At 38.5% G+C, this 69,553-nt stretch overlaps 11 protein-coding genes across 15 annotated transcripts; 4 read left to right on the forward strand and 7 right to left on the reverse strand.

The window, feature by feature from the left end:
• The first annotated feature begins 4,427 nt into the window (after positions 1-4,427).
• Positions 4,428-8,016, forward strand: LOC131785900 (NACHT, LRR and PYD domains-containing protein 3-like). The gene has a single exon (XM_059102857.2). The coding sequence runs from the start codon at positions 4,505-4,507 to the stop codon at positions 7,871-7,873; it is 3,369 nt and encodes a 1,122-aa protein (XP_058958840.2). The 5' UTR covers positions 4,428-4,504; the 3' UTR covers positions 7,874-8,016.
• Positions 8,017-12,418: 4,402 nt separating this feature from the next.
• On the forward strand, positions 12,419-18,787 carry LOC131785902 (uncharacterized). Its single transcript, XM_059102860.2, has 7 exons — positions 12,419-12,569; positions 12,663-12,703; positions 12,889-12,947; positions 13,667-13,786; positions 15,563-15,634; positions 16,189-16,275; positions 18,425-18,787. Exons 1-7 carry the CDS (start codon positions 12,427-12,429, stop codon positions 18,656-18,658), a joined length of 756 nt encoding a protein of 251 aa, XP_058958843.2. The 5' UTR covers positions 12,419-12,426; the 3' UTR covers positions 18,659-18,787.
• Positions 18,788-19,178: 391 nt separating this feature from the next.
• Positions 19,179-21,606, reverse strand: LOC131785901 (transmembrane protein 107-like). Its single transcript, XM_059102858.2, has 5 exons — positions 21,432-21,606; positions 21,233-21,300; positions 20,204-20,304; positions 19,768-19,864; positions 19,179-19,317 (listed from the first exon to the last, which is right to left on the reverse strand). The coding sequence occupies exons 1-5, from the start codon at positions 21,513-21,515 to the stop codon at positions 19,251-19,253; spliced, it is 417 nt and encodes a 138-aa protein (XP_058958841.2). The 5' UTR covers positions 21,516-21,606; the 3' UTR covers positions 19,179-19,250.
• A 718-nt stretch (positions 21,607-22,324) lies between these two features.
• LOC131785911 (uncharacterized) lies at positions 22,325-24,628 on the reverse strand. Its single transcript, XM_059102867.2, has 2 exons — positions 24,532-24,628; positions 22,325-24,326 (listed from the first exon to the last, which is right to left on the reverse strand). Exon 2 carries the CDS (start codon positions 24,308-24,310, stop codon positions 23,498-23,500), a length of 813 nt encoding a protein of 270 aa, XP_058958850.2. The 5' UTR covers positions 24,311-24,326; positions 24,532-24,628; the 3' UTR covers positions 22,325-23,497.
• A 5,059-nt stretch (positions 24,629-29,687) lies between these two features.
• LOC131785919 (uncharacterized) lies at positions 29,688-30,594 on the forward strand. The gene has a single exon (XM_059102874.2). It carries the CDS (start codon positions 29,763-29,765, stop codon positions 30,333-30,335), a length of 573 nt encoding a protein of 190 aa, XP_058958857.2. The 5' UTR covers positions 29,688-29,762; the 3' UTR covers positions 30,336-30,594.
• A 239-nt stretch (positions 30,595-30,833) lies between these two features.
• On the reverse strand, positions 30,834-32,067 carry LOC131785910 (uncharacterized). The gene has a single exon (XM_059102866.2). It carries the CDS (start codon positions 31,931-31,933, stop codon positions 31,367-31,369), a length of 567 nt encoding a protein of 188 aa, XP_058958849.1. The 5' UTR covers positions 31,934-32,067; the 3' UTR covers positions 30,834-31,366.
• A 6,088-nt stretch (positions 32,068-38,155) lies between these two features.
• Positions 38,156-40,175, reverse strand: LOC131785897 (uncharacterized). Its single transcript, XM_059102855.2, has one exon. The coding sequence runs from the start codon at positions 39,605-39,607 to the stop codon at positions 38,675-38,677; it is 933 nt and encodes a 310-aa protein (XP_058958838.2). The 5' UTR covers positions 39,608-40,175; the 3' UTR covers positions 38,156-38,674.
• Positions 40,176-43,054: 2,879 nt separating this feature from the next.
• Positions 43,055-44,841, forward strand: LOC131785896 (uncharacterized). Its single transcript, XM_059102854.2, has one exon. The coding sequence runs from the start codon at positions 43,397-43,399 to the stop codon at positions 44,234-44,236; it is 840 nt and encodes a 279-aa protein (XP_058958837.2). The 5' UTR covers positions 43,055-43,396; the 3' UTR covers positions 44,237-44,841.
• A 2,691-nt stretch (positions 44,842-47,532) lies between these two features.
• LOC131799945 (uncharacterized) lies at positions 47,533-51,070 on the reverse strand. 2 transcript variants are annotated; one of them, XM_059117647.2, is made up of 3 exons: positions 50,571-51,070; positions 49,425-50,328; positions 49,123-49,260 (listed from the first exon to the last, which is right to left on the reverse strand). In XM_059117647.2, exons 1-3 carry the CDS (start codon positions 50,932-50,934, stop codon positions 49,257-49,259), a joined length of 1,272 nt encoding a protein of 423 aa, XP_058973630.2. In that variant the 5' UTR covers positions 50,935-51,070; the 3' UTR covers positions 49,123-49,256. The 2 variants fall into 2 exon arrangements, with proteins under 2 accessions (XP_058973629.2, XP_058973630.2); XM_059117646.2 differs by having other exon boundaries at positions 47,533-50,328; positions 50,571-51,069.
• Positions 51,071-55,486: 4,416 nt separating this feature from the next.
• LOC131785887 (ankyrin repeat domain-containing protein 12) lies at positions 55,487-61,252 on the reverse strand. 4 transcript variants are annotated; one of them, XM_059102842.2, is made up of 2 exons: positions 59,131-59,520; positions 55,487-57,979 (listed from the first exon to the last, which is right to left on the reverse strand). In XM_059102842.2, exon 2 carries the CDS (start codon positions 57,922-57,924, stop codon positions 56,746-56,748), a length of 1,179 nt encoding a protein of 392 aa, XP_058958825.1. In that variant the 5' UTR covers positions 57,925-57,979; positions 59,131-59,520; the 3' UTR covers positions 55,487-56,745. The 4 variants fall into 4 exon arrangements, with proteins under 4 accessions (XP_058958825.1, XP_058958826.1, XP_058958824.1 ...); XM_059102843.2 differs by lacking the exon at positions 59,131-59,520 and adding an exon at positions 58,064-58,163; XM_059102841.2 differs by lacking the exon at positions 59,131-59,520 and adding an exon at positions 61,073-61,252 and having other exon boundaries at positions 55,959-57,979.
• A 3,261-nt stretch (positions 61,253-64,513) lies between these two features.
• LOC131785906 (uncharacterized) lies at positions 64,514-68,191 on the reverse strand. Its single transcript, XM_059102864.2, has one exon. The coding sequence runs from the start codon at positions 66,877-66,879 to the stop codon at positions 65,617-65,619; it is 1,263 nt and encodes a 420-aa protein (XP_058958847.2). The 5' UTR covers positions 66,880-68,191; the 3' UTR covers positions 64,514-65,616.
• Positions 68,192-69,553: the final 1,362 nt, after the last annotated feature.

The raw sequence follows: 69,553 nt of genomic DNA on the forward strand, positions 1-69,553 counted from the left end.
ATGAGAGATGCCTCACCGAAACATTTTTATTTGCATAAGGATAAAGGTGATTCAAGAGGCTTCCAAACAAACTTTGAAACATTTTTAACAAGTATCTGTCACAATCTGACACCTGTCAATTAGAGAGCACGTAAGAAAAAAAAATGCGCAAGAACGTTTCAAGAACAACTGAACTAGTTTTGCGAGGACTGTTACAACAATGTTTTCTTCAAAAACATTCAACGATCTGGCGGAAAGTATTATTCACTCTCATCGACGATTCATTCATTTACGAAGATTTACCTCTGTACATTAAGTAAACGGCGAGGAAAGTAATTGTGAGTAAATTCAAATTTTTTATTTTGAAGTTGTGAGAGTTTGCTCGTTTGTTTGCTGCAATGGTGTATGTAAATCTGGTCTTTCCTCCACAAAAACTAAATTCGAATGGCACACTCCAACTAGACACAAGGGGATTTAATGCGGCCTTTTCTCTGTAAATTCCTTCAGTTTCTGTTGTGCAATTTACGATACAAAGGTACAAATTGAATGGAATCGGAAAGACTCACCGAGAGCGTATGTTTGTTGAAGAACTGAATATAAAACTTCGCTCGCTCTTTCACTACGAACAAATTGTTTGAGAAAATTCAGATATTAAACGAATGAAAGTTCCATCGTTCAGTTTAACCGTAACCAGATACCTCACTTTTTAACTTTCTAGGTACTTTTTGTGAACGATTAAAATTAATTGCAGACGGTTTTTAGGCCGCTTTTCAACCAACGTAATGATACTACTACTTAAACAAATTCATTCTGAAACCAATATTTTTCTGTCAACCAAAGTGGTTTGAGAGAGAGAAAAGAGAGGATTCATAAGTTATTTATCGGCTTGAGGTAGTGACCGACGTGTTTGCTTAAAAATGCTGCCCAGCCGGAAAAACGAGATATATTTATGAAAAATCGCAACGAAATTTGGGATGTACTAAGCGATTCACGAAAGCGTTACCGTGGCCCATGGGCAGAGATAGGAAAATACTGACTGGGTAAAGAACCAATCAGATTGCAGGATTCGTCACCGTGCCCTCTAAAAAAAATAAACTAGAATTATTTTGTCCATCAGTGATTTCCTACGATTGAACTCGACCACTCTTGCAAGTCTAGTCTGGAATGTTCGTATCTCTAAAAGGGTACTTTTCCTTTCCTTACTTATTGTGGCTGTGATTTTTCCACACTTTGATCTACCGTATCTCTTCACCTATAAGCCGAGACCACAAAAATGAGAGACCTTCTAACAGACTCGTGCTGTGCGAAAAAGAAAGCAGAACCATCGACTATAAGCCGAGAGCGAAATTCTACATTGTAACCAGCCATTTGATTGAGCGGACCTCATGGAAAAACAATGGGAAATGGCTCACTGAACACTGAACACAAAAGTTAATGAATTAAAATAAACACAAAAGAAATTTATGGTCATTTCGCATTAACATTAAATTTGCAATCGTACTTGTTTTTGAATCCCAAACCCTCGGCTATAAGCCGAACCCCGTTTACTGAAAAAATCGCTCGGCTTATAGGTGAAGAACTACGGTAAGCTCAATTAATTGGTTATAGGACTTTTACCTTATGACTCAGTTATAAGCTTCTGGTTATACTAATAAGTCAACTCTTGACCCCTAAGAGTGACCAACATCTTACTTCTCCATACAATATCACTCCTGCATCACACTTTAAAATCTATGTACTTGTAAAATGGTTTAACCCCTAAGAATGACCAGCAGCTAATTTCTCTGCACGATATCACCACCTGAATCAAACATTATGGTCATGAGAACAAAGAAAATGATCACCAACTACAGAGGCTCCTGATTATCAAACAAATTCTCCCTGTCAGCATCTTAGGAAATGTATGAGGACAGTATGGAGGATAACCATACTGATGTCAGGGTGTAGAGAGTGGTGGGAGGTTATAGTCCTCACTTTAGATCACCCTCACTCCAGCTTTAAGCTATAAAGTGCCGCTTTCTACGGCAGTTGTTTCGTCGATAATGGGAGTTGGTTTTTTGAAAATGGGAGTTGGTCCTTCGCAAATGGGAGTTACTCTTTAGAGTTCTTTCTGAAAATAGTTTCACGTAGAAACTGAAAAAATTCAAGAGTAAAATCAACGGCGTCATAATTTTGAAACGGATAAATTTCATTTGTTGAAATACGTTCGGCAGCGAGGCATTATCTCAATAAAGAAAATCCTGGAGTTGTGAGAAAATCTATCCAGGAATTTTCGAGACCGTTCCCAAACGCTGATCAACACAAGCAAAATAATAGCGATTGTCATGACACGCCCACAATCTCAAACTTCAAACCTCTGGTTAACACGTGTGAAATTGGTTTGACCGCGAAGAAGGAAAGTTGGTTTTTGAGCGCTTTGAATATAGTCCTTAGGCGTCTCGAAAAAACTATTTCCAGCCACCTTAAATGCGAAAATTTCATTGGTAAAATTTTTACTCCGCATTTGATTGCATAATTTGTCGTATTTGCTTGAACGTTCCATCGACGACGTCGTCCAGCTCACGATCATCAAGGCAGGCAAAGCGCTGAAGTTCTTTGTTTTTTGTTTGTTTTTTTTTCCCTTGGGCTCTGGCGTGAAGGGATAGCAAATCCTCAAATCAAAATTTGGCAAATTTTACCTCCATTTCTAGTATTTGTTATTTGTTCTTGAGCCTATTTTGCGAGCATTTCGGGAAAGCCTCGAGTTTTTAAAAATGTTTTCATATTAATGCGTGACGCCACACCGTGTTCACATACTCTTATCTAAAATTGATATTTTCAAAAATATTAAAAGATCATTTGCTGTCTTAGCTAGAAAACAGCTTTTAAAGCTGTTAAATTATTTTTCATTGTCTAACGCGGAGGACAATGGTCATCTGGCCGTATTATGAACGTTTCGATTCCTCGGAGAAAGCACGATACGATAAGGTTCAAGTAAAAGGTCGTTTAGGAAAGATAAAACGAAGTACGAAATTTTACAACTGTCGTGGATTCTCGATATTCATGGTCAGTAGCTCTTAAGTATCAATAACACAGAAGTTAAGAAACGATCTTTGCAAGTAGGCTGCATTGAAAGTCATTGCAAAATAGAAGCTTGATAAGATTCGCACTTGTAAGGTATTCAAAACCGTTCCTCCCAGACTAGCGCCAGTTAGGCGGGTACCAAGGAATTCACAATTAAACTCCCTTCAACCAATTGTATGGCTGTGTGGCTTCGTAGGTTAGTTGGTTCGAGTGAACTAGGAGACAAGGGTCCAAATCCCGTCGAAAACTGACATTTTTTCCAAGCTTCTTTCTGCAACTGTTTAAATTGCAGCCTCCGAAGATCGTTTTTTTTTTCACTTTTAGCGTATTCTCATCCCTTATCTTGCGGAAAAAATCAAATTACGGGGTACTCTGCATCAGTGCAAATCTCTGAAAAAACCGTACAATAGACCGAGTAGCGATGTGGCTGAAAATGACCGTGATTACATTTTCGTACGGGAATACCTCCCACGTTTTCATTCTTGTATCAAGGTTGGCAGTCAATCGGAAAAGCAGGCGATTTTGAAAACAAGTTGAAAAATAGGAAATTCGAACAAGCGAGTCGTGTCTTGGCCTAGATGGAAAGGGAAGGTGAAGGAAGGTGTTCATAGACAATTCACATACTTGAGACTGTCTATTTGACGCCTCTCAAAATATAGTTAGAACATCCTCGGATTGAATTTGGGACAAATTTGACAGAAGCAGCACGTGTGTCTATTTCAGTTTTCAGTCTCAGTTTCCCATATCAGCTTCCTGAGTAGTCGAGGAAAAGATGACATGTGGAAACAAACTATTTTCACGTTGACAGTCGTAACTTTGCCAAAAATTAGAATTGTGCTTCTTTCCATGAATAAACCACAGGCGGCCCAAGCTCCAGCTGTGAGATGATCATCTTGCGCAATAACAGTCATGGCGGAATTATAATAGTTTGTATGGGAATATTTACGACCGCTCTAAGGAATAAAAAATACGTCAAATTCTCAATAAAAATATCTCACCTTACTTCCGCAGCGTATTGCTTGTTATCTGACCACTTACTTTGATGAAAAGAACGCATTTTAGCGAGTTGTCCATTTCGAGGTTTTCAACGAACATAGGTATGCTGAAAACCTCGAAATGGACAACTCGCTAAAATGGGTTCTTTTCATCGAAGTAAACGGTCAGATAACAAGTGATACGCTGTGGAAGTAGGGTGAGGTATTTTTATTGAGCATTTGACTTATTTTTTTTATTAATTAGAGCGGTTGTAAATATTCCCATACAAACTCTTATGATTCCGCCATGACTGTTATTGCGCAAGACGATCATCTCATAGCTGGAGCTTGGGCCACCTGTGAATAAACCGTAAAATCTGAAGCAATGAGTAAACGGAAGTCCGCCACACTTTCATTTTTTCAACTCAAGACATAATACGATTTTCTTATAATCGGAAACAGTGAGAAAACAAACGGTAGCCGTAACAATGGATAATCTCAAGGAATTACTTGCGCCAAAAACATTTAACAAAGTTAGCCATGCCGCAGTTGTTATTTGGATCCTGATCGGTATAATCTTTCTTGGCATTTTTGCAGACGCAGAAAACGGTGAATCCAGGTATGATTTCCGCTGTGGCGGGGCGAAGAGCGAAAAGATCGACCTTGTACGTGGAAAATGTTTCGAGTTATATGAGAAAAAGTATAACAAACACGCTCTTCCTACCTATGGCTTCGTAATCATGAACTTTTTCCTCATTGGAACTGTTTGTGTTATTTACTCCAAGATAGTGAGCCCAACAGTCGATCAACTGTCGCCAAGCGCTCGTAACGGTGATCTTGAGAGACAGTCGCCCGACCAAGGGAGAGCTGGAAAAAAGCTCTTTATTGCTTACTGCTGTCAACTTTTCACAAGGATAGTTTTAGGAGTTCTCTTTATGGTCCTACAAACTCAGATTCTTTATCCTCTGGACTTTCCCTCCAGCTTTTCTTGTTATCTAACCTCCGAAGGGAATCAGCCAAGGAATTCTACTGGCGTCTGGCACGAGTGTCATAATCAACGAGCAACTAAGAAAAACTCTTGGATGGACGCTGTTCTTGTCGTGAACGGAATTTTTCTCTTTAGCATTCTGATGGAAACCGTCTATATTTTCCTACGTGCGTGGAGAGAGGATACTTTCATGAAAAATTCAAGCTTTCTAGAAGCTCACTTGAACATTCCACATCTGCTAAGCAAGCCTGAACAATTCCAAGAAACACTGCTTCAGGAATTCATCGCGAATACAAAGAAAGTTATTAAAGAAGAGACAAATAAACCTCCCCAACTCCGGTCGCCTTTTTCAAGTACTCCCGGCGAAGGACGCTCAGCTAAACATTTGACTCTGGATCAGATTTACACAAAACTTGTCGTTGTTCCAGACAGAGCCGAATATGACTTTTCTGGAGTCAGAAGGGAGAAACTGGAAGTCTACACCAGATCGGATGAGAAAAACACAACACCTAGAGGGCCGGAAGACATTATTAACCACGAAAACAAAAACGTTTTGATTGTTGGTCGTCCTGGGATAGGAAAGACACTTTGCTGTACCAAACTTCTCAGAGACTGGGCATTTAACAGAGTATTCCATAAATCATCTGATGCTAAAATACATTTTGATGCTACTTTTTTTATCAAATTCAGGGCATTCAACGCGGCAACCGATCTCAGCCTCCGGGAACTGCTCACATTGTCAGAACATTCCTCCTCAAATCACATGGATGATGAAGTCTGGAATTACATCCTTGACAACCCCCAAAGAATTCTCTTTGTTTTCGATGGAATCGATGAATTTAAACATTATTCAAAGATCGGCGAGGAAAATTTCGAGCCTCAATTCAGAAACCGCGCAGACGAAAAGATGCCCCTGTATGCACTATACGAGAAGCTTGTGACTGGAAAACTTCTCATCGGAGCTGCCGTTTTGACAACCACAAGACCTACGGCTTTGTCATGCATCGAGCGTGTTGATTTTGACAAAGTCTTCGAGATCCTCGGCTTCTCATCCGAACGAGTCGAAGAGTACGTAACCAAATTTGTTGAGGAGGACAAGCATGCAGGCGAAACAATATGGCGACACATCGGCGGCAACATAAACATTCTCTCTCTATGCTCCATTCCTGCGAGTTGCTTCATCATTTGCTCAAGTCTCTTTCAAATGGTGAGGTTCTATGGTTCTAAAAGTCTTAGCCTACCAACGAAATTAACAGGCATTTACAAGAAAGCCGTGAAAATCTTTTACTTAAGACACAACGAAGAATTCCGCGGCAAGAATTTCACTCGCGAAGAATTTGAATCAGACCAGTTGCCCCCTGAAGTGGAAAAGAAATTCGAGAAACTTGAAAAAATGGCATTTGAAGGAATTAAAGGAGGAAAGCTGGTCTTTGGAGGAAACGAAGTACGCGGAATGGAAGAAAGCGCTCTCTTTCACCGCTTACTCGACCGTGAAACTGCCCCTCTAAAACGTGAACGACAATTCTGTTTCATTCATTTAACAATGCAAGAGTTTTTTGCTGCGAGGCACCTAGCAAACATGGATGAAACAGAACTGAGGAACTTTGTTTCTACGAACATCGCGGACGGCAAATGGCAGCTGGTTTTTCAGTTTCTAGCAGGACTAATGAACGAGAAAGAAAAACCAAGCGAAATTATCACAGACCTTCTTCCTGTGGAAACTGAAGAGAAAGAAAGTAGGTTCTACGACGAAGAGTTGATAGATCATAGAGAGCCAAGGAAAGTAACTTGTTGGCCGACTAAAGACAAAAAACATTTAGCAGTGACATTATTTAAATGCATTAACGAAAGTAGTGAGATGGAGGAAATAGTTCAGAGAAAACTACAACAAATTAACTTTAATTTTGTAGATTTTTATTCTTGTCAACTCACACCTGATGATTGTGCTTCAGTGGTTACTGTAATTAAGAATGTTCAACAAATTTCACATTTAGATTTGGCTGGCAATAACTTTGGTCCATTAGGTTGTTTTGAGATTTTCAAGTTGTTAAAATGTAGTAAATCTCAACTGAGCTGGTTACGCCTCGGAGGAAATCAATTTACAGTAGAAACAGCAAAGGGTTTAGCTGAAGCCATCAACAACAACAACTGCCAGCTACGCTGGTTAGACCTCTGGAAAAATTACATCTCAGACATTGGAGCACAGCACTTGGCTAAAGCCATCAACAACAACAACTGTCAGCTACGCACGTTAAACCTCTCCTACAACAACATCTCAGACATTGGAGCACAGCACTTGGCTGAAGCCATCAACAACAACAACAACTGTCAGCTACGCAGGGTTTACCTCACAGCAAATAACATCTCAGACATTGGAGCACAGCACTTGGCTGAAGCCATCAACAACAACAACTGTCAGCTACTTGCGTTAAACCTCACAGCAAATAAAATCTCAGACATTGGAGCACAGCACTTGGCTGAAGCCATCAACAACAACAACTGTCAGCTACGTACGTTAAACCTCACAGCAAATAACATCTCAGACAATGGAGCTAGGCCCTTGGCTGAAGCCATCAACAACAACTGTCAGCTACGCACGTTAAACCTCACAGCAAATAAAATCTCAGACATTGGAGCACAGCACTTGGCTGAAGCCATCAACAACAACAACTGTCAGCTACACATGTTAAACCTCACAGCAAATAAAATCTCAGACATTGGAGCACAGCACTTGGCTGAAGCCATCAACAGCAACAACTGTCAGCTACGCAAGTTAGACCTCACAAGAAATAACATCACAGAAGCAGGTAAACGACAAGCAAATAATTTACTTAACAATAGTCAGTCAAACTGTCTCCTTATTATCTAACATCGCCAATTCACAAATAATTGTTAAAACTGGAAAAAAAATGACATAACCACTTACAATTCAAAATGTGAGGTAACCAGCTCTGTGACAACTACAACACAACCACAGAATTCGTGAATGAAAGAAAGAAAACTAACTTTGTGAAGCACTCTGAGCAGTGAGATTTTTTGAACCGGATTGAAATGAAGACAAATAAACCAATGAATATGTTTATTTGAGAACATAGAATGTCAAAGTGCTTTTTTTTTTTTGTTTACAAGTTTTGTGTTTTAACTTCAATGTTATCGGTTCGTTTAAAACAAACCAATAACATTTAAGTAAAAACACAAAACTTACTGCATAGAAAACAAACGAACCTCGGACCTCTCAGGAAACTTTGTTATTTTTATGATTGTTTATTTCGATCCTAAATTTACTGTATGCTTCTGTGTTTTGATCACTTACATCTGTCACAAGGAATAGTTTGTGCTGAGTTTAGTGAAGTTCTTTTCCGGTTTTAAAGTGGATCAGATGAGTAAATACAATACAAGTTTTGCTTTCTAGAATAAGTTTGTTTTCAGTGTTCAATTTTTTTTCAGTCAAAGTGATCTGGTTGGGGTAGTTTCATACTTTCTGCCAATCAAATTGTAACCAAACTGTAAATATGTGAACTCCATGCTTTTAAAACACAAAATGCCTTTTAGTGGTAAGTGATGTGAGACTTATGTCATTTTAATATACACAATTTTTGGGGGGTTTCTGCAGTTGTTATAAATATAGGAATGTTTTTGTTCATAGGGGCAGAACTCCTAAGTTTATCTGATTAATGTTGAATAAATCACATAAGCAGATTTATCCATGGTGTTGCTGTCAATTTAGCTTTAACGGTTTCACATACCAGACAAAGTAAAAAGCTTTACACAGATTTTAAGACAGAAAAAACAGTGGACAAAGGGAGGAAATTAGGGAGGGGAGGGGGGGGGAAGAAAGCTTGTCAATCTAAAACAAAAGAAGTAACTTGTCTGAGAAACTGCCTCTAGTCACCTGTTGAAGCTCCCCCTTAGTGTTACCTTCTCTTTAGCATGGATAGCACCCTTTGTTGTTAAGTTTCCCACATTGAAATACAAGATTATTATGACCCAATATTAAACCTGGACCAAAATTCCATATCCTGTCTTGAACCAAAGATGAAACATCTTAAAAAGAGAAAGAGAGAAAAGATAGTAGCTTATTTCTTCAAATAAGTGCCTGACCAGTTATTCAAAATTTTGGCCAAAATCATTCATTCCACAATGTTTAGTTTTTTCATAACACACATGTTCAGTTGGGAGATTATTTGTGTTGCGTTCCTGGTACTGCAGACACATGGTGTTGTGAACCAGCGTTCGCCAGGTCAACCACCATGATGTACGAGGCTAGTAGCAAGATTCAAATTTGTTTATTCGAGATTACTTCATGCAGCACATACGGTGATTTCTTAGGCTTGCACTTGTACTATTAACATATTTGAAATGAGTCCAGTCTGGAACATTCCTCTAGATGAAAGTCTTTTTTTCGTTTCCCTTGTGATTGCAGGCATGATTTGCCCCACTCTGTTCTTGGCTCAATTCATTGGTAATAGAAATTTGTGCTATCAGTATACTGATTACTTAGACTAACATCATACTCCTCCTAACAATAACACCCCTGAATCAAACATTAATAAGGTTTCAAGAATGAAGGAAATGATTACCTATTATAAAAGTTCTCGATTGTTGAACAAATTCTCCTTGTCAGAAGCTCAGGAAATGTATAGAGAACAGTTTGTGGAATATGCACACGGATGTAAGGCCATAAAGAGTTATGGATGAAAATCTGAAGTCAGGGTACAAATTTTCCCTATCGGCAACAATTTATGGTAGGCTTATGCTACGCAAGTTAGACCTCACAAGAAATAACATCACAGAAGCAGGTAAACGACAAGCAAATAATTTACTTAACAATAGTCAGTCAAACTGTCTACTTCTTATCTATAATCGCCAATTCACAAATAATTGTTAAAACTCGAAAAAAAAATGACATAACCACTTACAATTCAAAATGTGAGGTAACCAGCTCAGTGACAACTACAACACAACCACAGAATTCGTGAATGAAAGAAAGAAAACTAACTTTGTGAAGCACTCTGAGCAGTGAGATTATTTGAACCGGATTGAAATGAAGAAAAATAAACCAATGAATATGTTTATTTGAGAACATAGAATGTCAAAGTGTCTTTTTTTTTTTTGTTTACAAGTTTTGTGTTTTAACTTCAATGGTATCGGTTCGTTTAAAACAAACCAATAACATTTAAGTAAAAACACAAAACTTACTGCATAGAAAACAAACAAACCTCAGACCTCTCAGGAAACTTTGTTATTTTATGATTGTTTATTTCGATCCTAAATCTACTGCATGCTTCTGCACACAGATGTAAGGCTGTAAAGAGTTATGGATGAAAATCTGAAGTCTGGGTACACATTTTCCCTATCAGCGACAATTTATGGTAGGTTAATGCTGCGCAAGTTAGACCTCACAAGAAATAACATCACAGAAGCAGGTAAACGACAAGCAAATAATTTACTTAACAATAGTCAGTCAAACTGTCTCCTTATTATCTAACATCGCCAATTCACAAATAATTGTTAAAACTGGAAAAAAAATGACATAACCACTTACAATTCAAAATGTGAGGAAACCAGCTCAGTGACAACTACAACACAACCACAGAATTCGTAAATGAAAGAAAGAAAACTAACTTTGTGAAGCACTCTGAGCAGTGAGATTATTTGAACCAGATTGAAATGAAGAAAAATAAACCAATGAATATGTTTATTTGAGAACATAGAATGTCAAAGTGTCCTTTTTTTTTTGTTTACAAGTTTTGTGTTTTAACTTCAATGGTATCGGTTCATTTAAAACAAACCAATAACATTTAAGTAAAAACACAAAACTTACTGCATAGAAAACAAACAAACCTCGGACCTCTCAGGAAACTTTGTTATTTTATGATTTGTTTATTTTGATCCTAAATTTACTGCATGCTTCTGGGTTTTGATCACTTACATCTGTCACAAGGAATACTTTTGTGCTGAGTTTAGTGAAGTTCTTTTGGGGTTTTAAAGTGGATCAGATGACTAAATACATAACACAGCTTGCTTTCTAGAATAAGTTTGTTTTCAGTGTTCAATTTTTTTTCAGTCAAAGTGATCTGGTTCGGGTAGTTTCATACTTTCTGCCAATCAAATTGTAACCAAATTGTAAATATGTGAACTCTATGCTTTTCAAATACACAAAATGCTTTTTAGTGGTAAGTGATGTGAGACTTATGTCATTTTAATATGCACAATTTTGAGGGGGTTTCTGCAGTTGTTATAAATATAGGAATGTTTTTGTACATAGGGATAGAACTCCTAAGTTTATCTGATTAATGTTGAATAAATCACATAAGCAGATTTATCCATGGTGTTGCTGTCAATTTAGCTTCTACAGTTTCACATACCAGACAGAGTAAAAAGCTTTACACAGATTTTAAGACAGAAAAACCAGTTGACAAAGGGAGGAAATTAGGGAGGGGAGGGGGGGAAGAAAGCATGTCAATCTTAAACAAAAGAAGAAGTAACTTGTCTGAGAAACTGCTGCTGGTCCTCTGTAGAAGCTCCCCCTCAGTGTTACCTTCTCTTTAGCATGGATAGCACCCTTTGTTGTTAAGTTTCCCACATTGAAATACAAGATTATTCCAACCCAATATTAAACCTGGACCAAAATTCCATATCCTGTCCTGAACCAACGATGAAACATCTTAAAAAAAAAGAAAGACAGAAATGAAAGTAGCTTATTTCTTCAAATAAGTGCCTGACCAGTTATTCAAAATTTTGACCAAAATCATTCATTCCACAATGTTTAATTTTTTCATAACACACATGTTCAGTTGGGAGATTATTTGTGTTGCGTTCCTGGTACTAAAGACACGTGGTGTTGTGAACCAGAGTTCGCCAGGTCAACCACCGTGATGTATGAAGCTGGCAGCAAGATTCAAATTTGTTTATTCGAGATCACCTCATACAGCACATACGGTGATTTCTTAGGCGAACACTTGTACTATTAACTTATTTGAAATGAGTCCAGTCTGGAACGTTCCTCTAGGTTAAGGTCTTTTTGCGTTTCTCTTGTGACTGTGGGCATGATGTGCCACACTCTGTTCTTAGCTCAATTCATTGGTAAGAAGAATTTGTGCTATCGGTATACTGATTACTTAGACTAACATCTTACTCCTCCTTACAATAACACCCCTGAATCAAACATAAAGGTTTCAAGAATGAAGGAAATGATTACCTGTTATAAAAGTTCTCGATTGTTGAACAAATTCTCCTCGTCAGAACCTCAGGAAATGTATAAAGAACAGTTTGTGGAATATGCACACAGATGCAAGACCGCAAAGAGTTATGGATGAAAATCTGAAGTCTGGGTACAAATTTTCCCTATCGGCGACAATTTATGGTAGGTTACATGATACATACACACACTTTTAAAGACCGCTGAGGCCAATTTCCAAAATGGCGGCTTTGTCGCGAAGATTCTTGCAGAATCCGTGTTTTCTTCTTTATTCGATGCAAAGAAGACTTGTGACCAAAGTAGCGTCCGATCAAGAGGCAAAAATGGACAAGAAGAGCAAGAGAATGGAAAGCAGGAAGGAAATGTATGTATTGATCTTTTAATTCAAAGAGAAAATTACAGCATTAGGCTGGGAATCGTCTCCTTCGAATATTGAAATATACTCTGTTCATTTTAGATTCAAAGATATCCGCAAGGGCTACTTTTACGACTTCCATGGTGAGAAACATATTCATTTGGCTAAAAAAGTATTAGTTTCTCATTATATTCGTTGCTATCGGAAATGATGACTTTGGTAGCAAGAAGTTATGCCAGTTGGCACCTAAATTGCAAATCGAAGCAACAGTTTATGCATGTAGGATGTTCATGTATTAAATTAAGCGTTTTCTACTTCTTCTGTTCAGAATTTCGTAAGCGCGGTGGAAAGAGATTCTTTGCTTTTAGTGAGCCTAGTGAATTGAAGGTAAGTTAACTGTTACATACCTTTTTGGTGGATCTGATTGTTAATTCTCCCCTCTAGCTGCGATGAATTTCCTTGTAAACTGTTTATAAGAATTTGGTGTTAGATCAAGATAACAACTTCAACCTTATAGTTTTGAGTATTCTCATCATCAGTTTGCTGAATAATTTCAGTTGATATTAGTTAATTAATCTTTATTACTTGTTGTTTATTAATCAATTAACTGTTAGAAAGGAATGGATTCTTAGAAACTTGAACTTTTAGACTACACCTTTTAGAGAGAGGGAAACTTTTTAAAAATTTTTTTTTTTGAGAGAGGGAAACATATCAGAGAGGGAGGGGACTTGCCAGAGAGGGGAAATTACCAGAGAAGGAGACTGATCAGAGAGGGGGCTCATCAGCAAGGGAATTTATCAGAGAGGGGAGCTTAATTGAGAGGGGATGTATTAGAGAGGGGGCGAGGGGGCTTCTAAGAAAGGGGAAATTATCAGAGAGAGATAAGGATCAAATAGGGGGGCTTATTAGAGAGGGGGACTTATTAAAGAGAGATTTATTAAGGAGGGGAATCATTAGAGGGGGGTTCATTAGAGAGGGGGACTTATTATAGAGGGCTCTGTAAGAGAGTGATCCTATGATCCTATGGAGACAGGAGGCTTAATGGAGCATGTACATCAATAAAAATGATCATAACTTTATACTTGTGCTGTATTTTAAACTGGTAGGATTCACAACTCTTTCCTGCATTGAAGGCAAGAACACTGTCTCAGAAAGAAGTTGATTTACAGCAAGAATTTCCAGGTCATGTAACACTGGTGTTACTGTGGATCAAAGCGTATGGAGAGGTATGGTTAGAATCCTTTGCTTCCTTAACATGCCATGAATCCCAAAAAATTATTTTTCCACAAAATACATCTCCTTATCTTACTGATAACAAATTAAAAATAAATTGATGTTGCATCTATTTTAGTAATTTTTTAAAATTAATTTTTAAAGATCCTCTGACCACGATATCTTTTAATGACTTTCCTTTTTCAATACCATAACAAGGCTAGCTCCTTAAATATAGCTCTTGAGCATGTTAGGCTTTGAATAAGGTGCCATTTCTCAACTATTATTTCTCTGTATTCTTTAGGTTAAGGTAAAACCTATCATGTTACAAAAGGCAATATTTTCTTCCATGTGCTCTTTTCTCTGCTTTTGATGGACCTTTCTCTCCCAGTAAAATAAACTTCAGAGATGTATTTTTGCAAAATTTCAACTGGGTATCCTTTATTCTTCAAGCTTGAGGAATGTGTTCTCAGGAAGTGTGGAAATTCTCCCAATTCTCCCAATTCTCCCAATCCCTTCTTTCTTGGTCATTCCTGTCATCCTGGAGGATGACATGAACAAAAATTAATGTATTGGAAGGTCTCTGTCTCTATGTAATGCATTTGTACATCAAGGGTTGGTCCCCTCTTAATCTCTTGCCTTTGCATACTATTGTGCCTGAGAATGTAACTTCTGTGGCAGAGTTATCAACTGTGGAGTTTATCATCTGTCAGTTGTTCTGATGTGCTGCCTGCATGAGTTTATCTTAGTTTTATCCCTCTTCCTTTGTCCCTGTTTTCTTTTGCAACTGTTAACCACTTTTTATTCATTTCAGTTATGTTTCACCCTTGTTTCTGAGAAGGCAGAGAATGCACACGTACAAGATTTAACTTCTTTATTGCCAGTTTTTGCTCTCAAATATACTTCAGTTTAGCTTTCAATTCTATGGTTAGTCAGTGGCATTACTCACTTTTAAATGAAATGAATCTATGGCCACTGATTCTACATTCTCGGAAAGTTCTGTTACTTTAATTTATCTTTAGTTAGTTTCTAGTTTTTGCTTGCTCTAGTTTTCTGAGCTTTGTTGAAATTCTCACAATGCATCTATGATGAAACTCCACCAGCACTCCGACAGGGTCACCCTCTGCTTTTTTTCTAGTCAAATGTAGATAAATTATCTGATTTAAAATCCTCACATACCACAATGTTTGACCTTATGTTCTATCTTTGGCTTTTTTGGCATGTGCCCTCCTTGAGATGAGCTTGTAAGAACCCAATAGAATTCTTTCTCAGTTGAGTTCTTCTACAGGGATCCTCTTACTCCATTTTATTGAGGCTTTGCTTTTGGTGCACAATAAATTTCTTCCACTTCCGCATTATATTCTGATCGATTAGAAGCTTTGGATGCTTCTGAGTGATACAGTCACTGTCCAAGTTTGAGTCTCTAGATGACATGGCTTTTTCTTAGTGCATTATCAAAGGTCCTCAATATTTAAAAAAAAGGAAAATCCCCAAAAGGATTTCCTATCTTGGCTAAGGTTTTCATTGCAACTGTGTAGTGTTGTTCTCAGGAAGATGTAAAAACCTCCCCTGATCCAGATTCCAAGAAAGGCAGTTGTGAATGTAAAAAAATTGAGCTTTAATTAACTACTTGTAGAATTGTGAGTTTTAATTCAATTGCAATAATTCTTTCATTGTGATGATCAGTTTAACAAGGAAATTTCTATTACCGAAAAAAAAAATTTTTTGGTGGTTAGTTGCTTACTCGTGTGAAAATGAACAGTTGTATCACAGTTTGAATTCTTACGCAGTCTATGTGTGACAAGTACAGACTCCCATTTGTGAAACACTTTCATGGAGAGCCTCTCGCACAGTACTATGAGGTAAGCATCTTGTGAGTACATTTTTAAAGATGTTGTAAAGCTGGTAGAATTGGATTAAGAGCTCTGATGTTGGTATTATCAAATAGGACCACTGTTTTGTGGTTGTTCAATTTTTTAAATATGAATGTGAATACAGACAGAATTGGACAATGTGAAGTCCATTTTGCTGTAACAAAATTTTAAGAAACAAACTGACTATCAGAGAAAGATTATCAAAAAAAAATTATTAACTGGCAGAAAAAGGTAGTGAAAACTCACTCACATGACACATGCTGGTAAATTATACAGGCATGACGTGTACACTTTCCAGTCACAACCATAACCTGTACACAGTCCTATTGGTGTTCAAATTGGGCTGGTAACAACCAATCATGTTCAATAATTTTATTACAGTTTTGATTAGCCAAGAAAGATGGGATTAGCTATTGCGTACTTGTGTATATGTTGTATAAATGCGGGAAAACTTCATGATTGCTTAGTACTTTGTCAGTTTGCTATAGTTTAAGTGCATGAACATGATGTAATTTATTCTATTTTTTTCTTTTTTTTTGCAGATAAGTGCTTTAGATGGTTTTTTCTTCAAAGCATTTAAAGGAGTAATTGAAAAAAATTTAAGGAAAGAAAGGCCTGCAGACAGACATGTAAGATTTGTAAAAGTTAAGTTTTTTAATCTAATATATAAACATACTGTATTACCTTGAATAATAGCAGTGCTCCAAGCTGCAACCATTTTGCTTACCATGGTGAGTGGAAAATATAATTAGATGGTCACTAAAATTTTAACAAAAAAAGCCAATTGGCAACCATAGATTAAAAAAAAAGAAATTAAAAGAAAAATGTGAAATATTTGTCAATCCATGGTTAATTTTTGTGTGTATTGTCACCTATAGGAGGCAAAGCCACATATTTTAATGTTGTCAAGATGTGTGAGTGAGTGTAACAATAGATTTCCCATCTTAACCAAATTTTGACCCAAGTTTTCCCAGTGCTACTTACTGTCTTTTTTGGAGTGTCTTAAAAGGTCGACATTCACACTTGATACACAGTTGAGTTCTCTCCTTTGGTGATTTCTGGCTTAAAGCCACAAGCACATGATATTTTCAGTTCTTGCAGCAACACTATTGAAGACAGCAGAAGAGAAACATCTCACAATCATTTCAGGATTGTGCACAATTTATAACAAAACTTTTTCTAGACTCAATAGGTGTGATCAACGCATCATAAAACCTAAAAGAAAAATATTTTTTCTTTGAACCTCCAAATCAATTTTACAGTTTAAATCAGCATAATTGTGTAGATCTTGCCACAACACTACAAGACAATAAATATCTCAAAATAATTTCACAGTGGCATCCACAGATGCAAAAATCTTAAATCAAAACCTTCCTTGCAGAAATATCTCAAAAGATGTGAACTGCATATGAAAGCTTTGAGGAATTTTTTCCTAAAAAAGAGTGAATTCTACTGTTTGCATCAGTGACTTCCTCCTTGCGGCAAAGGGAGCAAGCTGCAAAGTATGATACCTTTAGTTATTCAATAGAATGATGGAATGGTGGAGTATCTTAAGTTGCAGAATGACTGAATATCCTAAAACACGGAATGCCTTTTTGCATGTTTTTGCAAAAGTCTCAAAAGATGGAATTGCAATAAAATAAGAAAATTATCAACAATAAATGGTCAAAATTGAAATAAGCACAGGTAATCATTGTAAGAGCCAAGAGGATTGGGGAACCACAAGGCTTTCAAGCCAACCCCTTTAAAATAATATTATATTACTATTGTTTTCATTATTATTTTTTAATATTATTTTTGTTACCATTTAATTATTGGCTGAATGTCAATTAGTCAAAATATTCTTGAATCATCTTTCTCCTGTGGAACTGGGTACTTATAAGTGTGAGGGATGCAGCAGGTTTTCTGTTTTGCATGTGAGACAAATCTTCTGCAATACTTCCTTCTAGCATCATTAAACAGCCTCCAGTTCTTTTCAGTGCTACAAAAATTGTGTTATACCAGTAGCCACATGCAGTTTTTGACTGTCTCTTTTTTTAAGAACAGGGTTTGGGCAGGGGGGGGGAGGAAGGGGGTAAAGGCAATCTTTTTTTTGTTTTTTTGTTTTGTGACCATTTTACTATTAAAGTTGCCAAAAGGCAATTTTTTGAAAAAATGAGCCTGGACCATGAAGTGCCTGGATGCTTAATATGTAAAATTTTGGCTAAAAGGTTGGGAGCTCATCAGCAGGAGGAGGGTGCTTAATCAAGTGGGACATATATTATTGTAATCCTGTGCTAATTCTGCTGTAGTTGAAGCTTACAAAGTTACAAATAAAGAGGCAGTAGAAACAGGTTTCTCTTGTATCTACTTTTAAGAAAGTGAGGGAGGAGGGTGCTAATTTCAGAGGGGTGCTTGTTTAACTTTGTGGCCCAAGGGGTGTTGGGTACTTATTCAGAGGAGGGTGCTCATTTGAGGAAACATGGTACAGTCAAACCTGTATGGAGCAGCCTTAAGCAATCACCCTCTCCCAAAATCAAAGTAAGTATTTTTTCAAAAGTAATTCTGTACAGTAAGTGGTTGATTATGGCATACAGCAGTGTTGTTTATCATTTTTTTATAATACCTCTAATCTGTGGAACATGTATTAAGCAGTCAAACTGTATTAAGTGGTCACCTGCTATTCCCTTTGGGTGACCACTCACCACGGGTTTGATTGTGTATACTTTTGAAAAAAAAGCTCTAAATTATGTTCAAGGTCTTTTGATTAACCTTTTTTTTTTCACTTCATTTTAACAGGATAACTACCTCTTCTTTAGCGGTAACTTAAAGCCCATCAAGAAGAAAATCATGGAGAATGAAATTGTGGGACATGCTTATCTTGTAGACTGTAATGGGTTAATAAGATGGAAGGCACATGCTAATCCTGCTGAGTTGGAAATCAATCACATGTTGGACTGTTCACAACTGTTACTTAAAGAGGCAAAAAGAACTCTTAACTCTGAAGACAAAGTTCCCTGGAATAGCAGATGATAAATGTTGTGATAATGATGCTAATTTTTATTCGATGTAAGGAGTAGCTTGGTTTTCAGCCCACATGTATGAACATAATTGAGAGCAAGATATAAATGAATTTTTTATTTTCCACAAGTTATGATACATTTTGTGTTGAACTTACTAAAAAAATGTAAATTTAAAGCCAAGCTATCTTGAATCAAATAAACTTATTATTCACAACTTTTAACTATTTAATCACAACTGCAAGCTCTAATTGATAAATATATAATTATTATTATTAGTCATAGTAGTGGGTCAAGCAATACTGGGAACTAACTAGCTAACTAACTTTATATTAACAAACTATATTACATTACAAAAGCTGGTGGTGGAAAGACACAAATCTGCTGTTGGTGAAATGTTCAACCTCAAGCTCTTTGTGAGGGTTAAATAAATTCTTCTTAATTTTCTCCTCTGACTAAACTATCTTCTGCCGTGCCTGACCTGTAGATCTTTGCATAATAATTACAACCTTGGATGTCTTTTATCATAGAGAAAAGAGAGGTTGAAGAATAAAGCAACCTGCTCCCTATGGCTAATAAAAATGACTATATATAAAAACTGTTAGTTATCTGTCAGCTCGAAACATCAAGACACTTATCAAAACACATGTTTCCATAACAGCCGGGAAAGCACTGCAAAATACAATCAAAGTATAACATAAATACAGCGATTACTGAATTAGAGTACTGTAGTGTTAAACCTGTAAAAAGGCTTTCACTAGTAAATTTACCGTCTACACCCTAACATTAGTTTGCTTATTCTCCATACTGTTCTCTATACATTTCCTAAGGTGCTGACAAGGAGAATTTGTAGAACAATCAAGAGCCTCTTAAGCTAGTGGTCATTTCCTTTGTTCTCAGGACCTTAATGTTTGATTCAGGGCGTGATATTGTATAGAGAAATTGGCTGCTGTCATTCTTAGGGGTTAAACCATTTTACAAGTACATGGATACTTGATTTTTCAATTTATTTTTCTGTAGGAAAACTTTGGAGATTTGAGCTGCCCGATGTTTGATATTTCAAATTCATAAATAATTTTCACAAACAACTAACCATTATATTTACTGTCATGTTTCACTCACCTACAGAATCCAAAAATGTACCAAAACTTATCACAGTCCCATTCCTCAAGAACAAACATGGAGAGAGAAATTGCTGCACTTGAATGAGCTGCAATGGCTTCACGTTTAGTTAAGAAGAATCTACAGCCACTAAAACAATCCCCCTGTTCCTAAGTCATGATTTGGCAATTCCAGACCCAAACAATTGAACTCACCATAAAATTACCAGAGCTGTACATAAATACATCTTTACTGCAAAGAGGTTTTCAGAATTTCAATTTTTAAGCTAATTGGTTCCAAAGACATTTTTTCCCCAGCCCCTAGTTTGTTGTTTGAAAGATAAGGTGGCAATGACTCATTTCTCAAACAACACCTAATCATTGAGCCATAGTAAATTAGAGAGCAGGCCATAAACTAAAGAATAAATAATTATTTCATCTTCCAACGAAAAGGATACAGAGAATCCCAGCAGTACCATTAAACATGGAGCAACCCCCAATAAATCCACCAAACTCTAAGCCAAGAAACACCAGAGTGAGAGACAAACCCACAATCAATCTGGAAAAAAAAAAAAACATCAGCACAAAGTCTTGTTGATTAACCCATCACACCCTGACATCTGTATGCATATTCTCCATACTGTTTGTTCTCAATCCTTAGGTACTGACAAGGAGAATTTGTTTAACAATCAAGAGATTCTTTAGTTGGTGATCATTTATTATATTCTTGTGAACATGATGAGTGATTCAGGTCTGATAATGTGAGGAGAACTTAGATGCTAGTCTTTTGGGGGTTAAAGGGTGAAGACTTGCTAATAGTCCATTTTACAGTTGCTTGGTTGCCAAGCCTTTGAACAGGAGTGAGGCTGAGGGTGACCTTATTGTAATACTTAAATTGCTACTGTTCAAATTTAAATTACTTTGTTATCAAATGAATAAAGGGGTAAGTTTCTAAAGAAACTGGTGCTGTGTTGTTGGGAGAGTATAACAGGGTAATTTAGTGTTATCAACTGAGTTGACAATGTAAATTGGCCACCATAAAGAGTTTAAAAGCTGACGTTTTGAGTGTTAATTAGCCCTTTGTTGCTCTGATGAAGGGCGAACGCTCGAAACATCAGCTTTCTAATTCTTTATGATGGCCAATTTACATTGTCAACTCAGTTAATTACTTTTTTATCATGCTAACTTGATACTGGTCTCTATCACAACATGGTCACCTTCGGCTTCACTCCAAATCAAAGGCTTGACAACTAACTACACAACAGTAAATTGGACTGTTGAACATTTGACAAATATATTTTAAAATTAGGATATACCTCTATCGCAATTACAATACTACAAAAATCGAAATTAATTCTAAAAGGATTGGTTATAGTCTAATTTTGATGATGCCGATAAGAATTTAGGGATTTCAAGGAGATACACTATCCTAACTTTTACGGAGTATTTTGTCTAAAATGCAACTTTTTAAAGGATTTTACACTTACTCTTTGTCCTTAGATGAAAATTCGCTTTCTGTATACTGAAGAGGCAGGCAAGCTCTAACATTTGCGTCCTGAAAGTGATTTGAAGAAATGTTTCCGAGTCGAATCATCAAGAGCCTCGGGATGATATGACCGTAAACTCGTGCAATAAACAACCAAACATAAACATTATAGAGCTGCTTGGATTTGGGTAAAAACTCACCTTTGATAGGAATATCACCACAGTAACTACAAAATGTGCAATGAGGCCTAAAAATCTGGATGCTACAAGACTTCCGATGAACATTATGTAGCATTTAGGGGTCTCAAACAAAGCGATCACTTCATTGGAAAAGTTATAGCTTGTCGAAATGTCGGGTGGCCATATTGGATGCTAAGCGGCCTGGCCTTGGGTATATTTTTCTCGTATCCCGGTAACGCTATTGATGGGAAAGGGATAGGAAAGGTATCTCCAGCTCCTCTCCAACCTGATTGGGGACCGCCTTTGAGGGGAGGGTGGGGGATTAGGCAATCACATGGTTTTCAGGGGGAACGGAGAGGGGATCAGTCGTCGCCAAAAGAGTACCAAGGGGGGGAGGGGGGAAGAGTAACTCATTTATATTTAATTGATAGCCGACTGCCAATGAGAGCGGATACTAAGAATATCAAAGAGCCTTATGGGTGGATCAGGTTAATGTTACCAATCCATTACTGGCTCTATAACAAAACGGACAAATTCAAATAATACCCAAAAATTAATAGATTATCATTTGTTCTTGTCCTGATCATATTTCAAGCTTTCAATAGTATTCTCGACTTACCAGGGTAATGATGAAAATTTTCCTACCCTTGTATAAGAACTTACCTTGTAGTCAAGACCGAACTAAATCCAAAAGTATTCTGACCATGGAAAAGGAAAACCGTTCTTTTTGGATTTTTCCCCCTTCCTCTGTGTAAGCAAACTGGGGAAGTTGAAGGGTGGATGAGTAATACTGGAGTTGACGACTTGTAGAAAGATACAGTTGATAAGAGAATTTTGAGCAAACATGTATTTACCTTGAGAGTAAATATTTCTTTATTTCACACATCAGTTAATGTTATAAATTTAATCTTTACTTTACTCGTAATTGCTCAACAAATTACAACATGTTGGACGTACTCCTTATTTCACACGGCAGAGGCACAATTGTGGTTCCACACGCAATTTGCAAAACATTTAATTTACCCTTAAAAAGCAGACTACTCAACTGGCTGTACTCGTTCTAAATCGACTGTTTCTTCCTATGATATCAATAAATGACTTGCGAAAGGTGACATAGCCGGGGTTGACTTTGTCAAATGAATTAAACAGCCTTGAAAATGGTGGAAGAGTTGCAAAATTATGATAAAAACACGACGATGTTTTTACCAAGTTAACAGCAAGACTAAGCTAACAGCAAGATCGACTCAGAAATTTTTAATCATCAGGTCAGATGAAACTTATTTCGTTTGAAATTGTGATAAAATTCCTCCACGGGAAGTAAGAACCCCCTTAAATTTGCCTCACTTCCAAAGCGTGGCTTCATAGTTCAGTTAGTGGTGGTGCCCAATTAATAACTGGGAGGCCTGGGTTCCAATACCGTTGGAGTCTGATTTTTTTCAGGCTTCTTCCCTGCAATTTCTAAAACTTTTAGGTCATCTGCGTAGATAGTTACTTAACTTGATTAGAGTCTAACAAAATTACGCTGCCGTAAAACATTTGCGATGCTTTTCAAATCCTTTCATTGTCTTGCGTTCACACGTCATCATTAAAGTGAGGAAACGGTTTACTTCGGCAAATACACTGGTTGACGTAACTTGAGATTCTTCAAGCAGCCGAAGACTGAAAAACTCCATGTAGAACAACCTGCTCTTGATAATTCTTCAGAAAAAAATTAAAGAATAGCAATTGCTCTGGAATTCGGTGATGGGGTTGATCTCGGCAATACAATTTTCATTTTTCTGTTACAAATTGGCAGATTTTGATGGGAATTGCATTGCGTTGTTCACGGAACAGTCAAGTTAAGCGTGGGATGCTAGTTTATGTCGTATATCGGGCACACCGGCTGGTTGCTTAAAATTTCTGTTTCCTGAGTTTAGGCACCAACGCCAAATCTTTGGTGTAAATGTTCTGAAAAATGTATCTTAATTCGATCATCCGAGACTTTGTTAAACGAAGTATCAGACCTTAGTTATCTTAGACTTCAGTTCAGTTCATGAGAAGTTTTCCAGTTCTTAACCCTCTGATTAAAGTTAAATCACATCCTCAATTTAAGATAAAACTGCCCCTGAACTTGTGGTTCGGAGTCGAAAGCGTCTTTCGGCCAAACTGACACTAGTCTTGCATTTTTGTCTTGTGTAAAGTTCCTGTTTTCCAACCATCAGTGAAGCGTGTTCTATGTTCCACGAGTCTTGTTTGGCGGGAATTGACCGCGAAGTTGTTGAGGCCTGACGCATTGTCTCTTGCCATATTTCTTGTCGATAAATCGGTGGAAGATGAGAACGAACTTTGTTGTCCCCTGGAGGATTCTCACTATCTGCGTCACCAATACGAAGAGGCAGTACTTGTAAAATCTCGTCCACCTTCAAGTCATTCCTTGCTGCAGGTGTTTCTTTGTCAGAGACGACGCTGATATTCTCGATTTCACCATTAAATTCAGAGCTGGGCGATCTTCTCCCATTGAAAACTTCCCCTGGGTCAAACAGTGGAAACCCCACAGAGCGTGGAATCCATTCTGAAGATCTCGAGTCGCGGCGAAAATCCCGGGGAAATTCTAATCCTCTCTCGTCTGGTTTAAAGGGAACCAGCTTTGAAACTGGAACAGAAAGAGAAACCCTAGGCTTTCTCGATTGCTCTTGTTTCCTCAGGACATCTGTAGGATTTTTTTTGGCCTTTTGCGCCGAAGGTTTAACTTTCTCTCGCTCAGCGCTGCCTTCTTCGATTTCCTCAGAATCTTTGTCGGGCAGATCGTCCAAATTGATATTTCTTTTCTTCACTTCTTGAATTGCATCAGCGTAAAGTTTTTGCATGCGTTTGTCACTCCGAGATGCTTTTCGTTTTCCTTTTGTCTTCTTTTTTCCCATAACTATCCAAAAATTCCTTTTAAAAATGAAAATATAACAAATGAAAATATGAGGAAAGCTGTTAACCGCTAATGAAGCTAATAATACAAATTCAAATAATAGGACCAATTTTGCTTAAAAAATGTATCATTATTCAGAATCCCACTTAAAAGTTAACAGATTTTGCACTGATACATTTAGAAATCACAATATCTCTGAATTTCGCAGATTATTAGACTTACCTCACACACGAACTTAATAAGATTTCTTCGCAAAATGCGTGAAAAGCGGGTTTAAGTACAGCCAATCTTTGTTTAAATTCGTGTGTGTGTCCTCCCGTTGTAATTTCCGATAAACATCACAAGAAAATCTATTTCTGAAACTGCAGATGTTGTCTATTGACATTAAAGATGAATAGCGACCTGCGCATGCGCTCTGCATGACGCCTGCATTCAAGCTTTCATTTGCAACATAATTAGTTATTATGTAATTCTGTGTTTTCACCGCAGATTTGTCACGAAAGCGATCACGATTTTTTTCAGACAAATAAGCGACTAGCGACTCATAATCCAAGAGATTAAAATCTTCCCGAGATATGAATGAAATATTATCAGCTTCTTTGAAAATAAGGAAGAAAAATCGTTGATTTTTTTTTTAGCTGATGAAAACAGCAATGGGTGGTTCCAAATGATTGAGTCATTAAATTAAAAAACCTGCTCTGTTTTTTAAGGCATTGTTTGGCGATAAATTTGGGCGGAGTTTACATTCAAATACATAGATATTCAGGGTAAACGTCATCCTGTTTAGAAGTGCTAAAAATACATCAAAGAAAACGTTTACTGTATCTTAAACAAATAATACAAAACAATATGCATGCTGCATAAAAATAGTTTTAAGAAATAATCGTGAATGCAAAGACTGAAGAAAGGAAAATGATCAGCTTTCATTCGAAAAATTAATTTTTGTGTGTATGCCATTAACATAACAGAACTAATTTATTCAAGAAAATTTAATTATGTAATAATACAGCTCTATCTAAGGTATTTATTGCAATGAATTATTTTATTTATTTCTTTCTTGATTCAGTTCTTGATTTACATTTATTTTTTCAAAATTTTTCAACATCAGCTAATTATTTATCACTGAACCCTCCCATCCCAACAGTTCATTGCTCTCCCTCTTCCCCATTCTCCCTCTTCCCCACTCTCCCTCTCCCCCACCCTCTCCCTCCCCCACTCTCCCTCTTCCCCACCCTCCTTCTCCCCCACCCTCTCCCTCCCCCACTCTCCCTCTTCCCACTCTCCTTTCCATCCTAGTTTCTTGTTTCAATTTCTGCAGGGGCGTCCGAACCAACGTAACGAAATACCGCAAGGATCTATTTTCGAGGGCGCTTAAAAAGATTCTTTTAAAGAACTCGCAGAGGTTAAACGCGTTTGCCCAATTTCAAATGAATAAAGGGGGTAAGTTTCTAAAGAAACTCCGATGCTGTGTCTTTGGGAAAATAGAACAGGGTAATTTGGTATAATCAACTGATAGCTAGCCCTTTGTTTGAATCTGACAAAGGGCTAACGCTCGAAACGTCAGCTTTGAAACTCTGAACGGTGACTAATTTTCGATATCAACTCGGTTGATAATACCAAATTACGCTGCAAAATTTCAATTTATGTTGATTCAGATGCTTTTTTTAAGAGTTGCGTGGGAAACAGCATTCTCTAGTCACCAAATATAATTTGAACATTATACTGGGGAACTTCTTTCCCAGTCCCCTCTTAACCCCCTCCCCTCCCCTCCCAAGTAAGAATTTCTCGTCCAATTTCAATTCCAGTTGTAATATCTGTTAAAGTTTTGAGGAGCCAACGGATGGTTCGAAATGAGATGGATTAAACCAGATTTAACTAACAACACAACAAACACGTTTATTACTTTTTGCAACTTTTGTCCCCAAAACTTATCTTGTTCTCTTCCCGCTTCCATTTCCTTACAATCCGACGCAGTGCTGGATCAATAGAATATTTCTACTGACCATAAAATCCTGTATTTGAAAGATTAAATTTTGCGATATCAACATGAACATGTAATAAAGTGGTAACTGAACTTCATGTCGCGCAATTTTGGTCATACTTGTAATTGCAATTCGAAGTTACGCTACGTATTTGTTCGAATCTGCAAATTACACTTCACTCAGTTGAATTACAATTATGAATGCGCTTAAAATGTCTCATGCAGTTCTTGAAACACAAATAATTTTGGGAAGATGCCTTTTCGGTAATATTTTTTTTCTTTCATATTCTATGAAAGGATACTTCATGTTTTCAAAAATTTTGCCACAAACCATTTTCTGAGAATAATATTGGTACTTTCTACTAGATTATTTCTCAAATTTTATTCAAAATGTGATTCGCAATTTTGTCATTGTATAATATGTTATAAACATTTTGTCATTCATTTTCAATAAAATGATACTTCATGTTTTTAAAAAATTTTGCCCCAAACCATTTAATTTGTTAATTTCTCAAATTTTATTCAAAATGTGATTCACCATTTTTGCTCAAAGAAAATGGCAATTAACCAATTGTTCATTGGCGAGCTGTGACACAAGTTCAATGAACGGAACTGACAGAACTAATTTTATCATGAAAATTAAGAAAAATTTCACAAAGCCCTGAAACAGACAGGAAATCAACATTATAACAAGACGCTAAATGAAATATGCAATTATTTTTCGAGAAACACATTAATTTCTCCACTTGGTCAATACAGGGTGATAATCAATTTTACTGCAAAATTTAAGTATGTCCTTGTTATTCAGCTTCATGTCTCTGAGCCGTTCGAGGTAATTATTGGTAAGGTAAATAGTGGCCTTTGAATAATGCGTCTATCAAGGAAATCTTATTAAAGTTTTATTTGCTTTTCCTGATCCAAATAAGTTTGACATAAACTAAAAGTTGTTTTCCTCCAATCAAAACAGCTTATTCGTTAGTTTTATTAATTACATTGATTACTGATAACAAACCTAGATGAAATCGTCACTGGCTAAAACCTGCTCTCTTAGAAAAATTATTACTTGTTGTCAAAAGTGTAAATTCTTATTGATCTCTCTGGTCTTTGTTAAATTACTATTTTTATAACGAGGCTATTGTTTTTGGGCAGATCTTGAACAAAGGCTTCGGAGCGAAGGGATATTAATCTCTCTCCCACGTATTAGAAAAGTATATTAAGAAAATGTGTCTATGCAATCAACGCGAGATATGATTGAAATGCATCTTAACAGCACAGACGAAGTAAAATTTCCTCTAATTCCTCATATTGCACCTATTTGGCCGCCAGACAAGAGAATTGAATATGTCAAAGCCCGGAAAGCTGCTTTTCGGCGTTTCGTCAGGAAAAAAATGATCCTGTTTAGGTTTCTGCAAAGTATGAATTCGGGCATGAAGGATTTGTTTTCGGAAGTGGTTGACAGTGGGGATGACGCTAATAGTATTGTGAATCTCACCAGAAATTTTCAAGAAGAGCAACGCAAGAAACACGAGCGGATTTTCGAGATTCAAATAGAAGCTTATCACAGAGCGGAGAGAAAGAAAACTGCTTGGGGAAAATCCAGATTTGACGAGGACAGATGTAAGGTTCCCAGACAGAGCCTCACAGTTACGAGTAAAGGGAATTTAAATGATTCATCGAGCCAAACCTACTATACTTCTGTGATATTCCAACGGGAGACAGCGCTATTACTTAGACGCAACAAAACGGATGAGGTGGTTTTTCCACAAAAAAATGGTGTGATGAGTTTTCCGCAAATGGATAGTAGCAACAAAGATGCAAAACACCCAGTCAGCGACCCTCGCTTTCAACGTTTATTGACTTGTCTTGTTCCTCCAGCAAACAAAGGAGAATTCGACCACGAAAACATGAATCCAAGGAGGGCAAAAGAGAACAGAGGATACAGAAGAGACAAGGTGCAGAGCGGATTAAGTGGGAAGACGTTACATGAGAAATGGCTTGCAACCATGACGCCTTAGCATCTTAGGAAGAATGTTTCGTAGGAGTTAAGCACTAGCAATTAACTCTTGTTTTCATGGGAAGAAATTCGTCTCTAAGCTGCGGGAAATGCAACCAATAAGTCCAAAACTTGATGGAAATAAAATGATTTCATTGTTTGACATTGACGTTGTGTTTATCAACATAATGTGATGAAAACAGCAAAAGTCGTTCATTTATTGAATGACATATAAAATGGGAATAAATGGTTCTCCTGTTTGGTAAACTGGAGCGCTGGTCCCAAGGTCCGTTTTAATTTCCTTTTACGCGGCTGTTTTTTGTCGCACCACCTTATTTGGGGCCTGGGAACCTGGGTTCGAAGTCATATCAGCAAAACCGCAGTTGCGGGTATGGAACCTGGGAACAACGGGCCTTTTGAGATGGGAACAGAACTGACTTTTCAATGAAATCCTGGGGTAGTGTTTGCCTTACTTGAAATTTGGAGTCAGGAACAAGCTCTTCACTTCTTACCTGTTCTTTAGATTTTTAAACATGAAAGCTGACCTACGTATACATGCATCCATAGAAGAGAATATAAACAGTGTACAATCTCTTTATGATTATTACCCAGTCGCTCAGCTTTTAGGACCCAGTTTTAATAAGAACATTGAGATGTACAAGCATATGGTAAAATGAGGCTGTAATTGTACGAACCATGTTCCTGTGTTATGAAACTTAAAATTATAAAAAGATTCCGACCAAAAAGTTCCTCCTCAGGCAAAACTTGTGATCGCCAGGAAGCTATTGACAAAATGAAAACTCTTTTTCAATGAATCCATGCAAATTATTACAAACTTCTGCTATCGGTCTCAGCACAGTGACCACGTCTGATCGCCAATACGGATGACAAAGGTATACTCTCGATTGCAAAAACCTTGACACCTGAAAAACGTCAGCGATGAACGATGAAAGCCTACGGTTTTGTGGGTTTATATGTGCATAATTATATCAATTAGTTGCACATGGTAAATAATGGAAGCCATCCACGCTTTTGTGAAGAAAATAATCATCAAAAACAAAAGTTTTCCATGAATAATGGAAAAGCAAAGCATTGATTATTTAATGGTACTAATATTTCCCATAAAGCCGTTGGGTCACTTCATTTAAGGATCATGAGCTATTTAGGTGTCAATGTTTGTGCAATCGAGTGTTCCTATCATCTCTACTACATGTACGTGTTACCTCTAGACGCGAAATCAATATTTACTTATAATTGACAGCCGTTGAAACGTGTTATATTTACCGGCATTAAAAGATTATAATCTATTGAAAGAAAGATTAACGAATAACAAAACGTGCAGGCATTGACGCTGTGGTTTGACGTCAACCGATTTTATGCTCTCAGAATAAATAGAAAGTTGCATCGTTACCGATTGGGCAGTAAAAGGTTCAAATTTCGCTTAAGACTGAACCTTTTCATGTGCGAGAATCTTTAACTATGGAAAAGTTATCAAGTTCTATGCCGGTGGTGCACGTTTCGCCAATTTGGCCAAAGCGAAGGAAACCACGATCTTTTAAAAAGTCCACGAACCTTTTCATGAAAATACTCCGATTCATACACCCTGATTCATCAAACTGTGCAGTAGAAGTCACTGAACTAACTGACGAAAGCGTAGAGAAGGAGAAAAGGTTAAAGAGAGTCAAGAGCTTTGCAAAATGTAAAGAAGATTATTGTGTCAAGGAAAGAAATCGAAATGGGTGGACAATGTACCGAGAGAAAATGAAGTATTTACACTATTTGGAAAGAATGGAAAATGGATCTGGAAAACGCAGCAAAGTTGCCATAACAGTACCGACATTTGCACAACTTTTACCAGATAATAGAATAAACGAAAGGAGGCAAAAAGGATTCTTGAGTTCAGAACAAACTGGTCTTGAAAAGTTCGCCCCAGGTGTGCATCTAAACACACCCAAGGCAACTGCAACGAAAAGTCAGATTTCATTCATGGATGCAAAGCTTGATCCAAGATTTCAAAACTTGATGCGGTCTCTTACACCAATAGACTGTTAGCTACTGTTAGTTCAAACAAATTTAGGAACATCAGACAAATTGTTGTAATGCAGCGTGAAGAACTCATGCAGAAAGCATTACAGGAATTGCTTTCCAACTGCTAATAAGGAAGAGTATGTAATACGGTGCTATCAAATGACAGGCATATAAAATGATCATGGGCTCATCAATATTAGTATACCCGTTCCTCATGGTCAGCGGAGCATGTTACTGTAGACTCCCTGTCTATGTACCTGGATGTGTAATTACTCTAACATAGCAAAATTAACGCTTGTAGTACAAGTAAGGTAATGAAAAGGAAATAAAAGCGCCAAAGTTGACACAAATTGGTTTGGAAATTGCTTTTCAATTAAAAAAATAACACAAAAGCGGCGATAAATTTTTGATGGGAGAAAAATTAACACCACTAAGACAGAGGAACAGAATTTGTTGAGACAGTAGGACCAAATTTATTATAACTCATGATGTAAAATTCAGATACAACGTTTGTATATTTGTGTAATTTTCTCTAATCGTAAGGTTAAAAGGCTGGAATCTTTCCGCTTTTTACGTTGTTTATCCTTCGCGGATCTCCTTACTGATTAATTAATGCTTTTTGCAATTGTTTCTTAGCTGTCAAAACTGTCCGAGGCACAATGTGTCGAGAATTCAGGAGGAACAAGATGGAAATTTAGGTCGTGTAAATTAGTGATCCAATTAATTAGTGACGCGCAAACAGAAAGCAAAAAAAATAAACGCGATTTAAAATAGGCGTAAATTTTCCAATGACGTTGATCTGATAAAACATATATTTAAAAAAAAAAACATAGTTACGTGTTTCAAATTTACAATTTCACGAGCACTTTCGTTCGTGGCGTTTTTGTCCAACTTGATAAAATCAACGTTGTTATCAGTTACATGTTTCAATTTTCAACGTACAAAAAAAAATTCAATTAAAGTGTTTATAACAAATGATCATTCCATAACTTAAAACACACACTGTAAACCTTCTCCTTGTTAAAATATGCGATGAAAATCCGATATTATATTTTTCACTCCATCGGTGGACTCCTTCCCCTGTTCATTATTTTAAACACCAGGCGACAAGTATCTTTAAGGCAGATATCTTTAAAACAAATCTCGCCGCATTTATCAGAAAAGTTTTCCTTTCTTGTCGTGGCTTTTCTTTCTGCCTGAATCCCTCTTCTTAGAGGCACAAGTTGCTCAATAAGGCGGATAAATCTCTGGTCTAATAACGGGTTCTTTTCATACAAATATGAACGACTCGTTTGGTTGGCAGACACAGGACTGGTGCTCGATTCACCCTCAGAGGAAACGGCTTCCTTGACCACAACGCCCTTTTTAGCGGCTTGCGTTTCACAATTAGAATCATATTCCGCATCAGAATAATCACCACAGACGTCTTCAGCAAGCTGATAATCAGCTGTGAAACCATTCCTCTTAGTAGTGTTGTAAGCATCAACCAAGTATCGAAAATTTGTTAGTCCTGAAGTGACAACATTCTGGTTTTCATCACGCAAATTTTCGCTCTCAACTTCAAAGACGTCGTTACGTTTATCCTGCAAATTCGCCGGCGTTTCTTCGTCTGTGGACGCCATAAGAGATTGTTTCAAATCGAAAGTCTAATTTTTTAGACAGATTTGACAGTTAAGAGAAGTTTTCTCTTTGTGGTCAGTTCGAGAACAATCATTTGATAGACCATTCACCGACTGAAAACGTTTCCATGATAACCAACAACCTCTGGCGGATAAAACAAAAATGTTTCAAGCACAAGAGAGATTTAAACCTTTAGAAAACCACCCATAGACTGACGATTACGAAGTTTCGAGTCTTGTTGCATATGAAATTTCCGGCTTAGGACTGTTTCCTTGAAAATTTCCTAATCGCAAGCCTCGCAGTCTTTTCCTTTTAAAATTCGTACAATATTGTATTTCTATCCATTATTCTTTTTAAGTTTTATTATTCATCCCTATTTTCGACAGAAAAGTGTTTAGATTTAAAATTAAAATAAGCTTAAGCCTTAAACCATGTGATTGCAATCGCTGTCATGTGAATTCTAACGAGGAAACTTTTCGTTGTTTAGTTACAAAATCATTTAAAATAATGTCTTTATATTTTTTTATTTGGAAAAAAAATATTAATTTTAAATCCAATTTTAAATACACTGCTAAAAGCGTGAAATGCATTTTCGCCCTCGAACTATCGGACTTGAAATTGTTTGAAAATTCATCTGCGAGAGTTAAGGTTTTCATTGAGACAAATCATCCATCACCATTTGAAAACGTCGCCTCCATGTTAAATTCATTTCATATTTGTTAACTAACAATTTGAGCACACGGGCGTGTGATTTCAAACTAAGCTAATCTGGTTTTATGTTTTGACTCTGCTTAAGTTTTCACTTACGTGAGTTACATCGAGTTACCTATTACTTTACAGTAAAACAAGTATATTTGTAAACTCTTTCGCTCGTAAAATTTTCTGCACAATTAAGTTTAATGTAATTCAGACAGGCCCGGTTTCCATAGTAACCCGCTCAACAAATCAACAATGCAAATAGCATCACCCACGTGGGATTAGTGGGTAATTCAATCAACGCACGATGAACAATTGCGGTCTTAAATTTCCACTTCTATGCGGTTCTTAGGGAAAGTATAGACAATACCGTGCAAACAACTAATATTCCACTTAAAAAACATGACACCAAATTGATGTTATCCACTGCACGAATGCATAGTGGCATCCTAGAATGAGATGATTGGAAGATTTGGATGGCAACTCGGAAGTGAAGACTTTAACCGAAGTGATTGAGTTACTTCAAAGACGTAATTCAAATCTCGTCAGTACGTAATTGTTAACGAAACAGCCAGAAATCTATTGTACAAAGAACTGGTATACTGATTACATCAGAGAGTTCCAAGGCTTTTTTGCAAAGTTCGTAGGCGGATAAACGCGTCATAAAAAGACTATACTTCTTCGTATTTTACACTGATTTCAAGAGTTGAACCAGAAAACTTCCACTGAACGCGTATTAAGTGAAAATCTCAATAACGTACGTGTTGTACTGCGGTTAGGTTACGGCGCACGCTGAGCATTGTTGCAAGGAAGAGGCCGCTAAACCAAAGCTTGAAAACAGATAAATTAAGAAGTACTTGGATATCTGTATTTCTAAAAGAGCTATGCGAAACAAGAAGAGGAGCGACCGTCTTTGTGATTGCATCCCTTACGGGAAAATTGAACCGAAAAAACTGGAACGTCTTCAAAAGAATCGTCAGAGACAAATGTGTTCCTGGCGAGACATTGCGCCATTTAGTGAACGCCAGGAAGAAGAGGTCACAGTACGTCCAAATAACTCAGTCAACCGACTCCTTTTCCCGCCGATTTATGAACTTCCGAGCATAACAAACCCCGAAGCTTACAGGGGTATGTGCAACACTGGGAACAGAGAGCTGACATCGAATGAGGTACATATGACTAACAGTGGCCGTGCTGTTGAAGACTATAAGGGCAAACCATATCGCCATGATTGCTCTTTAGCGCTTAAAAGCCACAGACAAGAGGAGGAGGAGGACAGATTCGCTAATAGTGAGTGCAGCGAGCTTGGAAACAAGACGGATTCACAGTCTCTAAAATTAAAGTTACCCAAGTTGACAGGTTTAAACGTTGTAAATCAAAGACTTTCGTAATATATAGAAAGAGCTCAGAAGAACTCGGAGCTTGACGATGATAACACAGATGAACTGATCATGGAAACAGGCTTCAGTATTTGATGTACACAAGACGTAGGCGATTAAAGAAAAGAATGTGATCAAACAACTTTTCGCCTTGGAGTCTCCAAGAATCAAAGCGAAAATTTGAAGTGTTCAAGAATTTTCAGTAAAGGATCTTCAAGAGTAAAATACGCAGCTACAGTTGTGTTCCAAGTCGTATAACTCTGGAAAGATGGATCAACAATTAAAGTTATTTGCTTGAAGAGTGAGACTCAAATCATCTGATATCACACGGCAGCAGTAAATTGTGTAAAGAAAAGGGAAATGCCTCTATTTTCTTTTGAAATTGCTTTAACTGACTTATATCTGAAACTTTTGTGATAGCAAACTATTTTTTCTTCGACGGAGGTTATATTACATGAAGTGGAAACTTTGATCTTTCTCCACAAGGAAACACATATTTACATTTTACAGAGCATTTCAAACTAGCTCGACTTGATCATGGCAATAAGGGAATCAGTTAAAGTTATCAAAATATGAGGAAAAGTGTGGACCTTTTATAATCTTAGAAGCCTCTTTCTGAAACCTCTTCTGTCATGTAAGCATGATAAAATTTTTTTGATTTAGAGTATCAACGCTTTTAACTGGACTGCCTTCAACAAAGATGTTACCTCAGAGAGTATAAAGCTTCTCTGTTGAAACATCACTGAGTCTTTAATTTGCATCATCAATGCTTTTCAAGTTGGTCTCGCCAGGTTCAATTATATTTACTTTATTTACTGACCCTTTCTGTGGTAACCGATGTTGTTGGTATAGAGAATCAGTTCGTCGCGATTTATTAAGACAATGGGAGTTACCGCCAATGAGAGAAACGGGACTTGTGCCTCAAAAAGTAAATGTGAAGGGTCTTATAACAAAACTGAGCAGCATTTGTCGGTTAAAACTCTGTGAATATGTTGACCCAGTACTAGTACAAAAGAATAAGTATTTGGTCCCTGATATTCCCAACGGGTTCAACGTAAAAACGTGATTGACCGACTGTGCAAATACTTCTGAACTGCTTAGACAAAAGAAAGCATTGAAAAGCACTTGAGTTTCTTTAATCTTAGCTTTTTGTCATGCAAAAGTTAGAAACCTTCATGGCATTGTCAAGTTACTGGATTCGTGTACACAGTTTTCCACCCTGAAAACGCTCCCTTTTTATAGACTCGTAATGTTTATTAAATCTTCACTAAGCAGTGTTGTTTGTCAGTTCTTTACATCAAATAAAGGTTATGGTGACCGTCATTGTTTCTTAAAAGACTGGATTTCTGTTCTTATCAATAGTGTCAAGAATTATTTTATTTTCTCTTACGCTTTGTTGAAAAATCAATACATAGTACTTTAGTTAACTGTTAAGGAATTCCATAAATATGGCGAAGAAAAAAGTCTGGCTTATCGTAAGACCAATTATTAAAAATTATGAAAAAGCGTTGTGTTTATTCTTTCCTTTACGGCTTCTAATATCCTCTTCGTTTACCTATTATTTAAATCAATTGTAAACGATGTCTCTTTTAACTTGCATGTTTACACTTTACAGCTACTTTACACCGAAATCCAGCCATTTTCTGTTTCCGTTTTGGCAGCTAAGTTTGTGACTCTCTTCCAAGCCGAAAGAAAGGTAAAAGCAGGTCGTTTAGCGATTAGGGAAATCAGAAAAATTTAATGAAGACAGCAAAGCTTTATGTCTATCATATGGGAGAACTTTCTAGGCATTGTAATCGTTATGATATATATTATACCTGAAAACCAATTAGTATTTGGATATGCCTAATTGTCAATGATCTTTTCTCGACCAATGAAATGCACTGCCGGACTAAGGAAATATCTTGTGAAAAACAAAACAAACGTCATTGACTTTTAACTACAGGATTACTTTAATGAACAATCGAGAAACAACACCGCTGTCTTTTAGCGCGAGATGTGGGCAGCACTGAACAAAACTACTGTCATGTAATCATGGATTCAGGCATGAAGTTTGGCCACAAGCAACAATCAGACGCCATAAGTAAAGGAAAGATCGATGAGAAAATACCCTACAGACTTTGTTTTAAGGACAGGGTGAAAGACACTGATACATCGCTGATAGAAGAAAAGAGAACGTCCCAAAGGTTTTATGATCAGGAAAGATTGCAATCGCGCAAGGTTTTACGATTGACAAGGGTGCATTCTGTCGAAGCAGTCCAAACAAACTCATTTCACGGTGACGATAGCACGATAAGATTGACTAAAAGGATTCCCTCTGTGGAAAGACGGACCATACCGCCTAGCTTATATCTGCCTTATCTATTAGTCAACAAGGATGCTTATATCACTCCCGTATTCAATATGGCGACTTACAAAGGGTTTCGAACTCAGGAAGAAAGAAAGAGGTTGTCTTTGTCCAAACAGTTGGAGCGTTATCAAAAGAATTTGCTTCACGAAGGAAACTCGGAAGAGAAATGCTCTGCAGTTCCTGCAGTGATAGATATCTCAAAACCTGCCAAGTTAAATGTAAGATAAACAATAAGTCGAAGCAAAGATAATTGAGACAGCGTACGCAGTGAGTTTATCACGGGTACCTTGGTGGTAAATCATTGTATGGCTACCATCACTGCAGTAAATTAAATGCAACTTTGCTTGAACTGCAATGGAATCAATTTTACATCAGTCATCAAATCTTTAAAAAATTTATCTTAAACTTCATATTTTCATTTTTGGATCAATTTGGACGTAAGAATAATGTAATCATTGTCATAATTTCGTGTTTATATTATTTATCAGTGTGTATGACCAATGTATGCCGGTGTCATCAATCCTAGGCCTCAACAAGAGATTATAAACTGGCCTTAAAGAATAAACTTTCGATATTTACAAAGAGACAAGCTATTTGTTACCCGAAGAACTTGGCTAAATCTTAATCATAACAAAGGCCAAAAACAGCGGGAGATTGGAGGCCCCTTCCAAGGTCGAACCTTCCTCCCCCAAAATAACACATAAAATTACCCACACGTTTTGATCCGGAAACTCCGTCGTTACCGCAGTATAAATTGTTGTTTCCTCAGGATCGCACTTGTCTAAGTGATACGATCTAGAAGGAGGATTTATTTCAGTTCCCTTTTGTCATTTCGCACACACTGGACGGCGTTAAAAATTACAAAGGGATTCGGAGTTGCTTGTTTCAACAAACTTTGCAAAGGAGATTTTGGAAATATCCGTAAGGGTAAGCGTTCAGCTGTATGCCTTTATATGCCCTTCATTAAGATAAAATCTCCAACGTTCCAAAACGCTCCGCTGCCTCTGCTATCCTGTCTGTGGAGCACAGTGAGCTGTTAACTGGGAAAGCGTCAGCCCTTCGCCAGAGCGTTAGCCCTGTAGCCCTGACGAAGGGCCAACGCTCGCAACGTCAGCCTTTAAACCCTGGGGCCAATTTACGTTATCAACTCAGTTGATAACACTTATTTACTCGATTTTGTTTATCACTCGTATGATTGTATTCCAATCGTTCCTTTTACCATTATTAATCAAAACTATAACAAAATTCTGGAACGTAACTGAATATCACCAGCCCGATTTAATTTAGACACTAATAGGGCAGATTACGCGTTATGTTTGTAATTGGACGGTGCAATAGGGCAGTTAAAGGGACAGTTAACACGTCATACCTGTGTAAGTGGAGAGAACGCGTCATTTGCGCGCGCTTTTGTCTCGCATTCCGCCGAGTTAACATGACTGCTTCGCGGTCATCCGATTTTGTTAATCACTTGCATGATTACAGACCCAATTGGTCTCTCTTTTCTGCTCAGCTCACTATATGTTGAAAGATGATGCGGAAAGGCTAATTCAGGCGCAAAACACTTCCTTTTCACGACACATGTTCACTTCCTTCGAGAATCAACCGCCTAAGCAAAACGGCGCGGGTTCAGTTAATACGCGTTGCGAGCCTATCAAAAGTACAAAGCTTTCGTCGCAAATCTTTTCCTCCAAAAGAAGCGTATAAAAAACTTTTGATTGTTGAGATATGATAAAAGCTAACTACGCATTTTCAAAAGACAAATAAAACACAACTGTTTTCCCAATAAACAACATCAGTGAAGCGTTTGGGTTAAATTTCACCGAAAACAAATTAGTGGCCGCACAGGTTCCTGATCAAATTTCCTTGCGCTAAAAGAAATATGTTACAGTAACCATATTTTGGATCCAATATGTAAACCGTCCACTACAACTTCGCAGTATTTTTTTTTTAGTTTAAAACCTTTGATATTTGAATTTTTTATTGTCATCATCTTTCCTTCCTCGTTGATCCTGATAACTTTAAGAAAAACAATTAGTTCAAATCTCCATCTGATTTATATAAGAAGGAAAAAAAAAAGGAAAAAAGAAATACGATGCATTTGCAATGTTAAAAACGGATGTCCTTTCACTTCTTTGGCGCCCTTGCAGACTATCCAAACAAACCGTGAACGACTTCCTCGTAAAACAAACACTGAGGCTAAATCCTTGAATAATTGATTTTCCAGCCGCGTGTAACTTTAAGCAAAATAGAGCAGATATGTCGTGTTAATATTCAATTGACTCAATAAAAAACCATTTTGGCTGTAGAAATCGTCGTCATCATTTCCAGTGCCTCGTGGGCACGGTGTTTTTGCGAGCTACAACATGATCAGCTTGTTCCAACTTGGATACCTTTCTTTTTCGCGCTTTCATGACGACATGATAAAGTTTAGGGTCTCTAGGATCTAAATGAGGAATCTTAGAAGGATCAGGAATCTTAAGAATCTTTTCATATACTGTTCCTCTAAACGTTCTTTTTCGAAAATCGTCTTGTTCATTATCCTGAGCGTGGTTTGATGGCAAACACGGTTCTCGTTGATCTTGATAAGGCTTTTTTCTTGGATATTTAACTCCCTCTCTGTTATATTCCTGGTTTTCTGCCAGCAAAAATGGAAAACAACTTCCCGCAAAAGCATTTTTGCGTTGACGATTCAATCGAGTAATCAAAGCTTCCCTATCAACCTCGACTTCAATATCCCGAATTGGGGGCAACGGTGCTCCGATGGAAGTCTTTTTGTTGTTCTTCGAAATAATCTGATATGTCTTCTCTTTGCTTCGTGCCGTCATATCCAGAAGCATTTCTCTTTTCAGTTCACAGATGGACTCCTTTCGACCTTTCAACCACATGGGTGTCTGATCAATAACAGTTGTGGTCTTTCGTTGTCTTTGAGTCTTTCCTTGTACGGTTGATTTCCCTTCTCCCCCATCTTCCTGTGCAATGGAAGGAAGAAACTTTGACAAAGATTTCCTTTGAACTTCCGTGAATTCTCTCTGTCTTTTATTGCATTCATTCGCTACTCTTCTCTGCTCTCTTGATATAACATTCAAGTCAATCTCGAGTGATTTTAGCAGACCTGCATTTGTGTGACTCGCATGTTTCAAGCCGTATTTGTTAGCTATTTTGATTTTGCTTTGCTTAGGAAGGTTGCGGATCCTGGTGAGCTCCTGAGTAAGTCTATCGTCTGCATTTCTTCTTGCGGCTTCAAAGTCCATAACTTTTAGTAATTAAATAAGACGTGTAAATAACCCGATTTGTGTTTGTATCGTCGATAATCCGTGGTATTTTAATCGCCTCTTTGCAGACCTCCGTGCAGCAGATTACTTCTTCGATTCCGTGACCATAACACTTTGGTCTTCACGTTTACACTCCTCCACTCGCCACCGAAAACTAACACATCGGAAATCCACGCTTAAAACCTTCCCGAAACGTTTGTAACGACGTATGCTATAGACTTATCCCTTAATGAAGAGGACTAATTGATTCGTTAGACACACTGACCGTAAGATGAAACTGTATGGCGTCATTTTGGTGTTCACTTGCCTTTTCCGCTAAATCATGTGCCTTTTGTCGAAACTCTACTTCTTAGCTAGATTTCCGTGTTGTTTTAGCTGAGTCTCCTCGGTGACACGATCCGACCATGCCCATCAATGTAGAAAAACATCTAGGTTATCTACTGACGACCTCTATTACCGCTTGCGCTAATTTAATCACTGCTACTGAGTCGACACGACACTTCAAGTTCACCGCATTGTAACAAGGTTAGATTTTAATACTTCAGTGTTGAGAGACATGAGATGGCAAACGTCTCCAAGAAGATTTTAAGCCATCAGCTCTAAAGTAAATACAGAAAAAGCCTTTCAAAGGGTGCTCATATGTTTTTGTCTCAAGACTTACCTAGCAGGATGTTCCATTGTCCTGTTATTGGATAGTTGGCCTCAAAAGTCCACAATGTGAACAGTTATTTGCCAGTTCATAATGGAGCGGATTTCATATGCAAATACGGTATAGTTTATTACTTTGTGTTTGTAAACACTGTACTTTTATTAACAGCTTCTCTAAAGAAATATATGGAAAACACTTTGTTTACGAACGGCGATGGCTTTTGTTTTCGTGATAAATTTGGTCAGAGGAATGCAGCTGATGAAGACATATGTCAATTGGCAAACTGATTCTTCGGTCTCGGTCGCTTGCTTTCTAGCAGAATAAATTATTCATAGAGAAAGGTGGAAATGAAAGGCGAATGTACGGATTTCAACATATGTTTTTAAAATGCAATCTCCAAAAAAGCGTAGAACGGCGTCACGAGAAAACAACTGCACCACAAATTTCTCTTGATTGGGCGGAAATAGTCTAGGTCAGTCCATGCGTTTCGTCTACCGTGAAATTAAAGCGAGTTCCTCGTAGCAGTGAATAAACAGCAAGGTGCGTCTTGTATGGCTCCAGATGGACTCGGAATTAGTCTTCAATTCAATCTTGTTGCTTTTTAAGAACCTCTAAGCATTTTATCAGCTCCTAAGTTGTGCCAAGAGATTGTAATCTCTCTCTTGGTCGTACTAATGTAAGTGTAAATTACGGCTGAAAATATAGTCGTTAGAATCGTTACATCCGGATTAATTTCTTTCAGTTTTTTTATCAGTATAATTTTCAATATTTCGCGGGTCACTTGACACTTACGATGGTTTGAATGTCTTGAATTTTGTTATCTCGACTGTAAAAGATTTTCGGATGGTCGTACAAAGAAGTGGAGTGGGTTAACCTTGGACTTCTCACGCAAAAATATGAGTATTTCGTTTACAGCGCTCGATAAGGATCCTTTTGAGTAAAGTAAAGGTCATCCATTTAAAGAGTCAAAGGCCTCTTACGTAAATGAGTTTTATTTAGTTGAATGGAGAAAAAGAAAAAGGATGACTGGAAATAGAATCCGATTTCGTCTAATCTTGAACATCAAAAATTTTTTCAGTTTATCGCGTAAATTGTAATTCTTGTAATTCTGCGTCGGTGGGAGAGTATAACAGGGTGATTTAGTCGTGTCAAATTGAGGGTAAAATTTCCGTACCGCTCCATACTACTGTAAACAAATCTTTTTTCCCAGTGGAAATGTATTGTTTTTGTCATTGTTTTCTCTATCCAAGAACTGAATGCATAATGTAGTATGGGGCTGTGCGGAAATTTTACCCAACTGAGTTGATAGCGTAAATTGGCCACCGTAAATAGTTACAGAGCTTAGTTGGTTCGTTTCGCTCGTTGGAGGCAATAGTTCAGTGCACAGTTCAACATCGTATCTTACAGTGCAGCAAAAAGTAAACTCAGCAGCAACTGTAAGTGTTATTCGTGAATATTACACCTTTCTTTTCTCTAGTTTTATTTTTAAAGTTTTGGTTGGCAACTTTCTGTTATAGTGTTAACCGCACTTGAAATCTTAGAGGAGACGCTGAAAAAATTTCCTTCCGTACTTGTCAAATCTGAATACTATCAAATTCAATTCATATCAACGGTTGACGAATGATCAGTACTTTACTGAGTCACGAGTCACAAAATCAGTGAAGAAAAAATTTTGGCGCGCCGCGCGAAATTCCGGGAGTGAAGCGCATAGATTAGTTCGCACAACGCGCTAACATTATTTATTTTATTTAATTTTTCACCTGTAAGGGATGGCTGGTAGTCTAATGGCTAGAGAATATGTCGATGTTATCATGGCTATGGCATGTTATTAATTATTCACATGACTAGAATAAACGACAGATGTCAGATGTTTTCATCTTCAATTTTTACCGTTGAGAAAACTGTAAAAAGCAACAACTGACTTTCGTGCGCTATTGCGCTCGTTATCTTACAGTAGTTAATGCCACAATGCTGCGGCTTTTGAGCTTAAGTTCAAATTAAAAAAATAACAAAACATTTTTAGTCGATGGGTTTTTGCAACATCCGTGCCCCAGGGCATAAGAGGTTTGCGAGTCGAATTTCTTTAGGCCGCATCATGCAGCAGTTAGAGCAGTTTGTTTTGAAATCGTCCAACTAAGTAACAGCTCGCAAATCGTCAGATCCATATCCTATCGCAGGTTCGCAGTCTGTAAATACGCTTTTGACCCCCTGCACACGCGAACCGCAGGGCCCGGGAATTCGTCCTTGCAGTTTATCAACAAACAAAAATTCCGCGCAGTTAGCATCACCAAGCGAACAAATTTACGTTTTTATGTTTTAGGCTTTATGACTGATAAATCTTCTAAAATTTTAACAGCATGCACTATATCTTTGGGATTCCCAGCGCAATATTTGCGCCATTAAGTCTGTTCACTCCTCGCTAAACCTTTGTAAACAAATTAATTCATTTTGGCGTCATAAAAGGTGTTAATGAAAAAATTTACACTTAGCCACAAACAAACAAGAGTGACAGGTGAATCGATAAATGCGTCAGAATAAGAACTCTTATGTCGATGAAACTCATCTTCAAAAATTGTAACAGTCATCCAAAAACCTTTGTGTTTCAAACAATTCGCTTTACTTTGAAGCTTCCTAAAGCGGTGAATGGCAGAATTAAGCGTCCTTAAGAGTTCTTAATGCGTTTCTTTATTAATCCATTGAATTCCACCGGGACCTGCTAAATTGCAAGATTTTACAAATTCTAATTATGCTATGAAAGTTTATGCAAAGCGAGTATTCGTCAATTAAATCGCTCGCGCTGTGTAATTAGAGTCTTTGTAGATGTTTATCAAACAAAGTTGATTAAGCCACCTGATCGGAGGAAATGCAAAAATTTTAAGAACGCCCTGAAGTGGTGAATTTGGTCGAATTGATGTAACGGTGTGGTTTTGTTTCAAGAGCCCTGAGGAAAACGGATCAAGTTTCGTAACAAGTAGTCAAGCAATTCATAAAACGCACTAAGACCGGCTAGAATTGGAAATATTTCAGACAGGGTGTTGATTCTTAAAAGACCAAAAAGCACGGAAATGTGGTTAAAGAATTGAGGCTGTTTTAGTGGCTGTTAAAGACATTATTTCAATATGAGTGTTAGTTCATCAAGATACCCGCTTATTCGCATCAGCAAGACAGGAGAAATGAGGCTGAAGAACAAGGTTGGAAATGCAATACTCAAGGAAAATGCCTACGAAGATCGAGCACTCAGCACGCGCTTGGACGAGTTATCTAAACATCAATTCAGGCAAGATAAATACATGACTTATAGACAGCTTGAATTTGCCACAAAGCAGGTTTCGGCGTCAGAAGAACGACCCCGAACGCTAAATGGACAAGAAGGCGTCAAACAGGTTCAACAAAATGTCGATAATGGCGAACAGTTACCCCCGATAGATACGCGAGGAAGATCAAATATCGTAGCTTCGAATTTAGAAGCGTGTCGCACAAATCCAAGCGGGGAATTAGTTGGAAATGATAAAGCAAAAGGACGTTGGGAAAAGGCAATAACTCTTGTTCGATTAGCGGTGCAAAATAGGCCATCGCAGAAAGGCAGCGCAAAGCCGTTGTCAAGTCCTAGGAGAAAAATATCTGGAAATAAACACGTCGATGTACACGCGAGCGACACGCCGGATCGACATCAATTGCCACCAATTCACGGAAACGAGGGAATACTTAGGGAACCGTTAGGGTCTTCAAAGAGAAAGCCACCGCTTCGAAAACAGCCGAGTTTACCAGAAATGCTCAGAGTCTCTCGAGAAAAAACTCAAAAATGCCTTGAGGATCCGAGGTTCATGAAACTCGAGCAGTGTTTAAGCGAGACAAAGGATCATCCAGAATCGATCAGACGACCCAGAAAAAATTCAAGAACAAAACGAGCTTCTTCGGACAGAATTCGCGACATGTACAATAATAATAATTTCAGCTAAAAAGGCATTTGGAGAGGAACTCGACTATGACTGAACTTAAAATTATAAATTATTCAGATCATACACAGCTGTATACATGAAAAAAGAAGCTTAAAATCTAAAGAAAACAAACTACTGAGTTCTCGTTCGAATTTATTTGAAACGCGCTCTGTACAAAAATATACGTATGGTGATTGAAATGATTGGTAATACAATAAAATTATGAGCCACAGCCTTTTTCCTTAACTTCATATGCTAACCCACATGCAAGAAACTTGCGTAAATATATGTGTATATATATATAGTCATATATTCAAGTATTATTTATGTTAATCTTGACACATAATTTTTAAGTTTAAAAACAAATTAAAAGTATGGATTTGATGTGGGTAACTCGTTCCATTCCAATTCATTTCCCATTGACAACCAAAAAGTGGATTTTAATTTTCAAGTCACGTCTCTAAGGAAGAGATCATGCAAAAAAACATCTGTCAGTTATCAAAAGGTATATACACTTATTTATTCGTATAGATAGATTATTTTGTTTCGGTAATTAACAATTTAAAAGAACAATTTAAAACAAATATATAGTTTGGCATCAACAGTTATTTCAAGCGTGTTAAGATAGGTGACCGCAGGCCGTTGACCCGTGAAAACGTTCCTTCGAAAAACACAAAGTACGTGCAGACAGACTTTGACGTAAGGCTTCTCTGTCACGTCTGAAATCTTTTTTCAAAGAGTAATCTGCTTTTTCTCGAAGCTTAGGGTATTACAATTTATCATCTATCTGCTGACGGGGGCGAGCGAAGAATTTTCCATGGAGGCAGGGAAGGGTCTTATACCAGGGACTTGTTCGTATTTGAATTACACCTTGATATCAGTATGCATATTCTCCACACTGTATACAATTCCTGAGGTGCTAACAAAAAGAATTTGTTCAGCAATCAAGAGCTTCTTTAGTTCATGATCTTTTCTTTTATTCTCCTGACCTTTATGATTGATCCAGGTTGTGATATTGTAAGGAGAAATGAGATGCTTGTCACTCTTGAGGGATAAAGGTTTAAGTAACTGAATAAGCAGTCAAAGAGGGAAATCACTTACATCTTAGAAACCCACCCATCACCCGCCCCCTCTCTCTCCCACCGACCACGTTTTTGGCCCCTGTTCAGTTTGTACTGAAAATGTTTGACCTCGTTTAAAAACGTGTAGCTTTGGATAATCCGGTCGAGAATAATCCTGCAAATGGTGACTGATGTTTCGATAACCAAAAGGGAAGTCATCATCAGTTAGTTCAGCGAAGGGGGAAGGGAGGGGAAGTTGGAGGATTTTGGTCGCGTCACAATAAAATGTACCTGATCCCCCTTACGGCTCTTTAGACAGTTCTTATGATCCTACTCTGTTGGCAGGCAGCTTTTTGAAGTCCTTCCCCCTTTATTAAACTTTGTTGGAGGCTGATCCTCCTTGCGTTGCCCCTGTAAACCATGTGATACCCCCCAAAATTCTCCGACCGCCCCCCCCCCCCCCCGCCACTAGTCCTTCAATCAAATTCAAGTCGAGTTCAAGCGGGGAGAAGAGCTCAACAAGCCTTGCGCCCCTCTGTTATCTTAAAAACCATGAGATCCCCCCAAATTCCTCCTTCCCGCTCCCCCTATTTTTAGGATTTGGAAAGAGTTTGAAAATTCCGTGTTGTGTTTCCTTTTTCACTGAAAGTTTTCTCCATCTTCTTATTTTCCTTATTGCCGCGAATAACAGCGCTAGAGCAACGAAGAAAGAAAAAATTTAGAGTACTAATTGTGTTTTAACAAAGCAAAGCAGGTCATCATAAAGCTTTGACGAGAACGCTGTGGGATTAGTTATAAGCCATAAAATAACACATGTGATCATAAAGAGTATATTTTAATACTTAGCAACGTTATCAAGTGCCAAAATAAATAGGAGAAATGTAAGCATGCTACAATTGTACATATTTATTCCGGACATTAATTTAAAAGTGTCAAGTCTTGATCATTTTACGTTTGCTCCAATATAAGGCTCTATTTGTGTCAGTTTGGAGTAAAATCACGGCTCATTTTCATTTTTTAAAGGCAAGGAAAAGTTGTCTAGAGAACCCGTGAATTTTTAATGCATTCCATAGTCTCCAATATGAATCGAAGCTATCAGCGATTGATACCGTCAAGTCTTAGCAACCCCTTCTCTGTGTCATTCGAAAATTATTTCTTGTCTTATCACCTCTCCGCTTCTGATATCGTAACACCTCCATTTAAAAACCCTTCCGGGAAATACGAGTGCTTAACTACTTGTCAGGTGACCTCTTCGGTAAAGGTCTGTCTAGAAATGATCTTCCATCACTGTAATTCCATTGATGACGCTTGACAAACGCTACCGTTTGCGGAGGAATATCGGGGCAAAGCCTGTCATTGGAAGAGTTCATCGGAATAGGCTTGACAGCCCATTTAGGTCGAGGAGTTGTACTGTTCGCCGCCTTTCTGCCTCGACCTAAGGAAATGTTTGAATGCTCGCGAAGATCCCTGTTGTAAGACGCAGTTTTTGCACGGATTTGAACTGTTCTTAACTTCTCCTGATTCAAATTAAACGGTTGCACTCGATGTATGTAACCCATACGAGTGTGATTCTTTCTCAAATCAGGCAAAAACGCTTCGACCAATCTCTCCCGGTTGTGTTCGTTCATAACTGTCATGTCAAGCTCCGAGCGACAAGATTTAGTCCACCGTGAATTTGGCGGTGAGCCCAACATTGAGTGAGTATCATGAGTTCTAAAAGGCTCTGATCTCGCCCTAGAACTGTTCGTTATTCTCGCCGGAGACGTAGAAATTGTAGAGCCGCGTAAGTCTAAATCCATCCTTGGTTCGCCAGTATCAGTGTGTTGTGACAGAGCTAATTTTGTTTCCACGGTATTTGCCACTGCTGAGTGTTTGCCTCTGTTAATATAAACTTTGATGATTAATTCTATACCATACTGAAGCATTCAACGGTAAACGCAATTAAACCATGAAGAATCCGGATGCGGCTCAAAAATACGTAATCACATTGCTCTGTATACAAACGTACTCGAAAGTAACTCGTAGAATTGTACTCTAAACTCGCTGAAAGCTTCAAAGATTCGACGGACAAAGAAGCTTTATGCTTGAATGAATTATTAACTATAGTTGTGGTTGTGAGCTTTTATTGTTTACCGCCGAGAGACTGATCTGTTTATAATTAATGCACACGCGGTTGGTCAACGAAAAAGTCAAGCCATTTGTTGCTAAGCAACTGAAAACCGTTGTGAGAAGTGAACTGGATACCAGCTTAGAGGGGAAAGACTACACGTGTACGTTTAGTGTCGAAAGCAAGAATTACCTCTGCTGAAAAGTGAACGCTTTGACCATCAGCTTTTGTTTACTTATGAGTTAAACAGCGACAATTGTGCTTTGATTTTTTTCTGGTTAGATTAATAAGAATTTAATATCTCTTCTTTCGTAGCCTACAGAACAGGCCAGGTTTCCTGGCTAACAGAGACACGTGAGGCGAACGCCAAGGGCAAGTCACTGCTAGATGAGGAAAGTTTCTCTATTTTGCGCCCTCCTCTCACGCGTGCTTTTGATTTCGCCTCGCACGTACTTGCACTCACCTAAAAAAGCAAAAAAATAACGCCTGCCTGTCCTGGATGGTAAGCCTCCGAAATAAATTTTTTTTTTGCAAGGAATAGCGCCATAGAATTCACCGGTATCCAAAAAGCACTCCGCACCCGTATTAGAGGGACAACTCAGCAGAACTCTTCGGATGGTATCAGCTCTTATTAAATAGGCCAGCGATCTCGTGCAAAACGATCAACTTAAAATAAGCGATGCTACTAGCGGTGCAACACTGCTCAAAATAAGTCAGCAACCATCTAATGAATCACTTAAGGGGGGATTCTACCTAAAAAAAGTGCATTTTTTCAAATAATTGTAGGAATTTAAGTTTTGGTCACAACTATCTAAAACTATATATCACTGGAAAGCTTATGAACTATATTTTTCAAAAAAAGGTGTTATGTCACACCTGCAGCAAATGTAACCTGACACCGGTCATTTCAATTAACAACTTGTAGTGTCTCACCTATATGTACTTGAGTAAAGATTGTTAGAAACTGTTTCAATGAAATACCAATATTTTGCTGTTATTCTAAAGAATATTGAATACTTGTTGGGATGAGTGAAGGATTTCAAGAATTTTTTAAATTTGACATCACAGCACTGGTGTCAAGTTACACATCTAACACATGATCACTATTTGTTTAATCATTTCTTTAGAAAGACCTCTATGGCATTTTCCTTCACTCATCCCAAATAACTCAATTAGATCAGCAATCCCTAAAAATTTCAGGTCCATAGCTCTCATACTTCTTGAGTAATCTTTTCTCAAGTATTAAAAAATACGTTTTGAGAAAAAAAGGCCTAAAGTTACAAGATTTTAAAATTAAACACCTCCTGTATTCAAATTATGAAGTCAATGAGTAGCCATAAGTTCAAATATAATTAGGATAGGCAAGAGCAAGAGTTAGAATGCCCCAGCTTCATATGAAACATCTTCTTTTTCACGAAGAGCCGCTTCTCTTTGAGTACGGATAAGCTGCAATCCCTGCCGGCGCTTCTTCTCCTTGGCCGTTGCCTGCTTATCAGCTTTCCGAAGCCTTGCATTATCTCTTAGTCGAAATGCATCCTCAGTAAATGCACCTCCAGGAATTGAAAGCCTTTCCATCAATCTTTCTCTGCTTTCTGCACCTCTGTGGAAGTGGCAGACTGCAGACGCAGCAGCACACCGGACAACTTTCACTCCATGGTGTTTATGTTTGGGACACCGGACCCAAACCATTGCGTTGATGCTTTCATTTGGGTTCTGGGTTTTTCCTCGTACACATCTTTCTAAAAGTTTACTGTCACTTAATGACACAAATGTGGGTTTTAGAGTCTCCACGAAGACTTCGGGCAAACAGTCATCTCCTTTGTAGGTACTGGTTCCTGTTGCCTGGTCCTGTTGCCATTTGCACCATGATGAATCACCTGGTGGACAGAAGCGGTGTTGTTTAGCATTGTCAGTTGAATTTACACAGTGATGGAGAATGGCAATAATATTTTTTTTCATAGCATAAACTGCAATGTCAACCTCCCGTTCAGAGGGATTTGCCTTGGTCAAGGTGTTTTGCCGGATTGCTAGGCCATAGTACCTTTGAAGCTGCTTGATCTTTCCTTCTGTAAGCCGGCCACGCCCTCCTATAGGTTTTCCATCAGCAAGTTTACCCTTACTGCATGCCTTCAAATTCATTAAATGTTTGCCCATCCTTTTCTGCACATGGCCTACACAATCCAGTTTAATAACTTCACAGTCATCATAGGCATGTTGAACAGTGTTAAAGGCCTTACTGTCCCCGTCTGACACCATCCATTTGTACCTCATGTTATGAAGTTCGATGGATCTATTCCAAAGAACAGAAGCTCCTTCTGCTTCCATAGCAGGTGAACTTCCTTCGAAGTTGATGTCACAATCTCCAGATGCAACATGCTCCCTCCTCCATTCTTCAAACTCTTCCACATTCCCTTCACATTGTGAGTTCTTTAGGGAGCACTTACGGCAAGATTTAGACATCACGTGATAGTCTAAAACTTCTCCTGTGTCAATTGAGATGACGAAAACAACACCTGTTAGTGATGTGAAACCTCTTTTGGCCCAAGTGCCATCAAAGCTAACAGCAGCATCAATTATTGTGGTGCTGTCTGAGATGCCATTTTCCTCCATGATTAGCTTTCGGAGCCTTTGGCCTGCACCTTTTAGTTCTTCTTTTGCTTCACTTTCCAGTGCTTCCAAAATTACATCAACTTGCTTGTAGTAAGCAGCTCTTGACAAACAAGGCATGTTCATTATCGCACAGAAAGAAGAGAGTCCGTCGTAGCCACTTCCAGTTTCTATTGAGTGGTAGACAGCTCTCTGGTTGACATCAAATGATTTGCCTTTCTTGGCAAGGTTGGGTGATGTCTGCCAAGGAGTACTTTCATCACAAGAATTGCAGTGAATGGAGAGATCTGACATCAGTCCATAACGGCTAGCGGTATTTTCTTCAATAGTAAGGTCTCCTATATTAAAAACATGACGGAAAAGGATGCTATTAGCTATAGTTACTGAACCAAACAGAACCACAATGTTGGAGCATTAGTTCACACCTCCATAAATGTGTACAAGTGTTGCAGTGAAGAAAGATCAGAAAAAATGATTAAACAATAATAAAACTCCTTTTCTGCAAATAATTCTAACTATCGTTTTTCTTTAGGTTCAAGGGGCTGAAAAGCATATTTATGATGTGTGATATTTTTCTCACCTTCTTCGCATTTGTGTAAAGTTGAGAGCACAGAAGAGAAGCTCTTTAGATCAACGAGCCTGTATCCTTTTTCTACCTCAGCTACCTCGAAAACTTTTTTGTTTTCATCAGAACTTGAAGAAGACTCATCTTCTGAGCTCTGGAATCTCATCTTCTTCCTTGAAGAACTAGGAAGCTGATCGCTTTCTTCGCCAAAATCTGACAGATCAGACTGATCGTGCGAAGTTCCTGGGGTCGGTTCGTTTGGTTCACTCTTCCTGTTGCAACCGCTTTTCTTCAGTAATTGCGCTTTTTTACGATCTCCTCCATGCCCCTTTCTTTTCCTAGTTTTCCTGTAAACGGTTCTTTTCTTCTTTCCAGTCATTCCAGCACAAAAGAGACAAAAGGAGTTCAATATTTCGCAATACACTGTGACAACTTTCACACAAAAATCTCTCACTCGTCTCCAGTGTTACTCTTTCAATTTCTTATTTTCCCCTTCATGTAAGACAGCACAAGGATTCTAAGGGGCGTTTCGGGCTTGTTTGACATATTTTGAGCTCCAAACAGGCTGGTAAACAAGTAAGAAACAAAAAATGCTGTTTTGGTTGCCATGGAAACGAGATTTCTATTTAGATACCTCTTCTTTTCTAACGTAATTTCTCATTTATATTTTAAAATTTTTCGGTAAAAACGATCGTCAGTGTAAAGTCGAATAGTTGAACCTCGCATTTCTGAAGAAAACAAAAAAACAATATTTTGAGCTAATTTCAGGTAGAATCCCCCCTTAAAGTACTGACAGGGGTACCCTTCAGTTCGCAACCCGAAAGCAAAAACATAATAGACATTTCAGAATTTGCGGTTTGGTTCCCTCAGCACACCTTACTTAAAATGCGTGGCGCGAAAAACACATAAAAGTCATTGAACAAACAGGCCTTCCTCGTTAGCGCTTCGGCACGGGCCAACCAGTATGTGGCCTTGAGAGACGCTAGTCGTGAGGGGTCTTCAAGGGGCCTGGCACTGATGATGATTTCCAGACCCCCAGCAAATTGAAGCTCTCCCCGACTCTTCTTAATCTTTCCGCGCGTAGAAACGCGCGTTTTGCAGTGCTAATAATAATGAGGGCCGGATCATAAGCTATCGTTAAATTTGACCGCTCTAGTGAGTCCATTTTAATGTCCATGGAAAGGTCGATGACAAAGCAAATATGGACGTGGTATTGCTGCCGCTTTGTGGCTAATTAGGTGCTTTAAGTCAGCAGCTTGTATGTACCGCTCAACAGCTACAGAAACCAGCCCACAATGCAACACTGTCGAAAAAATTTTTGAAACCACCACCGTTTAAAAGCGAAAAGCTATTTGATCCGACACTCCGTAACGAAAGAACAGTGGGCTGAGAGTCTGCATTGAATTAAGAGATATCTTTTGTGCTGGTTTGGTCCGAACATCCTTTTCCATAGCAGCTTCTTGCTTTATATTGACTCGCACGTATTTGTGCTCTATCTGTAAAAAATCTGCGAAGCCCTTCATAATTTTGTCAAACTCTCCCCAAATCCATCTTTCGTGTGCAGATTTGGTTTTTATTTTCTTCACGGTCACCGCCGGTGGAAGTTTTGCACTGCTAGACTTCCTTCGGTTCAAAAGCGAGGCTCTTGCATTCCGTGTTTTTGGTGTAGGGCTTCGAGCCGACGTGATTGTTAAATTTTGTTCCGATCCTGATTCTGACCCAGGCAAAACAGGTGGATTCTCCTTTTCAGATCCTCCCTTTTTCTCAGATTCAGCATTTTCTGAATTATTGATTTGATCAGAGTTCGTCTCCTCATCAACGGTGTCTTCATGATTCAAAATAGATTTCTCATTCTCGATGCTCATCACAGATCTTACTTCAAGACGGCCGTTTATCGCCGCAGTTTGTTCAATCTCCTTCCCCAAATCGCGTTTTCCTGCAAAACTTGACGCGCGTGACGCGCTCTGGCTTATTATGCTCTGTCTAAAACCCTGATTACTTTGGCGTACAATCCGGCTGTGATTTTGAAGACTTTTAGCCCCATCCCCTTCATCAGGTGCATCCATGCTTCCTAGTTTTTCAGTCTTTGAATTGTTATCACTTAATTTTCGAGGGACTATTTTTCTTCGTCTTTCAGCTTGCTTCACAAAAACCACTCGTTCTCTCTCCATTTCTGCAGACCTCAATTGCCTCTCCTGCTCAATTCGATCGTTCGTTCGCTCCATGTCGCACTTCAGAAAAGAGTTTCTGTATCTGGCAAAATGTGCCTCACGGCGGGTTGTTTTAAATTTGCTGAGATGAAGCTGTCTTGCTTCTCGACGAAGACGATCAGTGATGAAGTCCTCTCCTATAAGAAAATTGTTGTCCTCAGAATAAACATCTCGAAATGTTCTCCACGCCATGTCTTGTCCTTTCAGATAAAGTTCATGCAACCATTTACTGCTTTGTTTTCACATTTACAAAGACAAGAACTACAAAACGAACTCTTTGTGTAAAGGTATCATGATCTGGGTGGTCGATAAAATTCAGCTGAAGGGTGAAGCTTACTTTCCGATCGATTGTGGCGATTTTGTTTGTTCTTTGATCAAGAGTCCCTCGGCGTTTTTATTCATTACTTATTTCTGAGTACTATAGCAACTGATTTTCTTGCGGTTTCCACAAAATGAATAAAATATCAGTCATGGTTACTGTGAAACGATGATTGTTGGGGAAAGTTTGAATTTGAAACTGAACTATCTACTTCTTTGGAAGCACTGATATATTCTCTAATCGGTAAAAGGTACAGTATATATTTTAGTAGTATCGAGGAACGATTAACTGTCCAATTTTTTGGTTTTCATCAACTGATCTTCCTTGATCGTTGCACTTAATTATTTATATATTCTTTCTAATTGGGGAAAATCATATTTTTAAAAACAGATCACTTTGTCCGATGGGATTGATTTGTCGAGCTCGCGTTGCATCTCCCTCCTTCTAAGGCGCACCCCGATATTCTTCCCAGACTCCTTTGTAGGTAGAAAAAACAAGTAACGACTGGGTACGAGTCTGTTACTTTGTTCCACAAGTAAGACAGTACGTTTGGGGCTAAAAGTATCATTTACCAAAGTAGTGAATATAAACATACCATAATTTTGGTCATTCTTTTTATTACTTGGTTTGTTTGGCCTCCTTTCCTTTACTTTTGATATAATATTTTTATCTTACATGTCTGTTTATTTTTTAATTTGTATGGAAACTTCCTTGGTTGAATTCAGCTCCGACCACCTCCCCCTAATCTTACATGACACGAACCTAAAATTAGCTTCCTCTCTATGGTTATAATAGTATGTTGGATAAATTTTTCAGCGATGAAGAACATTTTATAATCGAGGTGATCATCCTTAAACCACTTCTCAGAGATTGAAGCCAATTCAGCGGCACAGAACTCAAAGTCAGTTCAATCAACGATCTGCGACGGCCGGCACATTTTCGAGCGGTCTCAGAGATTGCATTCGACACCTCACAAAAACAAGATTGATGGATTATGTTTAAGAAAGGAAACGAGAGTTGATGATTTTCTCATGTGCGTAGTTATTTCTTTCTTTCCTTACTTAACATCTGATTGGACAGCTATAAACAGAACTAAATTCCAAACTGTATCGTGCGTAAGAAGGAGATCTGGGTCGGTAACAGAGGCAATGGGCGCGAGGGTCTGCCCCAGTCTTACTCCGTCAGGAACTCTCGCCCCGATTTAAATTTTACTCCACGACCGATCAAACGATTACATTCAGCAGGACACCAAACTGCATTTAGGTTAGCTCAGGTTTTATGGCGCAAATTTGCCAGTACGTCCCCTGACCGGACCAACACTCAGGGTCCTAATTAAAATAACTGAGGAGAGAGTGCACCTGTTGCTATGACATCTGCAAGTGGTCAGACGTTTTAGCCTTCTCGGATAAGAACGGTAATCCGTAGGCTGCGTCTCTTGCACCTTCTCTCTTCTGGTAAGCAGGGGACGCTGAGAGTGAGGAACGTATTTTACGGTAGGGTGGTCTGATGTTGTTTTCAAAAAGTCCCAAATTGGGGATGTACAGTACCTACAAAATTTCTTTTAAAAAAGTGTAAATTACTCAATAAAGTCCCCCGCAGATTGTTGCACAGCGCATTAGACCCTAATGATATGGAGAATGCGCTGTGTAAATGCAATTTATATGTTTAAACAAGTTGGCAAGCGGGTACTCCAGCGGTTCTGTAAACGTAAACTGAAGTATTTTTTAAAGCAAGAGCTATAAATAACGTCAAGATCGTGACCAAGATGAAAATCACATGCTGCGGAACACATGGGTTGCACAGTTCAATGTCACGAAAAAGTGCGCAGCTAATCAGTGCCGGCTATTACGTAATTTCCTTCTTTACTTCAAATGGCTTTCCCTTTTGATGCAGTCAAGGATCTATCACGAGTAAAGATCGGAAGACAACTCAAGAGGGCAGTGGAGTGTAGAGGCCTGAATGGCCAATCCACCCACCAACATTAACGCGACAGATTTTTTTTCACTTTGGTTTATATGCAAAACAAGATACCTTGTAACTATCCTGAGCCCTTTTGGTCAAGTCCAAAAAATGTAATTAGCAATTGGCTATTGCACATTCTTCATTTTACTTTCGAGTAAATTGGACATTTCTTGTTTTTATTGATTGAAGACACCACCCTATAGCCGATAATTTTATATTTCGTCATAACTTTGTTGGATAATGTTTTAAAAATTCTAGAAGCTGCAAGAGTAAGGCGCACAGTTTCACATGATAGGAGAGTTAGCCGATAAGAGTATCAGGTTTGGATCATATGATAAAACGCTTTTATCACCAGAATGCTTTTATGGTAAAACTAGACTTGAGCTTATCAGCAGTGGCTGTTTTGATCAAAGAAGGCAAACCGCGTCAGTTTGTTTAGTTCATTTATTTTCTGTCGGTAAATTTAAGGCGGAAAGGAGTGTTTGCTTTCGCGATTAATCAAAGAGAGTTCTCTTTGTCTTCAAATTTATTTGCATAAAACACAGGAAACGAAGCGAAGTAAACACCCTTGAAACTTTGGACTCGTGAGAAAATTTGGCCATGCATGAACGCGGTCACTCTTTTCAACTCAGGCTTATCGAAACGAGAAAAACTTGCCACAAAGTAAGACTAAAATGCACAATCCCAAGGTTCACTAACTTGATTTAAGAAAATGACTCAAAGATAGTTGGTTTACAGGTTAAAAATCAGTTTAGTTGCATGAAAACGAAGGCCGGTTTTTACTTTCTAGCGCAGTTGTAACCAGACTAGTAGTTAGCTACTAAGATTAGAACGATATGGTGTGGCTCTAACGAAAAGAGTTGAGTATTTCTATGACAAATTTCAACTCTTTCGCTGGTTATTTAAAAAAAAAGAGCGCTTAAAAGCAAAACAGGAACAAAAAATCTAGAAATGACATCAAAAGGGAAACAAAATTATACTAGAAATTTCTTTGGAGCGACTCCAAATCGATTGATAGTTCCATTAGTTGTGGTTTGGTAGCCAAAACAGCAGAGTACCGTAATACGCATCAAAATAAATCATTCATTTGCAAAACCTTGAATATCACGGTTATGCATTTATTTTTGCGACAGAAACAAGTCGAAACGCCATTGATTCTAAAATAAAAATACAACTATACTAGAGTAGGATTCTAAAAGTATTGTTATTGAATGAAATTAAAAGTTACGTTAACACCTCAAAGCTATACAACAAGGTACGAATGAGGAATATTAGATAAATTTCATAAATAGCCCAAAAAATGGAAGGAAAAAAAACGATTCAATAAATGAAAATCGACGATAAACCTACTGAAATAATTAAAAGTTGGAAATTATTAAATAAATGTACGGCTGGATACATAATGTTTACATCACTCATATAAATAGATATGTATCATCGAAGATTTAAATTCCAAACTACGAAATTTAAAATATCAAAATTCAATGAATTATGATCATGTCGGAAAATATAACAATATATATATATAGTTTCCTCAGATTATTGTACAATATACCATATGTCTTCGAGATCAACTATGTACAACGTTTTTCCTTTGGCAAAAAAGATCATTTTCCGAGCAAAATATCAAAGCTGATAAATTAGAACTTGTGGACGCTTCGTGCATAATTTATGCATTTCGAACAACATGTGTGGATGTCTAATGAACGTATTTTTCTAAGAAGCCAGGTAGAATGTGCTTTTTTAATTTTCCCTCTTTGCGAGGATTTTCAATTTTGTCCTCGGATTGATGTTTTTCGAGGTCGTTAGTTACCCTGCCTTCTCGATAGATCGAGCGACTACTGTAAGCTTTCGCCTCAGTAGTTGTGGCGTGTCGCCAAGATTCGGGGAAAGGCTGCCGATTACTACTTGAAATTGGCGGCCGTGTGAGAGAACAGCTCTTCAGATACCGTTGTTCTTCACGAGGGGCGATGGTGTACGATTCACTTTCGCCAAAAGTAACCGTTTTTCGCCTTGTCGGGTCTTTACGAAGTTTATGTTGCCTTCGATACTGCGCTGGTGATTCATCGCCACAAAACCCCCTGCTCTGCTTTCCTTCTGTTCTTCTCGCGTTACCTGGTTTCACAACATACTCGTGTCGGCCGCCGTTGAATGAGTGACTTTTTGTCAGCATAGCGTGATTAGCGGGTTCCTCGACTCGCCGGGCGTAAATCATCTCTTCTTTATCAAATCTCTGGTCACGGTAAAAGCGCGGTGAACATTCACCAGAAGCGTAATGATCAGTTTGCTCCGTATTGCTGTAATTACAGCTTACAGCAGGGTAATGTCTACTGGAGTATCTGGAATCGTTACCACTATCGTGGCTGTAACTAGAATCCTCAGACACACCAGAGTCTGTAGACGTGCTCGAAATAGAATACCTCCAGCCTGGTACATTTTTAAAGTTGTAACCTGCACCCTCGTCTAAGCCATAGGTGACTGAACATTTCTGCTTGAAACTTTCGGACAGTATCGCTTGCGAAAGTAGGGCTCGCACTTGATCGCTTTTCGCAACATCGACCGCTTTTTGCCCATTTCCGTTTCTTGCATTTACATCGGCGCAAGCTGAATTCACTAACAAGCTAACAATGTCCAAATGGCCTTGTTCTGAGGCGAGATGTAGCGCCGTGCGGCCTTCTGAATCCACAAAACTCAAATCCGCCCCTCGCTCTAAGAGAAAGTTTGCTAAAGCTAAATTTCCATCTCTACAAGCTTGCTGCAATGCGGTTAGTCCATATTTATTCGGCTGATTCACCCGTATTCCTTGCCCATATTTCAATATAAACTTTACTTTTGTCGTGTCGCCATCGAGCACCGCTTGATGAAATACTGCACTCATAATAAAGATCTTGAAAGTTCATCGGAGTCTCGAACCATTCATTCAAGCCGCGATTCTGTTGAGAGAGAGAGAGAGAGCATATATCGATCAGGCAACAGTTAATCTCACTTTTCTAAACTTGAATTATCGCATAATATACCTCAGTTTGTATTCCTTTCAGAGCAGAACAAAGGCGTATTAAAATCGTCGGAAAAGAAAATCAATTAACGGCGCAGTCTCAATTCTTGAGACAAAACGGTTTTCGGTGGCGCAAAGAAACGACACTTGTAGTACAACATTACGGGCTTACCTGTCGTCGACAATTGTAGACTGAAAATTCGCTAAGTCGCCGCAGATTATCCTACGAGTTTCGAGAGAGGCGTATAATGCATTGATGTACTCAACGAACAAAGCCCTTTTCCGCGAGAATAACTGAAGCAGATCGGAGCAAACCGCAAGAGTGATTTAATTTACATGTGTTAACCGACTGATATGGAACGCTCGCGCGATGTTCCTTGAGAGTCCACGTAACTCGTTTTGTTATTGGTCCAAATTTACCCTCCGGCCGTGTTGGACCGCTTTTGTTTATGTAAAGGTGTATTGTTGACAGTGTTAAAAAAACCTGCGGGAGACGAATTTTCATCAACACTTCGCAACCTTATAAGAACAATTTGAAATTTTAATACTAATCTTGAGAATCGTGATGAAAATTCTGTATGGAACAGTTTCGGGGGATGAACTCAAACAATATTCGATCAAAACACATCTCGACCGATCCTTTTTCGAAACTCTTACGTCATGCAGTGATTACATGATATCGTATTGCATTTTCTAATTCAATTGATGTTGTTCTAAGTTTGTTTTAATATTTTGGATCAAGAGTGAAAAGAGCCTTATTACTGAGAAACAAAAAGATTAATTTCGTTCCCAATCTCAGTTACAAGTTGTAAAGCTTCGAGGTAAGATTCAATTTATGAAATGAAGCTTTTCTAACATTAGCGTAAAATTTCTGTCATCTCCAAGAGGAAAAGGAGTTTAAGATCAAGGAAAAGCTCAAAGCGTGTTAAAAACGGACCATATTTAGGCTTCATTTGAGAATTATCAGAATTTTCAGTCAATCTGAATTTAAAAGTTTCCATGCATAAAAATGGCCCCAAACTAATTGCCTTGAAATTAGCAAATTGGCATCGTTAAATGAACTGAACGTTTGTACAAATATTGTCTCACCGTTTTCCACTCATTGCTTGAAACAATATAAATATTGCCGCTAACCGCAATCAGCTCCCATTACGAACTGTTCAAATATGTTTGAAGAATACATTTGCCATTAACCTAACATGTCAATGTGACTTTTTACAAATTCGTGCTCAGCAAAGCGCATACGACATGAATTGACATGATGGTGGGACGCTGCATGCAGGATTCAGCGGGCGAAAGCTGCCAATGACATCTCAAGTACTTCCTTCAGGAAACCAGAAAGGAAATACTGTATGTTCCTTTTTGGATTATTTCGCTCTTCCAGGTCAAATTCAACGAAACTCTACGCTTACGGATGATTTTGATTGGTAGCAAATGAACACTGACTGCGACGAGTGGCTATCAGCTTTCGACACCCAGAAGAAACTAAAAAAAGTTTTCGTCTCGATCCATTGCGTGCAGACTTTCGAGGTTATTTTTTCCCTTTTATGACCTCAGACTAAACAAAGATCAAACGGGGAGGCCCTGTCTGAACACGTTTTTTAGATAGGAAAACAGACAATAAAATAACCCTTTCTCAATGGCGATACCCAGTGTGCAGTTCTAGATATAGAATTTAAGCCGACATTCTTGTTTTCTTTTGCTACCAGTCTTTAATGTTAGACCAACAAAATCTCTGTACCTTCAATTGCCCTTCGGAAAAGGGTTACCAAAAGATATTCAAAATGCAGATTGAATTTCTGTAGAGCAAATTAGTCCGACGTAGTCTTCCCGCTGGGTTTTTTATTAGTTTTCTTTGTCTCGTTTAAAGAGCAGCAATCTTGCTTTCACCCGTTGTACAATTTGGCAGGTTTTTTGTTTGAAACAAAGTTTGGCGTATCATTAAAAGACAAATGTCCAGTCTAACAACGCACGAGTAATGATTGTGCTAGCGCCGAACAACTGCCTAAAGCGCGATTGAAACGCCTTGCAAGCAAATTATTCTAGAATTCGAAGAAAAAGGAAATCACCCATTTACATCGAACAAGCAAGTTTCCAGAAGAAATGAACAATCTCTTTCTCTCACTCGGGCACGTGCCTGAATTGAAAAAAAAAAGAATCCATTCTGTAGAGCAAATGGGTATACTTGAGCCAGACGTGAAAAGGCAAAGCAAAAGCACAACTGAAATTACTTTTTTTCTTTTATAGAGGGTGTTCTTTTTTTCAGTCACTTCGCGTGACTCCCATAGTTTATCTATGTATCATGCCCGAGGCACAATGTTAGGAGGGCGTCAGCGTTAACAGTATGTTTTGGTCGTTTTGGCACTCTCTCGAATGTCGTTTAGGCGAGGGACTTTCCTATCGGCGCGGACCAAGCTAAGCAAACAAAATAATTGACGTAGAGGTAAAATATATATCGATTTGGGAACTACAACATAGGTGAATTTCAGTTGTCATTCTGTAAACTTCACTCATGATCTGCAAAACTGATTAGTACTCCGATAAGGGGAGGTGAAATGAAATATTTTCTACGATAAATCACCGTCGGGCATCTGAAAGCGCTTCTGTTTATATTATCGTAGAGACTGCGGCGTACATTTTCATGCGTTTGGTTGGTAGAACGTAGCGACCGAAGCTCATTTTATATTCTTTGCGAACTTTAGATTTATCAACTCAGATGACAAAAGGGCTGACGAAGGGCCGACTTTCGAAACTTCAGCCCGAAACTCTTAACGGAAGCCGATCTGCATTATCAACTCAGTTGATAAACTAGATTATCTTTTAATACCCCAACGACGTAGCGCCACAGTTTCTTCAGAAACTCACCCCCTCTGTTCTTTAAATAACCTATCGAGACATGTGGTCTGCCAAACTTTTTCCTAACTTGTAAGTATAGTACACGCACAGGCCAGTTCAATCGCCTAACGAGACCAGTTGTATAGAAATAAGCGCAAAGATATGATATAAATGATTTATTTTTTTGCATACTCACCTAGTCCTCGGGTGTTTCTGCACCGAGTTTTTCACTGAGTTTTTAGGCGTTTTTACTTTGCGAACTCCGAGTCTCTCTAGAACATGTCAGGCACACTCCCGCATTGGCTTCGGTGAAAAACATGCGAAGAAAGAGTTGCTGGCGGGCACATATTGCGTGCTGCCAGTTTAATATCAGTGTCAACACATTCGTCGGTAAATTGATGAAAATGATCGATGACCTCGAACGGGGCGGAACAGATCAGACAGTTTTATTAATACTGCAATATAACTGGCACGCGAGACACATTATCGCCTTTGTTGACTTAAATGCAACGATATTACCACTTAAACGATGTAACAAGAAACAAAAACAGGAAAAAAAAAGAATGAAAATGACGGGGAAAAAGCATAGGTTTCTCATCCACCCATCGGTGCACAAAAACAACATAGACGGCCGTCTTTCTTTTGTCTTATTTGAATTGTAAATCTATTATTGGGACTCAGAACATCTAAGGGCCTGAGAGCGAGTCATTAAAATGACGAATGGAAGTGTTACCTTGGGTAAACTCGTCAAGTGCATTTTTCAAATTCTTAGTGGCAGATGTCATTAGTTGTTTTAGATCACGCACATGACCTTGAATGGCATCCAGTGTATAACAGACACGCTATAAGTGTAATTAATCATCTCTTTTATAAGACGCATCACGTACGTCACAAGATCTTTCGTAATTTTTTCATAGCGGAATCATACAGAGGCGCAAAATGTAAGCTCGGTGAGAAAGAAAAGAGCAAAAGGAGCAATAATTATGAAAATTAAGACGAAACAAAAAAGCTAAGGATGAAACAGATTGAAAACAATGACTTTATAACATTTAGGTTAAAATTTTTCTGGTGGACAATCTGTGACGAGGTATATGATAAGAGATGAAAAAACACGAGTAACCTCTGACCTCACTGACTGCACACGCTAATCTGTACATGTAGTAGCAGTGGGCGGGACGAAACATCCAATATACTTCAAAACCTTTCTAAAACATCAGTGTTTTGTCTAATTGACTTCAATTTTCAATTACACCACGGATTATGTACTCAACAGCTTCTTGCAGCTTCACACCTCACGCGAACTCAACGCGGCCACGGAGACACTTCTGTTCGACCTCGTGAGAAGAGAATTAAAATTTTCCTCGAAAGGGAAGCGTTTAACCCTTAAACTTCACGTTCTAAAAGCTAATTTTTTTCAAATGAAAGGCTAAAAGATGAAATCTACACTCGAGTCTAATGGCCCACAGGGCGCCAACGTTTATTCTGGTCTGCTAAGTGTGTGAAGTGACTTTAAACATCATTACTTCCCCCCCCTCCCCCTCCGAGAGGAGTTGTCAGTCCATCGCAGACTCCCCACCCTAAGCATTTCGTCTGGATGGCTTGATGGCTTACCAGAGGGGTACAGTAAGAGTAAAGTGTCTTCCCCGAGAATATTACACTATGGACCTATGTTTCGAACCTGTACCCTTATGACTGAGAGTCTATCTCGCTAACCGCTAGGCCACCGCGTCTCTCAGTTTTCTTATCTGATGACTACAAATTTTTCAGTTCACTGGCCTTGAGAATCTTTGTGACACTGATAGCAGCACTACCCTCCAGTTGATATCTTTCCCACTTCTCATAGCCTCTCCGTTGGACTGTGTATCAAACCTATGGGGAGATTTTAAAAACAACCAGTACATGGAGTCAAGAAATGAAGGGAAAAGAAACTTTGAAAATGTTGCAGCGACTTGGCCACCGTTTTTCAACATTTCTGATGGCAAGTTTTTGAGCTCAGTAAAGAAAATGAGAAAGATGTTCTACGTTTTGTCAGCTGTGTGAAGCAAAGAAAAAATTCTGAGTCCCTGAACCTTAGACCTTCGGATTCCGCGCTCCGATGCCTTTCCACTGAGCCACAGAGATCGCTGAAGGCTTTCAAGTTGCTCCAGTATCCAATTTACAAAATCTGTTTTTAGGATTGGAGCAGGCTTGCCCTACGAAACTAATTGTCATTAGGGTGGAGTGGGAGTTCTTTAGCTATCGATAGAAGCTCGAGAGTCTATTAAGCCTTAAAATTGAAAAGGAGAAAGAATGTCGTTTGGCTCGTGTTTTATTGCATCATAATTTCCTAAGCTTCAAGGTGGTCGTTACTTTTTGGGCTCCTTTTAATAATATCTTAATTGGGGACTAAATGAAGAATTTAAAGAATTCGCCACGAAAAACACAGTTTACACGGACATAACAATAATCACGCGATTGTATCAGGCAACACCAGCCGATGGAGACGCAGCACGTTCTGGGGTGGGCGCTTTAATTTTTAATCTTATAGCGGAGTAAAATAAAAGCTAGCAATAATCACAATGGTGTACAGAGCGCCCTGCGCCAAGCTGACTGAAATCAAAGAGAGAAAGATGAGAGGTAGAGGTGCACGAGTCTTACCAAGTTTCCCGCAACTCTGTAGAGGTTTTCTTACACGGCAAGAAGTATTAACGACATGCGAAAACTAAAGCTCTCGATCGCTAGGGCTTCCCGTATGCTCACTTAAATGACAGGACAAGCGAGTAGCTATCGTGATCATTCCCCGTCACGTACACACCACCTCAGTAACCTGTTCCAATCTCACGGTTGGTTTGGCACAAGCGCAAACAAAGCCACTCACCCCCATCTGCACGTTTGCATCACGTGAACAGATATTAGAAATGCGGCGGGGTTGGATTTTGTAACTTGATGAAAGCAAATGGAATTAAAACGGTCTGTATTTTGTAAGATATTTCGATCTAAATTCAAATTTTTTTTATCTTGCAGCCTTTTGCTGATGAAATTATTGATCTTCTGGTCGGCATCTTGCGCGACGAAACCCTTTCCAGCGAAAAAGGAAGTGCTTTATAATATTGTCAAAGCGGACGACAAATATATTAAATCAGTCAGAACTCGTGTTTGTTGTTTTACCGATAAGGAGCTACTCTATAAGAGCGAGCGGAAGGCGAAACGGCTAAGGCTCTTTAATCCCTCTCGATCAATTGTAGTTAAAGGAGGATTGTAGACCTTTTTTCAGTCATTACCCCAACGTCTATCTTCCACTCTACGTTGTTTTTTTTCACCTCAATAGCGACTTCTATATTAAGGCACGCACTTGATATTGCCGCTGGAAAATACTACGTGGCCAGTGTGCCAATTTGAACAGTATCACAGATTAGAGACTACTGAATAGGCCCGCGCTGAGTTTAAGTCTGAAGAACGCTCAGAATTGTTAACCTTTTCTCAATCGTTTGCTTACACTTTTGGCTGCCGTCGATTCTTCTTGAATAACCAAATACAACAGCAATTGCGAATTTTTTAGCAAATCTGAATGATTTTATTAAATATACCAGCATACGGTTTTCGTAAACGTTCTAGATATAAAAATCTTCCAAAGGAATAGATATATCTTTGTATCACCGACTTTTCAAGCATCGTGCACCTATGCGTCGCATTCACGTTCTGCTAAACAGCCTTAAAATCAAAGTTGTTTGACAACAAATTTAAATATGAACTTTTTTTTTTAATTTTGAAGGTAAAGCCAACTGAAGATTAATTTTTGTAAAAAATCGTTCAATTTGTAATCTCCAGTCATAACTGTTTTATGCGCATGCGTTCTATCCAATATTAGGTAACACCAACGACCGACAAATTAGTGTCCATGCTTGTAATGCGAGGGAAATTTTACGTGCGCAAAGGAATGATAACGACAAGATTTACATAGCAAGACTATTACAGCAAAATGGCGGTATTTTTAAAATTCCCATTGTTTTGTTTGTTTCCATTTGTGAGCCAGGGGATGAGCTCAAATGAAAACAGATAAGGTTGCCGTTCTCAGAGAAGTTTCTGTCGAAGCTCCTCCGTCACGTATCTCACTCAACAAAAAACTATTGCGGTAACAGGTATTAATTTAGAGACCAGATCATCCGTATCATGGGTACAAAGTTTGTATCATCTGTTATCGCTTCAGCGCTTCTTGTCATTGCTTCCTGAGTAGGCAGGTCCCCTGGAGAAAAGTTTTTTTTTGTCGTCTCGGCGGAAAAACTCGCGTCAGCCTTGTTTGCAGAAGAGGAATAACGGTAACCCTAGACGCTCTATTGGTCCTTAAATTGTTCTAGTGGCGGAGCATGCACACCCATTTTACCGCTGTGTCCGCTATGTAAACACAGCGGTCAAACTTCTGCGCATATGCAAACGTTGAAATGTCCAGGTAATGTGCTTTCAGGCTGTTAGAACCAATTTTATAAACCTCAGAAGAGAATGATAAATCAGCAGGATACCTGTAGTTAAATAAGCTTTGTTTTCGAAATTCTCGAGTTTTTTTTCCTATTTTTGTTCCCTTTTGCAGATTTATACCAAAATTTCAAGTTTCTTTTTCTTATTTTGCGAGCTAAGGTTTGTTTCTTATTTTTTTAATGGAAGTTTTGCGCGGGAAATTCGCGCACGGTAGGCCAGAATTCATCCCCTCGTGCATACCCAACGTTTGACCGCTGTGTCGGTGACGCACAGGTTAATTCCTTAAAATCAGCATTCCAGCTTCTTTGTGGCTCCATACGAATAGTGGATGACAATGTTACCATTTCTGGCCTCTTCCGGGCTAGGCAATAGCTCAAATTTACCTGACGCTTTCTTACCAGTGCCAACTCCTTTGGAATCATTCGTTGCATCAAGTGAACTCCTCGTGGTTTTCCCGTCATACAACAGGAACTGAGGCAAGCAGAGTTCAGAGTACGACCTCTGGCGCAGCCCTTCAATGCTCTGCTGTTTCTTGTGCTTAATGTACGGCAACCTGGTGACTGGCTTACATGTTGTGCTAAATATATCTCGACTGGCGGTTTTCCCGAACGGAGAAAGATCTTGGACATTTGATGGTTTTCTAAAACTAGCCTTGATGTGTTCTGTTGGTAAAGTTTGTCCGTGATTTCCACCCAGTTGGGCAGTATTTGGTGGAACTTTCAAATGTGATTGCAAGTCAGCGGTATTTTCTGTCACCTGAGCAATCAGTGCTGCAGCTTCCTCGCAAAACTTCGCAGTTTGTTTTTCCAATCGCCAAAGTTCCCTGTCGGATCCAAATTCTTGGATATTCTTTCTCTTGGTATTCCGAGCTGGAGACTCGCTAAAATGAATGTTTGATGCAACTGAAAAAGTAGTTGGACTTAATCGTAAAGTTTTCCCGTTATAATCACCACCGAGCGTTACTTTATTTGTTGCGTAACTCTCACGAACTGTCACTCGCGATTTAACAGCACAGCCATTCAGCCGAGTCAAGCCTCTACCAGCTTTTGTCTTCTTATTTGTGGTTTTCCGGTTTAACACGCGTTTCGCCGTCGCAGCACTTCGTTTCTTGTCTAGATTTAATCCCGTCTCGGCGTTTTCTTCAAAACTTTGAGGAGTTTTCATCGTGGACGAGTTCCTCATTTCAATCTTAGAAGAAGTTTCTGTTGCGATGGTAACCTTCTGCGCACAAAGGTCTAACTCACCCTTAACATCAACGTCTTTTCTACGAGCCTGGGTTTCATGATCTGTTTTCTTTGTGGTAGCTTTCAAGCACTCAGTCTTTTCTTTGCCTTCTTTTTGCAATTTTTCCTTTCTCTTTTTTTCACTCTTGCATTTAGGAATAAATTTTACTTCGACCAAGCTGTTGAAACGCACTCGTTTAATATTTTTGGCTGCGGGCTTCTCGATGCTAACTGTGACTAGAACTGTCTGTAATGATGACTGGCTTCCGTCTATCATTTTGACTTCTGGATGACAGGAGTCGATTTCTTCTCTTTCAAGTTCTGACATCTCTTGTCAATGACCAGATTTAATTTTTGAAAAGCTCTCTTGCTAAAAGAGCAGTCCGTTCTTCACTCCTCTAGCCTGCTATAAATTACTAATTAACGACCCCTTTTCCTTAGTAGTTTGCGTAGCTGCAGTAAAGGAATTCTTCAAAAGATAGAGTTTGGCCGTTTGACAGTGGTACGCAGACAAAAGTTAACAGGTGACGAATTGTTGGTACATGGTAACGCTACTACTTACACTGAAGCCAACTTCTTTATGTGTGAGGCTCAGTTAAATCTGTGATTACTGGTTCCGTCTAACTTCGATAACACCCTTGGAAATAGTTGAATAGCGGACGTGATTGCTTTAACAGTAATAGATCGGCTATAATTTTCGATCAGCGTCGACTTAAACTCCCACAAACTGTGCAACCATCCAGTAATCTGCCTGAGTTGTGAGGTTGGTCAGATATTCAAATGCTGGCTCCAGGCTAGGTCGTCTGTTATTTCTTCATTGAGGGGAACGTTTTAGTATGGTAAACCCGCTCTAAGTTTCGTGATTGTTGCCAAAGTTTCACGCTCGTACAATTGCTATTAATTTACTGTTAACGAGTTTCTTGCGTAACTCCTTACCTCTCCAAGACACTCTTTAAATGAGGTGAAAGATACAACACTTGTCATTGCATAATCTTCTCACGTACTGTTCTGTAAGATCACGCTGAAGTCGATACCGCCGTTTATTTTCCGTTCAGTACTGCTCCCAAGAGGCAAATTAAAATTTGTAGACACGACAGAGTTTATACACACGCTAGCTTAGTCAAATAATAATGTTTCTTTCCATAGACACTTTCCGATATACAAGTTTGTTTTTGCAGTACAGCAGTTACATGTACATAATTATTCAATAGCAAACCTATGGATCTTCTACGATCAAAACTGACCAATGTAGGAGTGCGGCTTGGATTAAACTTCTTCTCAGTGAAGAAGATTTGTTGCTCTTCCACTCAGTATCGCATGTTGGTGTAAAATTTCTCCATAGTTACGAACTCTTCAGCTGTTTTGACGCATTATTTAACATTCCCACGCCAGGCTAGAGAGGCCACCATTTGAAATTTCAAGAGCTAAACAAGAAACTTTAACCAGACACACGTTTGGGTGTCTTTGCAATTATCAGATGACTGACCTGAACGCAATTAATCAAAGCTTCTTTCGAAAAAAACAAAGCTTAGCGTTTAGTGCCCAAGCAATTATCACATTAGGAGACAATGGAAAATTTGGGACGCCCGAGAACGAGGCAAAAGACAAGAACTTGCACTAAACGTTTGAACCGCTCGCCATACTGTATGTCTCTGCAATGTATAGGTACGCCAGATTGCTACGTCTTGTAATCTTCAACAGAAAGAAATCTATTCAATATTCAGAGTTTGATTCGCTAACACCCTTTTATTTAACAAACTAAGAACCTCATCCTTAATTAGTTCAGATTAAACACACTTAGCTCGGAACGCCTTCTCGCTTATCAAAAGAAACCGACAGTTTTCCTCCGCTAACTTCATCCCTAATCCCGCAAAACTTATTGAACCTCGAATACAACTTAGTTCATGAGCGAGTTCTCCGTATTCTTTCAAGAATCTGACTGCGAAATGCGACTCCTTGGTGTTAACCTTTCAACTCCCAAGAGTGACCAAGATAGAATTTCTCCTGTCAATATCAATACAACACCAAGCTGGTGATGAGAATAACTTGAAAGAATTATTTCAATCAGGGGATTATTAGTTGATCCGATACCAAATTCTCCGAACTAAGATCATAAGAATTGTATAGCAGACAGTAAGGAGATTTACTAATGTGATCCTATTAAACACCGTCCTTTTTTGAAAGTCATGGTTTGTTCGGTTTTCAATAAACGAAAGGCCTGCCAAACGTTAAACAAAGTCTGTTAAGCAGAAAAGCCTAATTTAAGTCCATCATTTGTATGAACGCATGGAATCAGGGGTTCGTAATTAATAAAATTTGACGTCATGTAGATCCGTTAACAGCCGCTAATTCGACACTAATCCGCGGTCAAATTTCATGCGCGCTTCTTTTGTGCGACACTCACGAATTACGAGTGTCATGCGTGCGAGAGAAACCCTGTCAAACTTTTCATTATAGCTGGCTTTAAGGCTAAGCGAGTAGTAAAGCAATTGCATCTATCTTATTCAATACATTCTGCTAGCATTTGAATTGTCTAAAACTTACAGACTGGCGATTATTTATCGCGAGAAGGGGAGGGGGCAGGGGAATAAAATTAACCTGATTCCCCCCCCCCCGCCATCCCACAAAGGCTCTTAGCGGCGACTGATCCCCTCCATTTTTCCTGATAACCAGGTGATCCCCTAAAACTAAAAACCTCCCCCCTCCTCCTACACCTACACACAGGCAATAAATAATGACTGTCTCTTAGTCGGATGCTTTCTGCTGATACAAAGGGGTGAAAAATTGTCATCAGTAATTTTTCGACCACTCCGTTACTTAGTTACCAGTCCTTTCCGCGAAGCGGTTTTACTTACAGACTCGTACACAAACGATGCCGCACTACTTCTGAAAGGAGACTGGCGGCTAGGCATGAGGCAGCTTCAGCTGAACATATATCCCTCGAGATAACTGTTGCTGTCTGTCACATTTTAGTTGCAATTATTTTTTTAGGACAGACATAA

Source organism: Pocillopora verrucosa, chromosome 9 (genome assembly GCF_036669915.1).
Source record: "Pocillopora verrucosa isolate sample1 chromosome 9, ASM3666991v2, whole genome shotgun sequence".
NCBI classification, from domain to species: Eukaryota; Metazoa; Cnidaria; class Anthozoa; order Scleractinia; family Pocilloporidae; genus Pocillopora; species Pocillopora verrucosa.

Coding starts and splice junctions, on each gene's coding strand:
- LOC131785900 (XM_059102857.2), top strand. CDS start 4,505: ATGGATAATCTCAAGGAATTACTTGCGCCAAAAACATTTAACAAAGTT.
- LOC131785902 (XM_059102860.2), top strand. CDS start 12,427: ATGGCGGCTTTGTCGCGAAGATTCTTGCAGAATCCGTGTTTTCTTCTT. Junction 12,704..12,888: donor CTACTTTTACGACTTCCATG/GTGAGAAACATA, acceptor TCTTCTGTTCAG/AATTTCGTAAGCGCGGTGGA. Junction 13,787..15,562: donor GGATCAAAGCGTATGGAGAG/GTATGGTTAGAA, acceptor ATTCTTACGCAG/TCTATGTGTGACAAGTACAG.
- LOC131785901 (XM_059102858.2), bottom strand. CDS start 21,515: ATGTTCATCGGAAGTCTTGTAGCATCCAGATTTTTAGGCCTCATTGCA. Junction 21,301..21,431: donor TGGTGATATTCCTATCAAAG/GTGAGTTTTTAC, acceptor AATCACTTTCAG/GACGCAAATGTTAGAGCTTG. Junction 19,865..20,203: donor TGGTACTGCTGGGATTCTCT/GTATCCTTTTCG, acceptor CTAAACGTGAAG/CCATTGCAGCTCATTCAAGT.
- LOC131785911 (XM_059102867.2), bottom strand. CDS start 24,310: ATGGGAAAAAAGAAGACAAAAGGAAAACGAAAAGCATCTCGGAGTGAC.
- LOC131785919 (XM_059102874.2), top strand. CDS start 29,763: ATGGAAAAGTTATCAAGTTCTATGCCGGTGGTGCACGTTTCGCCAATT.
- LOC131785910 (XM_059102866.2), bottom strand. CDS start 31,933: ATGGCGTCCACAGACGAAGAAACGCCGGCGAATTTGCAGGATAAACGT.
- LOC131785897 (XM_059102855.2), bottom strand. CDS start 39,607: ATGGACTTTGAAGCCGCAAGAAGAAATGCAGACGATAGACTTACTCAG.
- LOC131785896 (XM_059102854.2), top strand. CDS start 43,397: ATGAGTGTTAGTTCATCAAGATACCCGCTTATTCGCATCAGCAAGACA.
- LOC131799945 (XM_059117646.2), bottom strand. CDS start 50,934: ATGACTGGAAAGAAGAAAAGAACCGTTTACAGGAAAACTAGGAAAAGA. Junction 50,329..50,570: donor TTTACACAAATGCGAAGAAG/GTGAGAAAAATA, acceptor TTTTTAATATAG/GAGACCTTACTATTGAAGAA.
- LOC131785887 (XM_059102842.2), bottom strand. CDS start 57,924: ATGAGTGCAGTATTTCATCAAGCGGTGCTCGATGGCGACACGACAAAA.
- LOC131785906 (XM_059102864.2), bottom strand. CDS start 66,879: ATGTCAGAACTTGAAAGAGAAGAAATCGACTCCTGTCATCCAGAAGTC.